General features: G+C 34.9%; 3 protein-coding genes and 2 pseudogenes across 3 annotated transcripts; 1 reads left to right on the forward strand and 4 right to left on the reverse strand.

Annotated features, from left to right (window-relative positions):
- Positions 1–1,513: 1,513 nt before the first annotated feature.
- LOC116112823 lies at positions 1,514–4,321 on the reverse strand (annotated as a pseudogene).
- Positions 4,322–7,595: 3,274 nt separating this feature from the next.
- On the reverse strand, positions 7,596–21,592 carry LOC116112824 (cation/H(+) antiporter 3-like). Its single transcript, XM_031398940.1, has 2 exons — positions 21,413–21,592; positions 7,596–9,695 (listed from the first exon to the last, which is right to left on the reverse strand). Exons 1-2 carry the CDS (start codon positions 21,590–21,592, stop codon positions 7,596–7,598), a joined length of 2,280 nt encoding a protein of 759 aa, XP_031254800.1.
- A 5,030-nt stretch (positions 21,593–26,622) lies between these two features.
- Positions 26,623–34,163, reverse strand: LOC116112825 (cation/H(+) antiporter 4-like). The gene is made up of 6 exons (XM_031398941.1): positions 34,029–34,163; positions 31,490–31,564; positions 31,166–31,324; positions 28,966–29,040; positions 27,823–28,800; positions 26,623–27,723 (listed from the first exon to the last, which is right to left on the reverse strand). Exons 1-6 carry the CDS (start codon positions 34,161–34,163, stop codon positions 26,623–26,625), a joined length of 2,523 nt encoding a protein of 840 aa, XP_031254801.1.
- A 7,708-nt stretch (positions 34,164–41,871) lies between these two features.
- Positions 41,872–44,376, reverse strand: LOC116112826 (cation/H(+) antiporter 4-like). Its single transcript, XM_031398943.1, has 3 exons — positions 44,212–44,376; positions 43,075–44,052; positions 41,872–42,975 (listed from the first exon to the last, which is right to left on the reverse strand). The coding sequence occupies exons 1-3, from the start codon at positions 44,374–44,376 to the stop codon at positions 41,872–41,874; spliced, it is 2,247 nt and encodes a 748-aa protein (XP_031254803.1).
- A 13,394-nt stretch (positions 44,377–57,770) lies between these two features.
- LOC116112896 lies at positions 57,771–58,341 on the forward strand (annotated as a pseudogene).
- The last annotated feature ends 13,748 nt before the right edge of the window (positions 58,342–72,089 follow it).

The raw sequence follows: 72,089 nt of genomic DNA on the forward strand, positions 1-72,089 counted from the left end.
AACAAAAACACCCATATCACCCATAGTACCAGATTCTGACCATCGTCGGAATCTAGCTAAAAAATGTCATTACAATGCAGACTGATCGAATCTGACGGGTAGGACATCAATATGATATTTTTCGACTAGATCTACCACAGATCTGACCGGAAAAGGCCAGATCTGGCCATAATAAAATACAAATCAGCTCTTTTACTTATTATATAATTGTTAAATACCATTATTTATTATAAGTTGTAATAAGGTATGGTCCAGGACTTAATTAGGGGTTTGGATAACTATTATCGCTTCACTGATTTTAATTCTCAAAAATATAAAGTTTTTATTTAAAGGATATATGTAATTATAAACTCATATGATTTACCATTTATACATTTAATGAAATAATAAATAATTTATTTTTTAATATATAACATTAGACTATGATTAGACCATATTAGACTGGATAGTTTAGTATTTAACAATATGATTAAAATATGTTAGAATATATTAAAATTAATAGTGTAATTTCTTCTAACTATCTTTTCCTTATTATTTTTTATTGAAGAGAATTAGAATTAGTAAGACAAGTATATATATGAGAATTACTCAAATACGTAAACCTTAAAGAGCATAAATTGTATTAACTTGAATTATCTTTTTTTTTTTTTTTTTTTTTTTTTTTTTAATGATCGGAGGTGCCTAGAGATGGTTAAGGACCGTCCATAAGCAATTTTAGGATTCGGACCTTATGAGCCTGAAAATTTTCTTTTTCCCCCCTGAACTTTTTTTATATTTTGGGGCAAAATAAAATTTTGTAGGGGGTTTTTACTATTTTTTAGGGGTAAAATTTATAAATTTTTTAGGGCCGGAATTTTTTTTTTTGGTTAAATTTTATTTTAACTCCTATAATTTATGTTTATTTCAAAATTTATAAGGGGTTTTATGTAATTATATAAGGGACTAAAAAAAAATATTTAAAAAACTTTGGGCCCAGGCCAAGGACCGGTCCCAGGCCCGGGCCTTGGAGGAGGGCCCAGTGGAGGGACCGAGCCTTCCTCCTTAAGCCTAGTCCCGTTTTGGGACTAAGCCTCCTAGGACCGATCCTCTCAAATACCTCTCAAGGACCGGTTCTAGAGGCTTCCAAGTCAACTTACATACACCTTAACTAATCCCCTAGGACTTTTAAATTATCAATTGGGTAAGAGCTTTAATAGCTACCCTTATTAGCAATCGAGAAGAGACTCAAATTCAGAACTTTTTGAATGATATACCTAAGAGTGCCTATCCAACCACTTGATTATTTTGAGGTAAGTATTTAACTTGTATTATTGACAAACCTACTCAGTAAGCAAGCCAATCTCTGACCAACTTTCATGAGTTGGTCAAGCTCGTCAAACTATACAACAATTAACTTTATTAAGTTGATTAATTAATCTCCCTTATAAATTAATCTGATCTCTACCATAATTAAAAGCTCTGCTGCACCAACAAATCAACTACCATACCATGCAACTGATCTTGGTTGGCCTCACTAGCTTGTCTGTTGTTGCTGCACAACCAACACTGAGCATCTGCCCACATCCTTTGATACAAGCAAGTCTCCAAGTTCTGGAAATTCTTTTGTCCGGATGTCTGTTTTGAATCCAAATTTTGCTCTTCTTCCAACTATCATCAGGTTAAATTCAGTAATTATGGAATGAATTATCATAGCTGTTTCAGGTCCCTCTTTTACCTCATGTTGTATGTAGTTGATGTACCCATTGGTTTTTATATCTCTAAGTGATACATTATCAATCGTTTTTTCCCATTCCTCGGGATCAGAATCATTGCTCTTTTCAGCGGTTAAATTCAGCACGGAGAGGCTGACCCTAGTGTTTGGCGAAATTTAAGGCCTCTCGGTCATCAGGACCGCCTAGGAATATCACTCCAACGTTATATTCAGGTTCGGATAATGGATCCAGCATAGGACGTTGGATGTTGCTGCGGTCTATCAGGATTCCTACTGAACAAGGAGACTTTTCTAGGACCTTGGAATTTAAGGTCCTTATAACTTCATTTTCTGATTCGATAGATCCGTCAACGTACCATCTTCGATGAAACGGGAGAATTATAAGAGATGCTAATTTGCCCAATGCGAGAGTGCATATATCATCGTGCATGAGATTCGGTGGAGAGACCGCTGTGAAAGCGTTGACGGATAAAGATCCCCAGTAGCTTCCCTCAAATTTAGTGAAGGAAATTATGACATTTTCGGAATATGAGTTGTTGGAGAAAACCTTCTTCTTCTTTTGGTGGGAAATGAAGATGGGAGATGCCTGGCCACTGAGCTTCACGACATGAAGGACATTTACAGACATTTTATTGTCCTGAGATGGAAATGCCATATCCAATAGGTTGATCTCTGCACTCACATTGTCTGGTACATGAATGCAAGCAACTATTTCTAGCTCTGTGTTGGGCTTGGCAGCCATGACGTTCCTTTTCTGGTAGCCTGCGTAATTTCTCGAAGGATCATAGAGCAATTTCACCATAACCGGCACAACGCTTGCCATATAAATGACAACATAAAACATGAAACAGGACGTTTGTTCGTCAATAATCTGTAGTTAGTTGATCAAAGAAATTATGAAGTTAGAATAATTAGAAAGATCGGATGAGAAAATGATTAAAAGAAATAACTTACCGTCGAACAGGAAGCCGAAGATCGCCATCTCGACAATGCCTTACAGCTCATAATGAGAGCGAGTGTAACCACATCATATGTAGGCATTTTGCTGTACATTAATGGTGGAAGCAAGCAGACTAAAAATTTAACCAACAAAGCTGCAGCAGCGATCAATGCATTAACACTTGTGAAATTGGTATCAAATCGGATGAACAACTTCTCAATCTTCATGCCGCATCTTGTAACAAAAACTGGCAAAAGTAAGTTCTGAACCATGGTTTCGGTCTTCTCCACCAGATCAGACCCCAATGCCGGTCCATGTGGGATTGCTAAACCAAAAACATAAACCTCCAACAATAAAAATTCACCATACCATTTGGCGAGAGATAAGAACATTAGAAACAATAATAGGAAGATCGAGATGAAAAGTTGGTTCACAGGCTGGCCTTCAGGAGTGTATGAAATCACATACTTAATTCCAGGCCGGAGCACCAGAAAAAGAAAACTAATGAAGGCAATAACATTTACGAGATCATATATAGCTGTGCGAATCTCATTTTGTAATGCTACTCTCAAAACTATGATGGAGACAGTGAGAAATATGCTCAAAAGGTCACTGACAATTGCAGAAGAGAGTGCTATTGTTGAAGATTATGATATCATGCTGGAAATGATAAAGTTGACAGAAATCAATTGGCATGTTTTGCCGCCAACGTGCTGTGCATGCAAAAGTTGTTTTTTGGTCACTGTTTTAGAAATATTTTAGTGATGTGTTTAGGTGAATTAGGTTGATAAAATGATGTATTTTGATATGTTTGTACGTGCTTTAGTTGAAGTGTTTAGTTAAATTTTAAATTTGCAACTTTAGCTGGAACAGTTGCAGGTTCTTGCATAAAAACTATCCCTGTTTTTGAATGAAAAAACAGAGCATGAATTCCAGCCTACGTTTCTCTCTCTATCATCAGTTTTTCTTCCTTGTTCTCTAGCAAAACCAACAGCTATTCTGCCGAGTTCCGAATTCAGGATCTTCAGTTCACTGAGAAGACAATATATTACTGGAAATGAAGTCATAAAATAAGGCGCTGAAAGAAGCAAAAGTTTGATCTTATCTTGTTTCTTCAAGGTGAAAATCTCCGGGATTAGAATTGCAGAAAGCATAGGTATTGTCACAGAAAGGAGGCAAAAAAGGCTCTTTTGCTCACCTTGGTCACCATGCCTGGATTCATTTTCACTCCAATCAGGAATAAAAAGAAAACATAAACAAATGACCCCAGGGTAGTAAGAACTTGTATAGTTTCTTCCGTAAACAACTTGTCGGCTGCGGTTTTTCCGATAACTGCTGGAGAAAGCAGCAGGCCAGTCTAGTTAATTTACAGAAAAAATCACAATTTGTTAGGAAATTTCATTCAAATAATTCCAGGTAGATACAATAAGAGATCGATTAAGGTGAGCGAAAAATAAATCCGAAGTACTTACAATAAGCTGAGAGGTAAACATTGGAAGGCCTTTTTCTTTGAGGATGGAATGAGATAAATGAGTGCTGACAAAGATCATGGCAATGAATAATTCAAGTCTCGGCAATCCAAAAGCGAACCAGTCCAGTTTTCCTCCCACTGCAATTCCCTTCCACAGGCCACTAGATTGAATATTAGGGGGGATTAGAAGGGAAACCATGGTTAGATTCAGGGTTCCCACGGCAGCCATAATAAATAATAATTCAGATAATCTTGCTAGCAATATTAGATGATTAATAATTTATGCAGGAGATAGACGATCGCTGTGAAAACTAGGAATTGATATATATATTATGATAATTTCTCACCAAGTTGAATACACTAACAAGTAATCACAAGTTTAGTGGTAGGAGGCTGCCATTATTTAAACTTTTCTATACTTAATTCTTCATTGAAATGCTGATTGGTGTAGTAGGAGTGTCCCGAAGTAAGAGGCTGTAAAATAACGTATTTAATTTATTACTTATTATTGTCATATGATTTTTGGTTCACCTTCATTGTAGCTATGTGAGTTTATATTTTTTAACATAATAATCACTACAATGATAATGTTATTTATAGGTAATGCTCGTTATGTCCTCTTGATTAAACGTATTTTTCGTTATACTGACAGAGATATTTTTTTTTTTTTTTTTTTTTTTTTATAAATTTAAGATAAGCTACCATTTAATTTAAGGGAAGGTTGTATTATGTATTGGAGTTATCGACCACTTCAACAATAATGGGTCACGCAGACGCATTCTGAGGTCTCGTATTGCTAATTTGTTTGGGCTTAGAAAATGTATTTTACTCTTTAAAACTAGTATATAAATTTATTTTTCTCTTGTATATGTATAATAGCAAATCATAGGGTAAATTACCTTCATTTTAACGAGAAAAATGAGACAGTATTTAAATAAGATTAACCCTGCTGGACGTAGCCAATTAATTGGGTAAACTAAAATAAATCGCATATATTATTCTTTCTCTTTAGTTGTATGTGTTTACTGTTTTTTATTTCGTATTGCTTTAGGTTGTTTCATTATATCGAACCTTAAAAGGCTCAAAAATAGTTGAAAGTCACATTCTCAGCATCAAAAGGCTAAGAGAAGCTCTTCATAGTTTGTAGCCAACCAAGACACAGGAACATTTGTGGTTAGTTTCTACTTTTGAGTAGATTTCATCTAATAAGAAAGAGTAAACCACATGTTCCCACCCAAGGATTGGTGAATCTACAAGTTCCTACCCATGGTTTCATAAATTTTAGATTCCCACCATTAAATTAATAGAAAATAATTTAATGTAACAGTCAAAGGGTAAATTAGTCATTTCAATCGCATTAAATCAGAAATAAAAATAATTTTTTTTTAAATAACCTTTCATATCTCAAAATTGTCAAAGTGCCACCATCGTTGCCGCCGTCGCCGGCCGATTGGAGTTGATCCCATGATTTTCTTATCAAAATCGATAGAAATTGTCACCTTATCATTTCCCAAGTATTTCCCAGCCTTGATAACCCTCTATTTGGCCAATTTTTGCCGATTCTTGCAACCTAGCTCCGCCACGCGCAACAGCCATTTTCTGCCTATACCCAACGTCGTTGGCTTTCCCGGCAACACCATCTTCCTCCCTTAGCCCTTAGACCAAAACCCTTATGACACCTCACTCGTTTACTTTGTAAATCGCCGACCATCGCCACTTTTTGGTCCGCAACTGCTCAAGCTTTTTCCAATCGATCATAGCATCAGAAATAACCCTTGTCACCACCCATCGCTTCTCTAGCAGCTGCTCTCCAAAATCCCCCACCAACCTAACCTCGTTAGTCCGTCAGTAGCCGTCCAACTCTCCTTAGGGTTTCCCTTTTTTTTTTTTAAATTGAAGAAGAGGGTGTTATTGAAAAATATTTGAAAGTAAGATAATTTTTCTAATTCTTTTTTTTTTTGGGGGGGGGGGGGGGGGGGATAAAAAGTAATTTATTAATTTATTTGTTAAGTGCAATATGATAATAGCACTTTATATACTGCGTTAGAACCCAAAAATTACTAACTGTGTTAATTTAAGGATGAGAATTTGGAATTTATGAAACCATGGGTGAGAACTTGAAGATTCGTCGAACCTTGGGTGGGTAGATGTTGTTTACTCTATAAAAAATAATTGCAAATTAAAAAAAAAGGCTTGTAGTTGTACACCTTAATTAAGAGCTAAAATCCTCCAAATAACATAGAAATGTATACATAGATATATTAGATTATTTTAAGTTTTGAGTTGCAAAGAGAGAACCATGTGTAAAAGCAGTTTGTTTTTGTTGTGATTGTTATTATGAGTGGTTTTATCTGCTGTTATAGAGCAAACGAATTTTTCCCACTCAAGGTTTGCCTTAATCACATTTCCCCTCTAAAAAGTTTCAAAATACACCTTTCCACCCAAAGTTTATATTATGTTAATACCCAAAATATACTTTATTTTCTCAATTGACATTTGGTGAGTTACTAGGAGCTAAGGTAAGAGGTGTTTTGTAGAGTCGAGACTGGTGGATTGAATGGTTGTGCCTATTGAATATTCGGCATCATAATCAGTTGGATATCAGTTAAGAATACGAAATCCTAGCTTTGTGGTGGTAGGCAATAGACTATAAATCAAATGTCAGAATGAGAGGAGTTTTGTACGGAGAAGACCGAAGGTTCAAATGGTGGTGACGGAAAGAATGTTCGTCCCTAAAATTAGTTTTGGATAATAATGGAATATTAACTTATAATAGGAAAGTGGTATTTTGAAACTCTTTTTTTGTGAGAAAGTATCATTAAGGCAAACCTTGGGTGGGAAAAAGTCGTTTACTCGCTATTATATCATTCCTTAATTAATAATAATAATAACCGGTTTGCATTTCTCGTTTTAAGTCCATTTAAAATAAGATACTAAAATTGTTCAAGAAACATGAACAAGGGAGCATATATGGATGACGGACAAGTATCCTCTCATATCTGAGTTCAGTTCAGGAGAAGATCCTGGTGATCTTCTCCATGGATGATGAACTAAACCCATTACAGCTGGAAAGAAAGGTGAAGAATCACTGAAATAATAGGATAATTATCATGTCAATCAACAAATGTATACATCTATCTTGATCATGAAGCAAAGATTGAAAGAATAAAGATTTCACCCTAACCTAAAGATGCCAGCAACTAATTATCAGCCATCAGATAAAAATGGATGCAAATAAACCGGTTGGCTTAATGAGATTGTCCGATGTCGTTGCACAACTAAGACTGTTTGCGTTGTAATAGCCCTCTCCAGTGAAAGTGTTTAGAAAACTATAGACCAGTGGCGCAGCTTTCGCAGGGAGATGTTCCATGGTCAGCAACGATCTACGGTGTCAGTGTATGTGGCATGTTCTGACAACATTGTGCGGCGTTGGAACAGACGCAGTCGGGAAATTCACTCTCATATGTTGTTGGTTATTGGGTTGATGACTGGGTTGTATGTTGTTGTTGCACAATCAAAACTGAGCATCTGGCGCTGTAATCTTTTGATGCAAGCAGGTCTCCAAGGGCTCCAAGTTCTGGGAATTCACTCCATTCATTGAGTCCTGATGTCTGTGGTGACTTCAAATTCGCTCTCCTCCCAACAATTATGAGGTTAAATTTATTAATCATAGAATGAAGCATAGTTGCGGTTTCAGATCCACCCACTACCTCCTTCTCAATGTAGTTTATATATCCATCAGTCTCCATATCCCTCAATATCACTGTATCAACCACTGTCCCCCAATCTTCCTTCTCTTCAATTTCCCTTGGAAGCAAATGAACTACTGTCAGGTTAACCTTGGGGTTTTGAGCCATGCGCTTTGCGAATGTTAAGGCCTCGCGATCATCGGAACCTCCGATGAATATCACAGCAACGTTGTACTGTGGCTCTGATGATTGATCATGGACTCGACCCATCTTATTGCCACGGTCAAGCAGGATTCCTACTGAACAAGGAGACTTTTCCAGGACCCTGGAATTTATGCTCCTTATGAATTTGTTTTCCTGTTCGACGCCTCCATCAAGGTACCATCTACGATGGAATGGGAGGATTATAAGAGACGCAGATTTGTCGAATGCGAGACTGCATATATCTTCCTGCATGAAATCGGGTGAGGAAACTGAAGTGAAAGTGTTGACGGATACAGCTCCCCAGTTGACTCTCTCGAATCTACCGAAAGAAAGAAGGATATTCTCAAATGAACAAGAGTACTGATCACCGAAAGTTGTTGTCCTTTCCTTGTCGTGGGAAATGAAGACTGGAGTTGATTGTCCTCTGAGCTTAATGAGATGAAGGACATTAACAACCACGTGGTTTTCTCGTGAAGGATACGCAACATCCAACAGATGGATCACCGCGCTCACATCATCCGGTACATGAATGCAAGCAACGACTGGCAGATCCGAATGAGGCTTCAAATCTATGAGGTTCCTCTTCTGGTAGCCAGCATATTTTCTTGAAGGATCATAGAGAACTTTCACAAGCATAGGCACAATGCTTGATACATTAAGGATTACATAAAACATCAACGCATACATGTCTGCATCTATAACCTTGATGTCACTCAAGAAGACGAACCCAGTGAGCTCAACAGTACCTAAAGAACACATTATGAGGGCTAGTGAAGAAGCATCCTTCAAAGGGATGTTGGTATACAGTGGTGGCAGCAAGCAAGCTGCGAACTTCACCGTCAAAGCTATGGCGGTGGTGTGTGCGTTAAGTATTAATGTATGATTGCTTAGTACCACGAACAATTTTTCGACCCTCATGCCACTTGTTGTGAATAACAAAGGTAAAAATAAATGGGTGATCATGCTTTCTAACTTCTCAACCACAAGAGATCCCATTGGCGGTCCATGTGGAATTGCTAGACCAAGAATATAAGCCCCCAAGAACCTGAACCTCATATACCAGACAGACATGCCTATAGAGGACATAAATAGCAGTACGACGATCGCCAAGTAAAGATAGTCTATAGGCTTGCCTTCTGGGGTGGATTTAACCACTGATTTCAGTGCAGGTCGGACCACCATGAAAACAAAACCGACGAAAACAAAAATAATGATAAGATCATCAAGTGCCTCTCGAGGTGCCTTTTTCATCAAATTTGCTGTCACGAAGACAAACAGACTCAAAAAGTCACTAACAATTGCAGAAGATTGTGCTATTTTGCCAAGTTCTGAATTTATGATCTTCAATTCACCAAGCAGACAATTTACGACTGGAAATGAAGACATAATATAACTGGGTGCAAGGAAGAAAGATATGGACTTCTCTTCATCGTTCTTACTGAAATTCTGCAGTATCATTACAGTGACCACTAAAGGTGGTATAATGGCGAGTAAACCAATGTATAATGCCCTTTTGCTCACTCTTGTCACCATGCTCGGATCTAATTTAACTCCACTCAGGAAGAGAAAGCCGGCATAGCCAAATGTCGAAAATGTGCCAATCCCTTGTATGGTTTCTTCAGTTACCAGCATATCGAAAGCAGTTTGTCCGATCACTGCCGGAGAAAGCATCAAACCCGCCTGCAGGTCCACACAAATCATATCATTAATATTTCCAATCACTCAAAATTATCAAGAATGGAAGAAGAGAAAATACAATTCATAAAAAGAGAACGTACAAGAAGCTGAGAGGTGTACAACGGGAGGCCAAATCGTTTGAGAGAAAAATGGAAGGCCTGAGTGCAGACGAAGAGCAAACCAATGGTGAGTTCGATTCTGGGCAGTGCATAACTCAACCAATTATGATTTTCATCTCGCGGAAACCGGGGATCTCCCCTCCACAGGCCAAATGATTGTATACGCAATGGTGATGTAATGCAGATTTTAGTTTCATTATACGATGGTAATCCTCGAGTCGTATTCATTCTTGTGGTCGCGACTGGTTAACCAACGCGTTTAACAGGATTTGAATAACCTGTGATATCAATTTGAAGAGCAAATGGTTTTGATGGTGATCAAATAGCTGACCAAAGTTATGGTTTTTGATATGCCATCAACAATCAAATTGGCTGTAGTAACAGATTAAACAAGAAGAGTTTTGGTTAATTACTGTCAAAGTTTCGTGCAATCCAGTTAATAAATCGGTTATGGGGATGTAATTTTATTGGATGTATTTACTATTCATGGATTTATAATAACAAATACATTTGACATAAGATTGTGTTTGAATTTATTTAGTTAAAACTTTGTTTTGCATATTGACTTCTACCTGTATAATATATTTTAACGATTTATTCTTTTAAATAGGACAAAAAAAAAAAAAAAATTGATTGTAACAAAAATATTAATTATATTATCTACCTGTTGCTAGTTTTATCCTAGAATTATTAGCCGGGCCATTGATCGGATAAGAGTTCCAATAGCTATCTTTATTAACAACTGAGCAACTAATCTCTCAATATCCTGGAACTATTGATCGGGTAAAGAGTTTCATTGACTATCCTTATTAATAACTGAGCAACTAATCTTTCAATATCCTGAAACTATTAGCCGGATAAAAGCTCTAGTAGCTATTCCTAATAGCAACCGAACAAATAATCTTTTAGTACCGTGGAATTATCGGCTGGGAAAAAGCTCTGGTGACTATCTTTATTAGCAACTGAGGAAAGACTTAAACTCAAAATCTCTTGAATAATACACCCAAAAGTTCCTATCGAACCACTCGATCACTCAGAGGTAGTTTAGTTTTATAAGTTATACAATTGTTTAGTCTTATTAAAAAAATTAAGGGTGAGTTTGGTTGCCGATAATTTCTCCCTTTTTTTTTTTTAATTCAAAAGGTATTTGGTAAACTAAACTGACTTTGAATTAATTTGTTTTATAAAAAAATTCCAAAAATAGGTTTGAGTGACTTTTTGAAAATCATAAGCTGCGTATGGAATATTAATTACATAAATTTCCTATCTATATTAACAAAAATTGTAGATTTATTTTTCATAAAATAATCATTCAATTAAATTCATAATTTAATAAAAACAATATAAATTTTAGAAAATTGAAAATTAGCCGGTAAGGTCATCGGTCGGCAGCCAACTCTATTGGATAGATCTCCGGCCAATTTACCCAATAGAGCCATCTAGGAGTCCGATGGCTATGATATTTCCCCTCAGCAGGCCGAGAAAGGAGGGTGGAACCTTTTTTGCCCTACTGCAGTGAAATGCCATAGCCGTCGGCGTCCTCGATGGCTCCATAATTCATTGGGTAGATTGGCTAAAAATGATCTACTTAATGCAGCTAGTAGTGTTGCCGCATGCGCTAACAACATCGTTCACCCATCTTAAGCCCAACTAGTTTTCAGTTATATTTTTTTAATTTTTAATTTTTAATTTTAGAACATTTATTTTAATAAAATAATTTATTTAAAAATATTATTTTTGTCATTTTACATATTATTTCTTAAAAATAAAAAATTGAAAAAGTAAATAAAGTAAACACCTTAATTTTTTTATCAAAAATTAATTATTTATAAAGTTGAGTCAAAATTGATTAAAACAGAAGTTACAATTATCTAGGCATGGCATTGAGCCCCAACCCGCCCCATATCGGGCGGGGATGGGAGGAGTTTTAATCCCTGTCCCCGGGGATGGGGCGGGGGTGGGGGTTGCCCTTCCCCTACCTCGACCTCGCCCCATGTATATATATATTACTTTTCGCTAATACTCCTATATATTTCACCTAATTACACAATTGACATTCGTCCTTAGCCGACTTCATATTGCCGTTCACTGACGCCGATTTGATCTCTCCAATCCAGCAAAACTTAAACTCTCTCCAAAGGTAAAATTAACGAGGTCGGGATGGGGAATTTTTGTCATCCTTGTAACGGGGATGGGGAGTAATTTTGAGGGCAAGTCTGGGGACGGTGAATGAGATCTGCATCCCGCCCAGGGGCTGATCCAGCCCTTGGGCCTACCCTGAGATTTTAAAATAAAATTACTAATATATTAGCCCACAAAAAATTGTTATTAATATATATATCCAGACTCACTCTCAAATTTTTTTAAAATGAGAATTATTATACATATATCTAGGCCCACAAAAAATTTCTTATTAATATATATATTTCAAGCTCACATCATATTAAAAGTTTAAAACTCTCTCTAACTTTTTTCTCCATGGCTCCACCTGCTTTTTATGAGTTTATTCCTAAAATTCTTTATTCTCTCATTTTTTTCTCATACTATTCATTTTAAAAATTTTTGAAAATTAAAATTGTTGAAGTTTTCACTATTCAAGGTGTTATAATTAGCTTCGTTTTCAGTTTTAGGTATGTAACTTGCTTATTTTAATTTAGTTTATTTTAAGATTGAATCATGTTTTTTTTTTTTTTTTAAAGGTTTTTTATTCTAATTTGAGAGAAAAAGACATGTATCTTATGAGTTTATTTTGTGTTTTGTATCTAAGAATGAACCTGTTTTCCCAAATTAAAACTTTAAATATATTTTAAAGGACGTTAGTCTTCACCCTTCATCCACCACTTTCCTACATTTCAAACGTCACCGTTCAGCTGCTCAAAATTATTAATGAAATTTGAGTTACTAACTATATTTATATCAAGGAAATTCTTTTTTTTTTTTTAATTAATTCATATTAAAAGTTAATACAACATTGACTTGACTTAAGTTTTGGTTGATTTTAACTTAGCCTATGTTTGATAAAAGTCATGCAAATTTATATTATAATCTTGGAAGCAAAAAAAAAAAAAAAAAAAAAAAAAAAAATTAAAAGAAGGTTTTGCTTAAGTTTTATTCAACACATTTACTTAAAATTTTTCTTCTCTAGATTTATTAAATAGAGATTATGTGTTAGTACATTCTTTTTCTCATATTCTGATATAGTATTTTTCTTTGCTTTAGTTTGATGTTTTTTTTAAGTTTTCACCGTTGTTTGGCAACAATGGTGAATCGCCGAGGCCCTCCCTCGACAGAACTCTTGGATCTGCCATTGGCCCTGCCCCATTGCCATGCCTACAATTATCTCAATCTAAGTCTAATTTTAAAAGAATAAAGAATAATTTAACCTATTTTCATTTGATATTTTTATTAATTCAAAGTAAATATGGTTTTATTTTTTTATTTTATCTTCTCTAATTCAAGATTTAGAAAATTCATTTATATATATATTTCTGTAAGTCAATTTCATTATTGATCATATAAGTAGAAACACAACTGATAAACCTATCAAATAAGGTAAAAATTAATTCAAATTTTCTATTCAAACGTCAAATTTGGAAAAAAAAGAAGAAGAAAAAACCAGTTTTAAAAACTATCCCTATGATTTTAGCTTTAAATTAATATGGATATAAAACCACATCTCGTAACTTTAATATAAAATAAGTACTTCGTCCAAGTTCCAACTGACAAAATCATGATTCTTTCTTAGTATAATCTTTTACGAATAAAATATAAGCTTGTTAATAAAAAGATAAATTTATGAAACCAAATCACACCCTCACATATTCCAAAAACCTCAATTAATTATTTCTAAAGATTGAGTATTCGATAGAGATTTTAGGTTATTATTCAAGGGTCTTGATTCGAATCATTTTCAATGCTAATAGGGATAGCCACTAGAACTCTTACCAGACTAGTAATTCAGGCCTTAGGAAATTAGTTGCGGTACACGTAAACTAATCAAACACTCTCGATCATTTAAAAAAAAAGAAAAAAAAAACCCTCTTATCAATTGGTCAGCTACTCAGCTACTTTAACCCATGACATATGATGAGGAAAGAAGCTAGACCAAGATTATGTTTTTTAAATAATATATTTTGTTATATCATGAAGGACAAAAGTAATTAGATGGATATTTTATTAATCTAATACAATCATCGGTAACATTGCTAATTTTACAGAGTTTCTTAATACTTCTTGAAAAATAGCGATGTATTATAAGTTGAACACAATTAATGTCAAAACTAAACTAAAAAAATATCTACACCTGAAAAGGTTCCCTAAATAACTAAAGAATAAATAATTTCACTACCCACTTAAAGACCCTACCAACTAAAGATAAAGAATCAATCTATATGTAATGGTTTGAAGATGAATTAAGTTGTCTGCTGTTGTTGGACATCAAGATTGAACATCTGCTACTGTACTGCAGATGCAAGGAGGTCTCCCAGGGCTCCAAGCCCGGGAATTCACTCCATTCTTTGAGCCCTGACGTCTGTTGTGACTCCAAATCCACTCTCCTCCCAACAATCATCAGGTTGAATTCATGCACAAGAGCGTGAAGCATCGTTGCGGATTCAGGCCACCGCTTACCACCTTCTCTTTGTAATGTATATTCCATTGTTCTTGACATCCCTCAATATAACAGTATCCACATTTTCCCCCATTGTCCCCATCCTCGTTTCCGGCCGCAACCAAATGAATCACCGTGAGGCTGACCCTGGTGTTTAACGCCATCCGTTTTGCGAAAGTTAGGGCCTCACGGTCATCGGGGCCACCAATAAATATGGCAGCTACCTTGTTCTAGTTCTGATAATGGATCATCGTGAAGCGGCTTGTTTATGTTGCTGCCGCGGTCAATCATGATTCTACCGAACAGGAGACATTTCCAGCCCCTGGAATTTAAGGTTCTTATGTATTTATCATCTGATTCTACAGATCCATCAATGTACCATCTTCGTGGAATGGGAGTATTAGAGATGCAGTTTTGTCCAATGCGAGAGTGCATACATCTTCCTGCATGAAATCAGGTGAAGAACTGCTGTGAAGGCGTTAACAGATGCAGCTCCCCATTTGTTTCCTTCAAATTTATCAAAATAAGCAATGATATTCTCGTAATGGGAAGGGCCACGAAGAGATTTTGTCTTATCATGGGAAATATATTGGAGTGTATTGTCCTCTACTTCATGAGATGAAGAACATTAACACTCATTGGGTTATCTTTAGAAGGCCATGCCACATCCAACAAGTTGATTACCGCGCACACATCATCGGGTACATGAATGCAAGTAACGATGGACAGCGGTGAATGGAGCTTTAAAGCCATGAGGTTTCTTTTGTTGTAGCCTGCTATTTTTTGAAGGATCATAGGATTTTCACAAGCATAGGCACAATGCTTGACATAAACAAGACGAAATAAACAGCATTGCGTAGAATTCTGCATCTATAACCTGCATTTAACAATTCTGGGATTAGTTTCAGGAAAAAAATTAACAATGAACAGAAAATAATAGTAGTACATTAATGTTGATTATAAGATATATCCCTTTTATCATTCGCGTAGATGAACCCGGCAGCTCAACAGCACCTTTAGAACACATTATAATGGCGATTGTGAAAGCATCCTTTAGAGGCATGTTGAAGTACAGGTGGCAGCAAGCAAGCCCCCAATTTCACAATTATAGCAATGGCGCGTTTGATAGAGTAATTATTGATATGATTTCGAATAATGAAGAACAATTTTTCGACCCTCATACCTGCTTTTGCAAATAACATTGGTAAAAAAAAATGATTATCATAGTTTCTAACTTCTCAACCAAAGTAGATCCCACTGGTGGTCCATCCGGAATTGCCAGACCAAGAACATAAGCCCCAAGTACCTAAACCTTGGAGCCCACCTAGCCATAACTATAGATGCCAAAACATAAATATAAAGTCCCAGTAAAATTGTCTAGAGGTTTGCCTTTAGGGATACGTTTAATCAGGTGTTTGATTGCAGGCCGAATCACCAAAAAGACAAATGAAGTGTAGATGATAATAATGGCAAGCTGCTTAAGAGCATTGTCAACATTTTCTCTGAACAAGCTAATAATCATGAAGAGAGAACGCACAAAACGTCAGAAACATTGCAGAATCTGTGCGATCTGCCTAGTTCTGAATTTATGATCTTCAATTCACTGAGCATACAAGTTATGACTGGATACGTGAGCAACATAACCAATGAAATCCCCAAAGCTTTAACCCTTTCTTCTTCACTAAGACAGAAAACCTGTAGGATTGTTACTGAAAATACTGCCGCGGTACAATGGCCAGTATCCGATAATACGGCCCTTCTACTCACCGTATCACATGCTGGATCCATTTAACTCCACTAAAGAAGAGAAGGCCAGCATAGCCAACGCCCAAATACTCCGATCCCGTTTATGGCTTCACTTGTTATCAATTTCCCGGAAGCAGTTTCTCCAATTACTGCTGGAGAGAGTATCAGGCCAGCCTGGTAATTCATAAAATCATCACAATTTGTTATTAACATTAATGAACAATTACAAGATATTATTTAGCTAAAATTAAAGAGAACTTACGATAAGTTAGGGTGAACAAGGGGAATCCCAAGGGTTTGAAAGTGTAATGGCAGGCTTGAGAGATAATGAATACCAGAGCATGACAAATTCAACTCTTGGGAAAGCGAAATCTAACCAATCTTCATTCCTGATCCTCCTGCAAGTCCCTTCCACAATCCAGGTGATTGAATCTTAGATGGAATTGCTATGCAGTTTTTCTTTGTTCATAGAAGAAGCCTGTTGGGTTGGAGAACTCATTACTAATTTAATGAATGTGGCTTAATTGTTGATAAACTTTGCTAATTATTTCTTCTGCCAGCTAGAAGCCTCCTTCGTGGGTCACAGGAAATCAAAAAACTTTTTTTTGTGTTTGTGTTTGAAAAAGCTGGAGAGGGGTGGATGGATTATGAAGACTAAAAGGGATCAAACAGCTTGCTAAATCTTTGATTTGTTACAGAAACTAAAAGCTGTTTGTGTAATATGGTTTTTCATTGACCTTGTAACAAGAAAATCAATCTTCAATTCTATCTAATTGATTATTTCATAACTTATTCATTTAATAAAACTAAAACAATCATAAATATAATTGGTCAAAGGATCAAATGAATGATAGTCTAAGTTCTTATATATGAACCATTATGGTAATGAGTCAAATTATTTACGAGAAAAAACTTGATATAATATCAAACAGATTTAAACTGTCTGTATTAGGTCAACTTTGAGGCTAATTGTTGTTAAATAGTTAATCTTTAATAAGATGATTGGTTATTGATAAGTTAATTTGTTACCTATGGTTTAGACGGGCGGAATTCACAATATGTGAAACGTTGTTCATTGATGAAGTTAATTAATATCTGGTTTTAAACTTTAAGGGGCTAGCTTTGTGGTCAAAGAAGTTGTTTTTTTTTTTTTTTTGAGTTCTTGGGTTCAAACCTTGGGTCCCTATCAATCACAATGGCTCCGTTTGGTTTACAATTTTGTATTTTTGGAAAGTTTTTTGAAAAAAGTTAAAGAAAAGTTAAATTGGACGGGTATTATGATGTAGGATTACAAATTAAAATAACTCCCTGTGTTGTTTATTTACAAAACACCCCCTAAATAAAACATAAAGTAACAAAAAACCCCCAACCTCACCCTCAAATACGGACGGCCGGCCACCACCACCGGAAGGTGGTTGGATTCATCGTATCGGCGCATGATCAGCTGGATCTGTGCGTCATGGTCTATGACCTTTTCCGGCAAAGGCCGATCTACGGCTAGATTTGGCCATTGATGACCAGATCTGCCGTATTTTCTCGTCAACGATGGCCAACAAACGGTCGTCGTTGACCATCAACACGACCATTTGTTGGCGTCGTTACTGACTGGTTACGGCCAAGATCTGGCCGTCAACGGCCAGATCTTGGCCTTAGATCTGGCCTTTTTTGACCAGATCCACCATGGATCTGGCCGGAAAAGGCTAGATCGGCTACTATCGCCAGATTCAGCTGGTATGTGCCATCCACCAGATTTCGGCTATTTTTCGGTGGTGGTGCCAAATCTGGTAAATGTGGATTGCTGGGGTGTTTTTACAATTTTTAAAAAAATATTTAGGGTATTTAATTAAATTAACAAATTTAGAGGGTTTAAAAAGTTGAATAATATGAGAGTAGTATTCCCAAAAATAAGAGTTTTTTGTTATTTTATTGTTTAACTTTTTTGGAATACTAAAAGTAGTATTCCCAAAATGCAACCAACCAAAGCTAATACATTGTGGTTTATCTGATTATTTGGACTGTACATGTTTTCATGGACCATAACAATTAGTTGAGATACGCATAAACTGGTTCGAATACCCCGATTACAAAAAAAATAAATAATAATAATAATACTAAAGATAATGCATGAGAATCAAGCATATCATATTATACCAAGTATAGTCATAGTTTAAAAAATAATTTCAATCAATTGAAATAAGTAAGGTAGAACATGTTACCTTAAGCCCTTAGCAACCTTGGAGTCTCTTAATTTCAAGAGAAATAAGCAAAAGAGTATCCACACCAGAAGAAGAATTTGACCAAGAGGGAGATTTAGGGTTTCTAAGATTTTTTCTCTTCTCTAAAATTGATATATCATTTTCTTATATAGGATCCTAACAATTCAATAATTGTTTTGGACTTCCTTAACTCCATAATTGTTATGAAGTTGTTAAACTTCTTTAAATGAAACATTGGATTAGCATTTAATCACAATAACTTTAACTCTTAAATTGTTTACATAACAATTTAACCCTTAAATTGTTACAATTACAACCCCTTGTAAACTCAATTTAATATAAGAAAATGTTTCATTAAATAACTTTATACCCTTGGTAGGTGCAGCCACCTTGGATAATCAACTCTCTTTGGCTATTTCTCAATTCTCTTAGTTTTATGTGTGACCTCTTAGGTTCACTGTGGCCTAGCCGTGGGCCCAATATCATAACTATTTCGATATGTTTTGTCATACTCTTTATAACAAACTCCCACTGATTATGGTAGGCATCTAGCAATGCTCCATAACCCTAAATCACAATGGATATACTACCAACGAACCTTTTACAATCATACATATTTTATAATCAAATCCTTCCGTTATCTAATCCCAATTAAGAATGGATTCATGGTATGTCAAAATCCTTATCTAATTTTAATTTATACTATGGACCGTGTCACTATGAAGCAACCTTTCATGTAACATTTTGTATACCCCGGCCGGAGATTTCCCTTTTCCAATGTATCTTGACATTTGTCTAGGAACTTGATATCAATCTATACCAACCAATTCGGTTATTACACATGACATGATTAGCCTCATGTTTATACACCATATGAACCATATGCGTTTATGCAGAATCCAACCGTGATATCTCAAGTCTAAGATTAATAATACCCTAGTACGATCTTATGATAAATCATTGACTACATTTTAAATGTCCATGTGATTCATTATAAATGGCCATATTCGATAAACATTCACTAACCGCGTATCCATGCAATGCCCTAGTGATATAACTTTTATAATCACCCACACCAATACCATCACATGATATCTACGGAGGCATTCGCATGCCTACTATGTAATATATGCCAATTAATATTACCTATGTAGGAATACTTTGATGATTTTGATCTTCTAAGATTTGTATCATCCGACATTTCACATGTAATACATATATATAAATGAAGCAATAAACCACATATGAATAAGAACACTTTTTTTTATTGATAATATATACAATTATCTACAAACTATATACATTCACATATATATACAAAACATAATGCCTCGGAACCGATGACACGATTGGTTCCTAGGGCATACACTAACAAATACTTGGTTTTTAAAAACCAGAAAAAAAATCATGTTGACTTTAGAACAATTCTCGTCAACCACTTTAATTAACAACTCTTTGAGCTAATTAATAACTTACTTCTTTAAATAATAGAAAAAATATTCTTTTAACTTTAATTTCTTTAATTAACCATTTATAACACACTTATAAAATCCAATAATGCTAAAGCTACCGATTAAACTACCGATTTGACATACTGACTCTTGGTGAATTGAGTTAAATTTTGAGATTTGGATAATTGGGCAGTGGGTCGGTTTGTCAAAATCGGTAATTTAATCAGTAAGTGTAGCAAGGTCCTATAAAATCTCTTAAAACTCTATACAAAGTTATGTGTAGTCATGATGGAATTGCCATGTCATCTGATTGAAATTAATTAAAATTTTTTAAATTAATTATTCTATTAACTAGACTCTAGCTATCGCAAAGTTGAGGGTTTTATTTCTATCGTTTTTATGTTTCCAGTCCTTTTAAAATCAATTTTCATTTACATATTGGTTTCGCTAATTTATATTATATTATTGGAGATGCCAAGAAGTATTGTACCCCCACCATATTCTATTCTATTATCTTATCCTAAAAAATGAAAAATGTGTTTGTTTTAATATTGTTCAAAATCCAATTATATTCTATTTGATTCAAAATATTTGACAATTACCTTTCTCAGTAAAAGTTTATAGATTAACAAAAACACCCTTTCCCACCCAAGCAACAGTTGCCTGCCAGCTGTCGCTGTTGCCACCGCCAGAACGATGCATGATTGGTCAAATCTAACCGATCGTGTGTTGATCTACGGCCAAAGATCTGGTCGTTGACGAGGGCCAAACGACGACTAGATTTCTAGCCATCGTTTGACCATAGATCTAGTTGTTTCTAGTTAGATCTATGGTGGATTTGGTCGAAAACGACCAAATCGGCCAAATCTAGACGATCACGCGTCATTCCAATGACTTTTGACCATCGTTCGACGGTGGTGGCAAGCTACTAGCAATCAGGTGGGTGGGTGGGGGTGTTTTTTTTAATTTATAAACTTTTGTTGAGGAGTGTTTAGCTAAATTAATAAATGTAGGGGGTTAAAAAATAATTTAAATATTTTCATAAAATGTTTTCCAAAAATGTACCAAACACATTTTCAAAATCCTATCATATTCTGAATAAAATACTATTCAAAAAAGTGTATCAAACGGAGCCGTAGTGTCGCTTGTCAATCGTGTGCAGTCACCATTACCCCCACCAGTAATGGTGACTGCACACGATATATATATATTTTAGTAAAGAAATTATTTTAAAAAAATCAATATTAGTCATTTTACAATTTCTTAAGGGAATATTTGGTTCAAGGAATATTGTATTTCTGAGACTGTTATATTAATGAGAAGATAGATTACTTTGAAGATTACTGAGAATGTTATATTAAATATGTTTGATTAGATTGTAATAAAATAAATAATTAATATATTTGGTTGGGAGGAACAAAAGAATTATGGGAGAAACCTTTTACTGAATTGCCCTTCTTTTTTTAATACTATTATTATTATTATTAGGATTATTTTTTAACATCCTACATTTGAGAATTTAGCTAAAACACCCAAACCATAACAAAAGTTTAAAATTTAAAAAAATACTCCAAGCTACCCAAGACCGCAACTGCATGCCGACCCTCATGACACCAACCCTCACCTCCTTTGGCCATCGATCGGTGACCCTTTGCCTTCCCCCATTGTCGACTGTCCTTGCCATCTCCTCCATGTCATCATGACACTTCGTCTCCCTCACTGTCGGAAACGATTTGGCTTCCAATGATGTTTCCTCCATTTTTTGATGACATTTACCCTTCCCCTATGTAGATCGGCCACCATAGCTTCATCTCCACCTTCACCCGAGCTCTCCCACGTTGATTCCATCGAAGATTGGCTATGATTGATCGTATTCCGTCGGTGACCGTTCATCTTCTTTACCGGATTTCGCTCACTTTTCAATGATGTTTGGGCTCCCCAACACCTGATCTACCTCTCCTTATGTTTGATCATCATTTCACCATTGGTGATGGTGGTCGATTATGGTTAGGGCTGTTAGCCAAGTAGAGCTGCTCGCAGAAAATTTCTAGAGGTTTGCCTTTAGGGATACGTTTAATCAGGTGTTTGATTGCAGGCCGAATCACCAAAAGACAAATGAAGTGTAGATGATAATAATGGCAAGCTGCTTAAGAGCATTGTCAACATTTTCTCTGAACAAGCTAATAATCATGAAGAGAGAACGCACAAAACGTCAGAAACATTGCAGAATCTGTGCGATTCGCCTAGTTCTGAATTTATGATCTTCAATTCACTGAGCATACAAGTTATGACTGGATACGTGAGCAACATAACCAATGAAATCCCCAAAGCTTTAACCCTTTCTTCTTCACTAAGACAGAAAACCTGTAGGATTGTTACTGAAAATACTGCCGCGGTACAATGGCCAGTATCCGATAATACGGCCCTTCTACTCACCGTATCACATGCTGGATCCATTTTAACTCCACTAAAGAAGAGAAGGCCAGCATAGCCAACGCCCAAATACTCCGATCCCGTTTATGGCTTCACTTGTTATCAATTTCCCGGAAGCAGTTTCTCCAATTACTGCTGGAGAGAGTATCAGGCCAGCCTGGTAATTCATAAAATCATCACAATTTGTTATTAACATTAATGAACAATTACAAGATATTATTTAGCTAAAATTAAAGAGAACTTACGATAAGTTGAGGGTGAACAAGGGGAATCCCAAGGGTTTGAAAGTGTAATGGCAGGCTTGAGAGATAATGAATACCAGAGCATGACAAATTCAACTCTTGGGAAAGCGAAATCTAACCAATCTTCATTCCTGATCCTCCTGCAAGTCCCTTCCACAATCCAGGTGATTGAATCTTAGATGGAATTGCTATGCAGGTTTTTCTTTGTTCATAGAAGAAGCCTGTTGGGTTGGAGAACTCATTACTAATTTAATGAATGTGGCTTAATTGTTGATAAACTTTGCTAATTATTTCTTCTGCCAGCTAGAAGCCTCCTTCGTGGGTCACAGGAAATCAAAAAACTTTTTTTTGTGTTTGTGTTTGAAAAAGCTGGAGAGGGGTGGATGGATTATGAAGACTAAAAGGGATCAAACAGCTTGCTAAATCTTTGATTTGTTACAGAAACTAAAAGCTGTTTGTGTAATATGTGTTTTTCATTGACCTTGTAACAAGAAAATCAATCTTCAATTCTATCTAATTGATTATTTCATAACTTATTCATTTAATAAAACTAAAACAATCATAAATATAATTGGTCAAAGGATCAAATGAATGATAGTCTAAGTTCTTATATATGAACCATTATGGTAATGAGTCAAATTATTTACGAGAAAAAACTTGATATAATATCAAACAGATTTAAACTGTCTGTATTAGGGTCAACTTTGAGGCTAATTGTTGTTAAATAGTTAATCTTTAATAAGATGATTGGTTATTGATAAGTTAATTTGTTACCTATGGTTTAGACGGGCGGAATTCACAATATGTGAAACGTTGTTCATTGATGAAGTTAATTAATATCTGGTTTTAAACTTTAAGGGGCTAGCTTTGTGGTCAAAGAAGTTGTTTTTTTTTTTTTTTTGAGTTCTTGGGTTCAAACCTTGGGTCCCTATCAATCACAATGGCTCCGTTTGGTTTACAATTTTGTATTTTTGGAAAGTTTTTTGAAAAAAGTTAAAGAAAAGTTAAATTGGACGGGTATATGATGTAGGATTACAAATTAAAATACTCCCTGTGTTTGTTTATTTACAAAACACCCCCTAAATAAAACATAAAGTAACAAAAAACCCCCAACTCACCCTCAAATACGGACGGCCGGCCACCACCACCGGAAGGTGGTTGGATTCATCGTATCGGCGCATGATCAGCTGGATCTGTGCGTCATGTGTCTATGTGACCTTTTCCGGCAAAGGCCGAATCTACGGCTAGATTTGGCCATTGATGACCAGATCTGCCGTATTTTCTCGTCAACGTGGCCAACAAACGGTCGTCGTTGACCACAACACGACCATTTGTTGGCGTCGTTACTGATGGTTACGGCCAAGATCTGGCCGTCAACGGCCAGATCTTGGGCCTTAGATCTGGCCTTTTTTGACCAGATCCACCATGGATCTGGCCGGAAAAGGCTAGATCGGCTACTATCGCCAGATTCAGCTGGTATGTGCCATCCACCAGATTTCGGCTATTTTTCGGTGGTGGTGCCAAATCTGGTAAATGTGGATTGCTGGGGTGTTTTTACAATTTTTAAAAAAATATTTAGGGTATTTAATTAAATTAACAAATTTAGAGGGTTTAAAAAGTTGAATAATATGAGAGTAGTATTCCCAAAAATAAGAGTTTTTTGTTATTTATTGTTTAACTTTTTTGGAATACTAAAAGTAGTATTCCCAAAATGCCAACCAACCAAAGCTAATACATTGTGGTTTATCTGATTATTTGGACTGTACAGTGTTTTCATGGACCATAACAATTAGTTGAGATACGCATAAACTGGTTCGAATACCCCGATTACAAAAAAAATAAATAATATAATAATACTAAAGATAATGCATGAAATCAAGCATATCATATTATACCAAGTATAGTCATAGTTTAAAAAATAAATTTCAATCAATTGAAAAAGTAAGGTAGAACATGTTACCTTAAGCCCTTAGCAACCTTGGAGTCTCTTAATTTCAAGAGAAATAAGCAAAAGAGTATCCACACCAGAAGAAGAATTTGACCAAGAGGGAGATTTAGGTTTCTATAGATTTTTTCTCTTCTCTAAAATTGATATATCATTTTCTTATATAGGATCCTAACAATTCAATAATTGTTTTGGACTTCCTTAAACTCCATAATTGTTATGAAGTTGTTAAACTTCTTTAAATGAAACATTGGATTAGCATTTAATCACAATAACTTTAACTCTTAAATTGTTTACATAACAATTTAACCCTTAAATTGTTATCAATTACAACCCCTTGTAAACTCAATTTAATATAAGAAAATGTTTCATTAAATAACTTTATACCCTTGGTAGGTGCAGCCACCTTGGATAATCAACTCTCTTTGGCTATTTCTCAATTCTCTTAGTTTTATGTGTGACCTCTTAGGTTCACTGTGGCCTAGCCGTGGGCCCAATATCATAACTATTTCGATATGTTTTGTCATACTCTTTATAACAAAACTCCCACTGATTATGGTAGGCATCTAGCAATGCTCCATAACCCTAAATCACAATGGATATACTACCAACGAACCTTTTACAATCATACATATTTTATAATCAAATCCTTCCGTTATCTAATCCCATTAAGAATGGATTCATGGTATGTCAAAATCCTTATCTAATTTTAATTTATACTATGGACGTGTCACTATGAAGCAACCTTTCATGTAACATTTTGTATACCCCGGCCGGAGATTTCCCTTTTCCAATGTATCTTGACATTTGTCTAGGAACTTGATATCAATCTATACCAACCAATTCGGTTATTACACATGACTGATTAGCCTCATGTTTATACACCATATGAACCATATGCGTTTATGCAGAATCCAACCGTGATATCTCAAGTCTAAGATTAATAATACCCTAGTACGATCTTATGATAAATCATTGACTACATTTTAAATGTCCATGTGATTCATTATAAATGGCCATATTCGATAAACATTTCACTAACCGCGTATCCATGCAATGCCCTAGTGATATAACTTTTATAATCACCCACACCAATACCATCACATGATATCTACGGAGGCATTCGCATGCCTACTATGTAATATATGCCAATTAATATTACCTATGTAGGAATACTTTGATGATTTTGATCTTCTAAGATTTGTATCATCCGACATTTCACATGTAATACATATATTAAATGAAGCAATAAACCACATATGAATAAGAACACTTTTTTTTATTGATAATATATATACAATTATCGTCAAATTTGGAAAAAAAAAAGAAGAAAAAACAAGTTTTAAAAACTATTCCTATGATTTTAAGCTTTAAGATTAATAGTGGATATAAAACCAATCAATCTCGTAACTTTATAATATAAATAAGTACTTCGTCCAAGTTCCAACTGACAAAATCATGATTCTTTCTTAGTATAATCTTTTACTGAATAAAATATAAGCTTGTTAATAAAAAAGATAAATTTATGAAACCAAATCACCACCTCACATATTCTCAAAAACCTCAATTAATTATTTCTAAATGATTGAGTAATTCGATAGAGATGTTTAGGTTATTATTCAAGAGGTCTTGAATTCGAATCATTTTTCAATTGCTAATAGGGATAGCCACTAGAACTCTTACCAGACTAGTAATTTCAGGGCCTTAGGAAATTAGTTGCGGTACACGTAAACTAATCCAAACACTCTCGATCATTTAAAAAAAAAGAAAAAAAAACCCTCTTATCAATATGGTCAGCTACTCAGCTACTTTAACCCATGACATATGATGAAGGGAAAGAAGCTAGACCAAGAATGATTTGTTTTTAAATAATATATTTTGTTATATCATGAAGGGACAAATAGTAATTAAGATGGATATTTTATTAATCTAATACAATCAATCGGTAACATTTGCTAATTTTACAGAGTTTCTTAAAACTTCTTGAAAAATAGCGAGTATTGATAAAGTTAGAACACAATTAATGTCAAAACTAAACTAAAAAAATATCTACACCTGAAAAGGGATTCCCTAAAATAACTAAAGAATAAATAATTTCACTACCCACTTAAAGACCCTACCAACTAAAGATAAAAGAATCAATCTATATGTAATGGTTTGAAGATTGAATTAAGTTGTCTGCTGTTGTTGAACAATCAAGATTGAACATCTGCTACTGTAATCTGCAGATGCAAGGAGGTCTCCCAGGGCTCCAAGCTCCGGGAATTCACTCCATTCTTTGAGCCCTGACGTCTGTTGTGACTCCAAATCCACTCTCCTCCCAACAATCATCAGGTTGAATTCATGCACAAGAGCGTGAAGCATCGTTGCGGATTCAGGCCCACCGCTTACCACCTTCTCTTTGTAATGTATATATCCATTGTTCTTGACATCCCTCAATATAACAGTATCCAACATTTTCCCCCAGTTGTCCCCATCCTCGTTTCCGGCCGCAACCAAATGAATCACCGTGAGGCTGACCCTGGTGTTTAACGCCATCCGTTTTGCGAAAGTTAAGGCCTCACGGTCATCGGGGCCACCAATAAATATGGCAGCTACCTTGTATTCTAGTTCTGATAATGGATCATCGTGAAGCGGCATGTTTATGTTGCTGCCGCGGTCAATCATGATTCCTACCGAACAAGGAGACATTTCCAGGACCCTGGAATTTAAGGTTCTTATGTATTTATCATCTGATTCTACAGATCCATCAATGTACCATCTTCGATGGAATGGGAGGATTATCAGAGATGCAGTTTTGTCCAATGCGAGAGTGCATACATCTTCCTGCATGAAATCAGGTGAAGAAACTGCTGTGAAGGCGTTAACAGATGCAGCTCCCCAGTTGTTTCCTTCAAATTTATCAAAATAAGCAATGATATTCTCGTAATGGGAAGGGCCACGAAGAGATTTTGTCTTATCATGGGAAATAAATATTGGAGTTGATTGTCCTCTAAGCTTCATGAGATGAAGAACATTAACACTCATTGGGTTATCTTTAGAAGGCCATGCCACATCCAACAAGTTGATTACCGCGCACACATCATCGGGTACATGAATGCAAGTAACTATGGACAGCGGTGAATGGAGCTTTAAAGCCATGAGGTTTCTTTTATTGTAGCCTGCATATTTTTTTGAAGGATCATAGAGGATTTTCACAAGCATAGGCACAATGCTTGACATAAACAAGACGAAATAAAACAGCATTGCGTAGAATTCTGCATTTATAACCTGCATTTAAACAAGTCTGGGATTAGTTTCAGGAAAAAAATTAACAATGAACAGAAAATCAATAGTAGTACATTAATGTTGATTATAAAGAATATATACCCTTTTATCATTCGCGTAGATGAACCCGGCGAGCTCAACAGCACCTTTAGAACACATTATAATGGCGATTGTGAAAGCATCCTTTAAAGGCATGTTGAAGTACAGGGGTGGCAGCAAGCAAGCCCCCAATTTCACAATTATAGCAATGGCGGCGTTTGATAGAGTAATTATTGATATATGATTTCGAATAATGAAGAACAATTTTTCGACCCTCATACCTGCTGTTGCAAATAACATTGGTAAAAAAAAATGATTTATCATAGTTTCTAACTTCTCAACCAAAGTAGATCCCACTGGTGGTCCATCCGGAATTGCCAGACCAAGAACATAAGGCCCCAAGTACCTAAACCTTGGAGCCCACCTAGCCATAACTATAGATGCCAGAAACATAAATATGAAGAGTCCCAAGTAAAAATTGTCTAGAGGTTTGCCTTTAGGGATACGTTTAATCAGGTGTTTGATTGCAGGCCGAATCACCAAAAAGACAAATGAAGTGTAGATGATAATAATGGCAAGCTGCTTAAGAGCATTGTCAACATTTTCTCTGAACAAGCTAATAATCATGAAGAGAAGAACGCACAAAACGTCAGAAACAATTGCAGAAGTCTGTGCGATTCTGCCTAGTTCTGAATTTATGATCTTCAATTCACTGAGCATACAAGTTATGACTGGATACGTAGAAGCAACATAACCAATTGAAATCCCCAAAGCTTTAACCCTTTCTTCTTCACTAAGACAGAAAACCTGTAGGATTGTTACTGAAAATACTGCCGGCGGTACAATGGCCAGTAATCCGATATATACGGCCCTTCTACTCACCGTTATCACCATGGCTGGATCCATTTTAACTCCACTAAAGAAGAGAAGGCCAGCATAGCCAAAAGCCCCAAATACTCCAATCCCGTTTATGGCTTCACTTGTTATCAATTTCCCGGAAGCAGTTTCTCCAATTACTGCTGGAGAGAGTATCAGGCCAGCCTGGTAATTCATAAAATCATCACAATTTGTTATTAACGTTAATGAACAATTACAAGAATATTATTTAAGCTAAAATTAAAGAGAACTTACGATAAGTTGAGAGGTGAACAAGGGGAATCCCAAGTGTTTGAAAGTGTAATGGCAGGCTTGAGAGATAATGAATACCAGAGCAATGACAAATTCAACTCTTGGGAAAGCGAAATCTAACCAATCTTCAATTCCTGATCCTCCTGCAAGTCCCTTCCACAATCCAGGTGATTGAATCTTAGATGGAATTACTATGCAGGTTTTTCTTTGTTCATAGAAGAAGCCTGGTTGGGTTGGAGAACTCATTACTAATTTAATGAATGTGGCTTAATTTGCTGATCAACTTTGCTAATTATTTCTTCTGCCAGCTAGAAGCCTCCTTCGTGGGTTCACAGGAAATCAAAGAAACTTTTTTTTTGTGTTTGTGTTTGAAAAAGCTGGAGAGGGGTGGATGGATTATGAAGACTAAAAGGGATCAAACAGCTTGCTAAATCTTTGATTTGTTATCAGAAACTAAAAGCTGTTTGTGTAATTAGTGGTTTTTCATTGACCTTGTGAACAAGAAAATCAATCTTCAATTCTATCTAATTGATTATTTCATAACTTATTCATTTAATAAAACTAAAACAAATCATAAATATAATTGGTCAAAAGGATCAAATGAATGATAGTCTAAGTTCTTATATATGAACCATTATGGTAATGAGTCAAATTATTTACGAGAAAAACTTGATATAATATCAAACAGATTTAAACTGTCTGTATTATGGTCAACTTTGAGGCTAATTGTTGTTAAATAGTTAAATCTTTTAATAAGATGATATGGTTATTGATAAGTTAATTTGTTACCTATGGTTTAGACGGGCGGAATTCACAATATGTGAAACAGTTGTTCATTGATGAAGTTAATTAATATCTGGTTTTAAACTTTAAGGGGCTAGCTTTGTGGTCAAAGAAGTTTGTTTTTTTTTTTTTTTTTGAGTTCTTGGGTTCAAACCTTGGGGTCACCTATCAATCACAATGGCTCCGTTTGGTTTACAATTTTGTATTTTTGGGAAAAGTTTTTTGAAAAAAGTTAAAGAAAAGTTAAATTGGACGGGTATTATGATGTAGGATTTACAAATTAATAAAATACTCCCTGTGTTTGTTTATTTACAAAACACCCCCTAAATAAAACATTAAAAGTTAACAAAAAAACCCCCAACTCACCCTCAAATACGGACGGCCGGCCACCACCACCGGAAGGTGGTTGGATTCATCGTATCGGCGCATGATCAGCTGGATCTTGCCGGTCATGTGTCGATATGACCTTTTCCGGCAAAGGCCAGATCTACGGCTAGATTTGGCCATTGATGACCAGATCTGGCCGTATTTTCTCGTCAACGATGGCCAACAAACGGTCGTCGTTGACCATCAACAACGACCATTTGTTGGCCGTCGTTACTGACTGGTTACGGCCAAAGATCTGGCCGTCAACGGCCAGATCTTTGGCCTTAGATCTGGCCTTTTTTGACCAGATCCACCATGGATCTGGCCGGAAAAGGCTAGATCGGCATACTATCGGCCAGATTCAGCTGGTAGTGTGCCATCCTACCAGATTTCGGCTATTTTTCGGTGGTGGTGGCCAAAATCTGGTAAATGTGGATTGCTGGGGTGTTTTTACAATTTTTAAAAAAATATTTAGGGGTATTTAATTAAATTAACAAATTTAGAGGGTTTAAAAAAAGTTGAATAATATTGAGAGTAGTATTCCCAAAAATAAGAGTTTTTTGTTATTTTATTGTTTAACTTTTTTGGGAATACTAAAAGTAGTATTCCCAAAATGCAACCAAACAAAGCTAATAACATTGTGGTTTATCTGATTATTTGGACTTGTACAGTGTTTCATGGACCATAACAATTAGTTGAGATACGCATAAACTGGTTCGAATACCCCGATTACAAAAAAATAAATAATAATAATAATACTAAAAGATAGATGCATGGAGAATCAAGCATATCATATTATAACAAGTATAGTCATAGTTTAAAAAATAAATTTCAATCAAATTGAAATAAGTAAGGTAGAACATGTTACCTTAAGCCCTTAGCAACCTTGGAGACTCTTAATTTCAAGAGAAATTAAGCAAAAGAGTATCCACACCAAGGGAAGAAGAAATTTGACCAAGAGGGAGATTTAGGGTTCTTAGAGATTTTTTCTCTTCTCTAAANCAATTGAAATCCCCAAAGCTTTAACCCTTTCTTCTTCACTAAGACAGAAAACCTGTAGGATTGTTACTGAAAATACTGCCGGCGGTACAATGGCCAGTAATCCGATATATACGGCCCTTCTACTCACCGTTATCACCATGGCTGGATCCATTTTAACTCCACTAAAGAAGAGAAGGCCAGCATAGCCAAAAGCCCCAAATACTCCAATCCCGTTTATGGCTTCACTTGTTATCAATTTCCCGGAAGCAGTTTCTCCAATTACTGCTGGAGAGAGTATCAGGCCAGCCTGGTAATTCATAAAATCATCACAATTTGTTATTAACGTTAATGAACAATTACAAGAATATTATTTAAGCTAAAATTAAAGAGAACTTACGATAAGTTGAGAGGTGAACAAGGGGAATCCCAAGTGTTTGAAAGTGTAATGGCAGGCTTGAGAGATAATGAATACCAGAGCAATGACAAATTCAACTCTTGGGAAAGCGAAATCTAACCAATCTTCAATTCCTGATCCTCCTGCAAGTCCCTTCCACAATCCAGGTGATTGAATCTTAGATGGAATTACTATGCAGGTTTTTCTTTGTTCATAGAAGAAGCCTGGTTGGGTTGGAGAACTCATTACTAATTTAATGAATGTGGCTTAATTTGCTGATCAACTTTGCTAATTATTTCTTCTGCCAGCTAGAAGCCTCCTTCGTGGGTTCACAGGAAATCAAAGAAACTTTTTTTTTGTGTTTGTGTTTGAAAAAGCTGGAGAGGGGTGGATGGATTATGAAGACTAAAAGGGATCAAACAGCTTGCTAAATCTTTGATTTGTTATCAGAAACTAAAAGCTGTTTGTGTAATTAGTGGTTTTTCATTGACCTTGTGAACAAGAAAATCAATCTTCAATTCTATCTAATTGATTATTTCATAACTTATTCATTTAATAAAACTAAAACAAATCATAAATATAATTGGTCAAAGGGATCAAATGAATGATAGTCTAAGTTCTTATATATGAACCATTATGGTAATGAGTCAAATTATTTACGAGAAAAACTTGATATAATATAAAACAGATTTAAACTGTCTCTATTATAGTCAACTTTAAGGCTAATTGTTGTTAAATAGTTAAATCTTTTAATAAGATGATATGGTTATTGATAAGTTAATTTGTTACTTATGGTTTATACGCGCAGAATTCACAATCTGTGAAACGGTTGTTTATTGATGAAATTAATTAATATCTGGTTTTAAACTTTAAGGGGTTAACTTGGTGGTAAAAGAAGTTTGCTCTTTTTTTTTTTTAGTTTTTGGGTTTAAACCTTGAAATCACTTATCAATCACAATAACATTGTGGTTTATTTGATTATTTGGACTTGTAAAGTGTTTAATGGACCATAATGATTAGTTAAGATACGCATAAACTGGTTCGAACATCCTAATTACAAAATAATAACAATAATAATAATAATAATACTTGGTTTTAAAAAACCAGAAAAAAAAAATCATGTTGACTTTAGAACAATTCTCGTCAACCACTTTAATTAACAACTCTTTGAGCTAATTAATAACCTACTTCTTTAAATAATAGAAAAAATATTCTTTTAACTTTAATTTCTTTAATTAACCATTTATAACACACACTTATAAAATCTCTTAAAACTCTATACAAAGTTATGTGTAGTCAAGATGGAATTGCCATTTCATCTGATTGAAATTAATTAAATTTTTTTAATTAATTATTCTATTAACTAGACTCTAGTTATCGCAAAATTGAGGGTTTTATTTCTATCGTTTTTATGTTTCCAGTCCTTTTAAAATCAATTTTCATTTACATATTGGTTTCGCTAATTTATATTATATTATTGGAGATACCAAGAACTATTGTACCCCCCTTTGTTTAACTTTTTAATCAGATTCTATTCTACTATGTTATCCTAAAAAAAGAAAAATATGTTTATTTTAATATTGTTCAAAATCCAATTATATTCTATTTGACTCAAAATATTTGACAATTAAATTTCTCAGTAAAAGTTTATAGATTAACAAAAACACCCTTACCCACTTAAGCAACAGTTGCCCGCCTACTGCCGTTGCTGCCATCGTCGGAACGATGTACAATTGGTCAGATCTGGTCGATCGTGTGTCGATTTACGGCCAAAGATCTGGTCATTGACGACAGCCAAATGACTACCAGATTTCTAGCCATCGTTTGGCCATAGATCTAGTTGTTTCTAGCTAGATCCATGGTGGATTTGATTAGAAATGACCAGATCGGCCAAATCCAGCCGATCATGCATCATTTCAGTGAATTTCGACCATCGTTCGACAGTGGTGGCGAGCTACTAGCAATCAGGTGGGTGGGTGGGGGTGTTTAGCTAAATTAATAAATGTAGGGGGTTAAAAAATAATCTAAATATTTTCATAAAATGTTTTCCAAAAATATAATAAACACATTTTCAAAATCCTATCATATTTTGAATAGAATACTATTCAGAAAAGTGTACCAAACAGAGCCGTAGTGTCTCTTGTCAATCATGTGCAGTCACCTTTACCCCCACCAGTTATATATATATATATATACATCTATTTTTAATATATTTTAGTAAAGAAATTATTTTAAAAAATCAATATTAGTCATTTTACAATTTCTTAAGGGGACATTTGGTTCAAGGAATGTTATATTATTGAGAATGTTATATTAATGGGAAGATACATTACTGAGAATGTTATATTAAATATGTTTGATTAGATTGAAATAAAATAAATCATTAATATATTTGGATGGGAGGAACAAAAGAATTATGGGAGAAAACTTTTACTGAATTGCCCTTCTTTTTTTAATACTATTATTATTATTATTATTAAGATTATTTTTTTAACCTCCTACATTTGAGAATTTAGCTAAAACACCCCAATCATAGTAAAATTTTAAAATTTAACAAAATACCCCAAGCTACCTAAGACCGTAGCTGCCCGCCGACCCTCATGACACCAACCCTCACCTTCTTTGGCCATCGGCCAGTGACCCTTTGCCTTCCCCCATTGTCAACTGTCCTTGCCATCTCCTCCACGTCATCATGACACTTCGTCTCCCCCACTGTCGGCAACGATTTGGCTTCCAATGATGTTTCCTCCATTTTTTGATGACATTTACCCTTCCCCTATGTAGATCGGCCACCATAGCTTCATCTCCACCTTCACCCGAGCTCTCCCACGTTGATTCCATCGAAGATTGGCTATGATTGATCGTATTCCGTCGGTGACCGTTCATCTTCTTTACCGGATTTCGCTCACTTTTCAATGATGTTTGGGCTCCCCAACACCTGATCTACCTCTCCTTATGTTTGATCATCATTTCACCATTGGTGATGGTGGTCGATTATGGTTAGGGCTGTTAGCCAAGTAGAGCTGCTCGGCTTGGCTTGACTAGGACTAAAAAAAAACTCAGCTCACCACTAGCCGAGTCAACTCGTGAACGACTCGTTATAGTAATCGAGCCGAGTTCGACTAGCATGTGGCTCGACTCGATAGGCTCGTGAGCCTAAACTGGCTCGCATACGCAGGCTTATTTTAGTTACTATTAGAAACTATGAGGGACTAAAATGTCATTTTAATTACTAAACCTTTGTAATTATGGCAAATCACCCCTAATGTAACAATTAGTAAAACACGAAAAACAACCCCTGAAACCAAAATCCCTAAATCAGAGCTAAACGAGAGGAAGACTTCAATCCCTAAAACTTGAAATCTTCCATCAATCAACATTCTTGTCCACGTTTGTTGTTCTTCTTGTTGTCAGATTAGCCGCAGAGCCCCGGAGAATTCGCATACCTTTGGATCTGAATGGCTTTCATATCACCAAAGAAAGAGAAGAACTCGTGAATCTCTCTTTCAGCTAGATCTAAAACTCTTTACTTGAACTGTTCTGTCTGTCAACAACAACAAAAGAAAGGAGAAAGAAAAAAAAAGTTGTGTGAAACAATTGGTTATGAAATTTTTCTACGATGATTGAGAAGAAACCTACCAAAAAAAAAAAAAAAAAACTAACTGCTTGTTAATGTGTAAGCCAATTGAAAAATAGAGTGGCACTGGTTTAGATTAGTTGTTTGTAGAAGGGAAAATAGAGAGAAAAATTAAGACTAAGTAATAGACAGTAGGAGCTAGAGAAAAGAAAGAATGTGATAGGAGAAATGAATGTATGTACTTTTAAAGCCCTTAGCATTTTTGTTTTCCCATTTTACCCTTTCAGGTGCTCATAATTTTTTTTTATACTTCCCGAGTCGCTCAAATTTGAGCTCGTTTAAAGAGCTCGACTTTAAGCTCGTTTGCACCCCCCATAAATTGAGTTCGAGCCGAGCTGTAAAATCCCCTCTTTTTTCGCGGAAAACTCGCCTCGGCTCAGCTCGATTATAGCCCTAATTAGTGGTGGTGGTGGTGGTGGTGGTGGTGTGGCTGGGGTATTAATTTGGGAATGTAATTTGGTGGAAATACAAGGATAGTAGTGTCTTAAAAAATCTTGTGTATAAGATTAAAATAGTCCATGAATATTCTTGTAAATTGTTTTCAGAATAAGGGCATTACTGTCTAAAAGTTTTATTAATTAGGGGTAAAATTGTAACAAAATTAAGATTACTAAGTAATCTTAGAATACCTAAGAAAATGGTTGTATTCAGATCACCACTTATATAACTTATGCGTTTGGATTATATAATGTTTTATTATAGGGGGATATTATATTAATTGAAAGATAAATTCCCTTGAAGATTATTGGGAATGTTTAGGGAAATGTGTTTGGTTGATTTGAATAAATTGGCGAGTAATATGTTTGGTTGGGAGGATAAATGAGTGGGTATGTTATGTGAATTACTAAATTGCCCTCCTTTTTGAATATTACTATAATATTATTCTTTATTATTATTTTTTGAACTATTTTTTTAACCCCCTACATTTGAAATTTTGCTAAAACACCCCAGCCATATAAAACTTTAATTTGTAGCAAAATCACCCTCACCCACCCCAAGCCACTGTCGACAACTAGCCACCACCGTTGGCAGTCGACAAAATGGCTCACGATTGGCCGTATATGGCCGGCCGTGTGCCAGCGAAGCCATTTGTGATCCATGGCCATTTCATGACCAAAGATGTGGCCATGAAACAGCCTTATCGGCACACGATCGGCTAGATCCCATAGGTCATGTGCCATTACGGTGATTGATAAAAGCGGCCTGCGGTGGTCTTGGGTGGTTGGAGGTATTTTGTTAACTTTTAAACTTTTTTATGTTTTTGGTGCTTTAACTAAATTCTCAAATGTAGAGGGGATGGGTAATGGTTATTTGGTAGACATTTAAGGGCAATTGTATCTGAAATAGTATTTAATTAAGGGCAAAATCAATATAAAAATTAGATTACCTGGTAATCTTTTAATAACAGCTTAGAGAGAGGGTATCAGATTATCCCTTACATTACCAACAGTAAACACTGTTTGCAATAAAAGATACTCATAATATTTTATTACTTGCAAATCAACCAACGGAATCTTGCAAAATAAACAAAGATTACCCTCATTATCTTATATGACCCTGATCCAAATGCACCCATAGTAATTATTATTGGTATTGGAGGATTACCATAATATTTTATTACTTGACAACCAAACAAGTAATATAAAAAGACATTATTGGAGTAATAGGAGATTACCTCCAACCAAATGCACCCTAAAAGTAAAACAATTTAAAAGTTAAATAAACCAAACACTTTAAATTTGTTTTATCAAAAGTTAATTATTTAAAAAGTTGAGTAAAAATGATTAAGAGAGAAGTTATAACTATCTCAAACTAAAACTAATAAATAAAAGATTAAAAAGAAATACTTTCACTAATTTTCATTTGATATTGTGATTAATATAAAGTAATATGGTTTTTTTTTTCTTTTTTTTTATCTTTCTCTATGTATTTATTCAAAGATTTAGATTGGTTCTAAAATTCATTTATATATGTTTATGCGTAAGACATATTTCATTGTTAAATCGTAAAACTAGCAATAGAACTAGTCAAACCTATCAAATCTAGGTGAAAAAAAATAATTCCCAATACGTTGTTAATTTGTCATCCCATCGAAAATTTTAAGCTAATAGGTGATGACTCAACATTGTATTAGTTTAATAGTCTCCTTAAGTTAGTAGGTAAGACCTCAATATTATATTAGTCAAATAGGCCCTTTAAGCTAACAAGCGAGGACTAGTAACTTTACTTTAGACCAGATTTTTTTTCATTTTCTTTTTATCTAGTTGAATGTGGGGTTTCAAATTTAAAATTTTTTTATCCAGTTATATGTAGGCATTCATGTATCCAATTGAATGTGGGGATTCAAACTTTACTTTAGACTAGATTTTCATTTTCTTTTATCCAATAACAAGGGAATTTGAACTTTAGACATTTCTGATACCATGTTAAATTACCACAGCTAAAAGGTTAACCTAGCAAATGATGACTCAATATTATATTAGACCATCAACTTGGATTTTTTTTTCTTTTTCTTTTATCCAATTTGAAGGGATTCAAACTTTAGTTTTTTTTTTTTTTAAATACCATGTTAAGTTGTCATCTTATCTAAAAGGTTAAGTTAGTAGTTGATGACTCAACATTATATTATATCAATAGGCCCCTCACATTCAACTTGAATCTTTTTCTTTTTCTTTTATCCAATTTGAAGGTATTCAAATAACTTTAGATTTTTTTTATCTAACACCATATTAAGTTCTCATCCCACCTAAAAGCTTAAGCTAATAGGTGAGGACTCAACATTATATTAGTCCAATATTAATGAGTCATATTTAGAAAAACATATAGATTTAAAACTACCGGCCTTATTATATAAAGCTTTAACATTACTAGTTGTATTAAAAAATCAAATAATTTCAAAACATTATAATATAAATAAGTATTTTGTACAAGTTCTAACTAATAAAATCATGATTCTCTTTTTATATAATTTTATACTGAATAAAATACAAACTTATTGTAACCCCCCTAACTTAGTGTACTCATATTGGGTTGGTTGTAGCATAAAGGAGTAATGAGAATGTGGTATATTCTTTACCTTCGATTGTTTTCTTGTGGTGAATGAGGAATCTTTGAATGCGGTATGTATATATATGTTTATAATTGTTTGTGTTTTGTGTGACTTCCGTGTGTTGGATGAATTGAGGTTTGAAGAGGTTGGTTGTAGTGAATGCACTATGGTGGTATTGTATGTCTTGTGTTCTTGGAAGAGTGTGGAGTTATGAATTAGGAATTGACGTCTGTGGAGAAGAAACTTTCGGGTGTAATATATGTATATAATCTTTGAATTGAAATGTATATATGTATGGGTATATATATGTTTATGATTGTTTGTGTTTTGTGTGACTTCCGTGTGTTGGATGAATTGAGGTTTGAAGAGGTTGGTTGTGGTGAATGCACTATGGTGGTATTGTATGTCTTGCTTTTGGAAGAGTGTGGAGTAATTGATGTCTATGGAGAAGACACTTTGGGGTGTATGTATATATTCGCAAGATTATCGATGTACGTGGATGCATTCGAGGGTCTTGCTCAATCCCGCTCAGGTTGAAGGAACGAGCATTCTTGCAAACCCAGAAATGTTAGATGTGGATTGTGGAATATGCATGAGGAACAACATGCCTTGGAATATGTGATTTTGGACATTCTTGCAAACCTAGAAATGTTAGATGTGGATTGTGGAACATGCACGAGGAACATGTCTGGGAATATGTGATTTTGGACAAAGAGGTGAACGACCAATAGAACAGTGCCATTCATCCTTGGAACAAGTTGCACAAAAGGAGGAACAGGCGTTCCATGGTGGGATGAAGGATTTTCCCATTTTTGGGCAGAGTCATGAACGACCTATGGAACAATGTTGTTCATGAATGGAACGGACATTACTCACCTTGGAATAGTCATTGCAAGATGTAACATGCAAGGGTGTAATTGCCAGTTTTTGAGGTATAAAATGGGGTCCTAAGTGTAAGAATGTAAAGTCTATGGATTGTTTTGAAAAGGAAGACAAATTTAGGGGTCTTTTTGTAGTCAAAATACTGACATGTTAGGGACTCTCTAGAAATAGCACAAAAACTCAAGGGACAAAATTATATTTGCCAGGTGTTCACTAAATATCTGGTGGGAGTCGACCGGGAGAAGAAAAAGGGAAGAGAAAAGGAAAAAAAAAGAGAGAAGAAAAGAGAAAAGAAAGAAGGAAGTGCAAAAGAAGAAAGGAAAGGAAGGAAAAAGTGTAGATCGGCCGGAAAATTGTTAGGAAAGTGAATATGGGCGTCTATTCTTCGTGGGTAAAGTATTAATTTGGGTGGTTTCTCATCTTTTCCCCTTATTTCTTCTATTTTGTGGGTTTTTAGTTAATTTTTTCAAAATTGGCTCAATTAGGAGAAGGAGAAGATGATTTATAGAGGAGTTTTTCTATTGGAGTCGAGCTTCACGAGTTTTGAGTGGAAAAATCTAAAACCCTAACTTTTATTTTTAATAAAAGTATTTCAAATGTTTATTAAATATGATTATTGTGTTATTTTTCCCTAATCCTTTGATTTCTTAATGGAAATGAGTTTTAATACATATTATTTGTTAAGATTTGTTAATTGACATGAGAAAGATCGGATTTGACGCGTTTTGGGCAAGATTTGATGAAAATGCGAAAATTGGGTTAAATTGTCATTTTGAAATCATGTTTAAAAACCTATATTTTAGCTCTATGTTGCATGTGATGTTTTATTGTTATGGTAAATGTTTCCATTATGAATGAAGGCATGAGATTTATCGAAAATGGTGGCTTGAAAGTATTGAGTATGATGACAGTGGATTTCAAACCACCTTACGTAGTACGCATCATGTGCCCCCTAATATTATGTTATGATGTTGTGTATGCGTCTGATTGATTGTGATTCCTCCCAAGCGATGTAGGATGTTGCCAGGTTGAACGGTTTTACCCATAGGTACTAGTTGTGGTGAGAGTTTTCACATAGGATTAAGAGATAGTTTATGCTTATATGATATGTTCATGGAAATGAGACTTTATAACATGAATGTTTCATTGCATATTAAAATGTTTTATTCATTCTCGTACTCACTGAGTATGAGTGATATCCACTCGAGGTTGGGCCACATGACTTCATTTTGCCCAGTGTGTAATTGTTAGGTTTCATTTTCCCATTACAAAGGTTATATTTCTCCATCATGTATCATTTCCTGTTTTATTTGGATTATAAAAGCAATGTTCAGAAAACTGGACTAGTCCTACTGTGACCCATGCCCTTTCCGGTTTGAGTTACCATTTTTAACTATTTACTGAATCCCTAACCTGACCATCAGCGAATGAGTAGCTATCAAGTGTCAGGGTTAGAGGGCCTTTGTAGAGTGGAGGTCGTTGGTTTAAGGGGTGGTGTCGGAATCAGCCGAAATTTTGCCAGAAAAATCAACCCAATACGCAAGCTAGGCCTGCAAACGGAGGGCTACAAAGTGCCAAGGTTAGATGGTTTTGTAAAGTGGACACCGATGGTTCAGGTGGGGGTGTCGATTGAATTTTGGACGCCAGAATCAACCAGAATTTGGTAAGAAAAATCAACCCAATTGCGACAGTGTTCACGAGTCATGACCGACGAATGAGGGGCTACCAAATGCTGGGGTTAGAGGGCTTTTGTAGAGTGGAGGTCGCTGGTTCAAGGGGTGGTGTCGGATTGAATTTTAAACGTCGGAATCAGCCAGAATTTGGCCTAAAAAATCAACACAATATGCAAGTCACGAACGACAAACTGGGGGCTACAAAGTGCCGGAGTTATAGGGATTTTGTAAAGTGGAGGACGGTGGTTCAAGTGGTGGTGTCAGATTGAATTTTGGCTACCAAAATTAGTTGGAATCTAGATAGGAAAATCAATTTAGGGTTAGGTTATAGGGGTGTATTTGCTAGATTTCAAACTTGTTGGACTGTGATATATTTTTTAGGGGTGTGTTTGCAAGATCTCAAACTTGCTGGATCATCGGAAACCAAAGGTTCTGAAACCTTGGCCGGGTGACACCTCGGGGTAGGTTTCAGAACCTTGTGTAAAAGAATATAAAACTTGATACCATATGTTTTACTTTATTTGTAGAAGACCCATTCATGTGTTGCTTTATGATTATAGGATGAGAAAATGTTTTATGATGTTTTCTTCAAAAATACAGTTTATTGGTTTTACAAATTTTAACATGATACGTCTCAATCACTCGAGTATCATGGATACATCCACAGTCTATCAGATAAGGAGGGTTGAGACGGGTTGTGTCACTTATCATTAGTGATTTAAAAAAAAAGAAAAAAAAAAAAAGGATAGAATACATATTCAGAAAAAACTCAAATGATCAACAAGCACTATTTAAGTCTATTGTTGTTGTTGGCTACGTCAAACCATGACAGATGATGAAGGGCAAGAAGTTAGATCAAGAAGAAAGAGTAAATGGAAATGATTGCGCTTTTAAATAATACATTTTGTTATATACGAAGTGATAAAAGGTAATTAAAGTGGATATTATTATTTAATAGAATCAATCAGTAACAAATGCTAATTAAGTAATTATACAGAGTAACAATTAATGTCAAACTGCACAAAAATAAATAAATAAATTTACTACACATAAAAAGAGATTGCCTAAACTTTCTAACTAATTAAATTAAGTTTGACTACCCACCTAACTTAATTAAAGAATAAAATAATTTCACTACCCACCTAAAGATCCTAGCAACTAATAAATCGATCTTAATTATAAAAGAATCAATCTTAAAATGAAATGGTAGGAAAATTGACTAAGTAATTGTCTGCTGTTGTTGCACAATCAAGACTGAACATCTGCTATAGTAATCAGCAGATGCAAGCAGGTCTCCCAGGGCTCCAAGCTCTGGAAATTCACTCCATTCCCTGAGTCCTGACGTCTGTGGTGACTCCAAATCCGCTCTTCTCCCAAAAATCATTAGGTCGAATTCATGTACAAGAGCATGAAGCATCGTTGCAGTTTCGGGTCCATCAGTTACTTTCTTCTCTTTGTAATGTATATATCCAATGTTCATGACATCCCTTAACATAACAGCATCTAGCATTTTCCCCCAGTCGTCCCCCTCTTCGTTTTCTGCCGCAACCAAATGAATCACCGAGAGGCTGACCCCGGTGTTTAAGGCCATCCGTTTTGCGAAAGTTAAGGCCTCACGGTCATCGGGGCCACCTATAAATATGACTGCAATGTTATATTCATGTTTTGATAATGGATCATTATAGGCCGAATGGTTTATGTTGCTGCTGCGGTCCATCAGGATACCTACTGAACAAGGAGACATTTCCAGGACCCTGGAATTTAAGGTTCTGATGTATTTATCATCTGATTCTACAGATCCATCAATGTACCATCTACGATGGAATGGGAGGATAATAAGAGATGCAGTTTTGTCCAATGCGAGAGTGCATACGTCTTCGTGCATGAAATCAGGTGAAGAAATTGCTGTGAAGGCGTTAACAGATGCAGCACCCCAGTTGTTTCCCTCAAATTTATCGAAAGAAGCAATGATATTCTCGTAATGGGAAGAGTCATGGAGATTTTTTGTCTTATCGTGGGAAATAAAGATCGGAGTTGATTGTCCTCTAAGCTTCATGAGATGAAGAACATTAACAATCATGGGACTGTCCCTAGAAGACCATGCGACATCCAACAGGTTGATTGTTGAGCCCACATCATCGGGTACATGAATGCAAGTAACTATTGGCAGCGGTGAATGGAGCTTCAAAGCCATGAGGTTCCTTTTGTTGTAGCCTGCATATTTTTTTGAAGGATCATAGAGATTTTTCACAAGCATAGGGACAATGCTTGACATAAACAGGACGAAATAAAACAGCACTGCATACAATTCTGCATCTATAATCTGCATTCAAACAAGTTTAGGATTGCTTTCAGGAATGAAATTAACAATGAACAGAAAATCAAAAGTAGTACATTAATGTTGATTGTAAAGGATATATACCCTTTTATCATTCGAGTAGATGAAACCGGCGAGCTCAACAACACCTTTAGAGCACATTATAATGGCAATTGTGAAAGCATCCTTTAAAGGCATGTTGTAGTACAAGGGTGGCAGCAAGCAAGCCCCCAATTTCACAGTTATAGCCATGGCGGCGTTTGATAGAGTAATTATTGATATATGATTACGAATAATGAAGAACAATTTTTCGACCCTCATACCTGCTGTTGCAAATAACATTGGTAAAAAAATATGATTTATCATAGTTTCTAACCTCTCAACCAAAGTAGATCCCACTGGTGGTCCATCCGGAATTGCCAGACCAAGAACATAAGGCCCCAAGAACCTAAACCTTGGAGCCCATTTAGCCATCACTATAGATGCCAGAAACATAAATATGAGAAGTCCCAAGTAAAAATTGTCTAGAGGTTTGCCTTTAGGGATGCGTTTAATCAGGAGTTTGATTGCAGGCCGAATCACCAAAAAGACAAATGCAATGTAGATGATAATAATGGCAAGCTGCTTAAGAGCATTGTCAACATTTTCTCTGAACAAACTAATAATCATGAAGAGAATCACGCAAAAAAGGTCAGAAACAATTGCAGAAGTCTGTGCGATTCTGCCTAGTTCTGAATTTATGATCTTCAATTCAGTGAGCATACAAGTTATGACTGGATACGTAGAAGAAAAATAACCAATTGAAATCCCCAAAGCTTTAGCCTTTTCTTCTTTATTATAACAGAAAACCTGTAGGCTTGTTATAGATAACACTGCCGCCGGTATAACGGCCAGTAATCCAATATCTATGGCCCTTCTACTCACCGTTATCACCATGGTTGGATCCATTTTAACTCCACTAAAGAAGAGAAGGCCAGCATAGCCCAATGCCCCAAATACTCCAACCCCGTTTACGGCATGAGTTGTTATCAATTTCGCGGAAGCAGTTTCTCCAATTACTGCTGGAGAGAGTATCAGGCCAGCCTGGTTATTCATAGAAATCATCACAATCAACGTTAATGAACAATTACAAGAGTATTAATTAAGGTAAAATTAAAGAGAACTTACAATAAGTTGAGAGGTGAACAAGGGGAATCCCAAGTGTTTGAAAGTGTTATGGCAGGCTTGAGAGATGATGAATACCAGAGCAATGACGAGTTCAACTCTTGGAAAAGCGAAATCTAACCAACCATCAATTCCTGATCCTCCTGCAAGTCCCTTCCACAATCCAGACGATTGAACCTTTTGTGGAATTATTTCGCAGACTAATTCTTCATAATAGGACTCTGGTTTGGTTAGAAAACTCATTATGAATTTAAGTAATCTTCCTTAATTTGTTAATCAGCTTTGCTGATTAATTCTTCTGCTAGCTGAAGCCTCCCTGTTGGATTCACAGTTTGCGTTTGTGTTTGAAAATGCTGGAGATGGGGGATGGATTATTAAGACGAAGAAGGGATCAAAACAGTTGGCGTAAGTCTTTGATTTGTTATCAACTATTTTGTTTGTTTTTTTGTTATGCTGGTTTTTCTGTGTGGACCGTTACGTCAATGAGTCAAATTATTGATGAGAAAAACTGGATATGACATAAAACCGAATTAAATTGTCTGTATTATGACAAACTTTGAGGTCAATGGTTGTTAAATACTAAACTAATATCTCTGTTATTGCAATAAACTTTGAGGTCAATGGTTGTTAAATACGAGGATAACGAAGAAATTAATCAGATGAAAAGGTTATAGATAAGTTAATTTGTTACTTGTGATTTATATGCATGGAATGAGTAAACGACTTTTTCCAACCCAATGTATTCCTTAATAACTTTTCCACCCAAAATGTTTCAAAATGCCACTTTTTCACCCAAATTTTATATTCCGTTAATACTCAAGGCTAATTTTCGCAAAAATTTTCTCCGTTACCATCACTTGAACATGTGGTCTCTTCTCTACAAAACATCTTTTACTCTAATATTTAATTTCTTGCCGACTATTGGCCATCACAAAGCTAGGGTTTTTAGTTCTTAGCTAATTTCCAGCTGATTTCGACGGCGAATAATCAATCAGTTACTATCATTTGATCCAACAGCCCCCACTCTACAAAACCATTCTTATCTTGGCTCCTAGTAATTCTTCAATCGTCCATTGAGAAAGTAAAGTATATTTTAGGTATTAACAGAGTATAAACTTTGGGTCGAAAAGTGACATTTTGAAACTTTTTGGGTGGGAAGGGTTATTAAGGAAAACCTTGGGTGGGAAAATGTCGTTTACTCGCATGGAATTCACAATCTTTGAAAACTGAAACACATACCAATTGAGGAAGTTAATTAATTACCTAATTAAGTTTTAATACCTGTTTTTCGAAAACAAAAAAAAAAAAATCATGATGACTTTAACTAATACTCATTGACCACTTTAATTAATAAAAGAAATCCCTTGATTATAATTTCTTCATTATAACAATAATACACTTACAAAATTTCATACAAAAATCTGTATATAAAATGATGTGATAAGGTAATACCATGTTATACGCCATATTATCTGACTAAAATTAATTTTTATTAATTTATTTCATTTCCACACTTGAGTTACTACCTAGTGTTCCTTGCAAATCTGTTGTACTTGCTCTGCCCGAAAAGAAAGAAAAAAAAAAAAAAAAGTTATGAGGTTAAAGGAATAATGGATTATGCAAAATTATATTTTCCAAAGTTTTTTTTTTTGGTGACCTAGATGTCCGAGCCAGTTTACATACATCTTGACTAATCTCTAGATTCATTGAACACCTTACAAGCCCAATAAGCCTCAATTAATCATTGGGGTTCATTGAACACCCTATAAATCTAATGGATCAAGTAAGTCACAAATGTGGTAGATGGCCACAAAACACAAAACTTCTAGATAACTTAAGGTCTTGCCAACAGGCCAAAGCCAAGTGGTTCATATTTTCCAAACTTTCTTATGAGATATTGCCATAGAAGAGGTAGTGTTGGTATTTATTCCAAGCCTTATCGAAACTATGGTGATGTGGCTTATATTTGCCATGGTGGAGTCAGCATTTCATAAAGAAGTCAGCTTTTTTATAAAGAAATCAAAGATGTCGTTTGCGATGTCGTTTTTCTCCTTGGATCAGTTTTCAATTCGTGTCATTTGATCTGTTTCTCTTGCAACAACTTTATTCTCATTCTCACCTCATTGGAAGCATGAATATGAAGAAGATTTTAGCCCTTTGCTCATCTCATGGTTGTGGAGAAATTCAAGACAGATGGAGGTCGATCTTGAGAGGAGTGTTTGTATTTATAATGGGGTGGGCTAGTGAAGGAAAGGAGCAGCTTTCATAGAGAAATCTAGGGTCTAATTTTCGGGTGTGTTCTTTTCTTGTATTCTCTGTTTCAATTCTTCTTTGTACTACTTGAAATCATGATAAATAACATCCTATTGTGAGCCTTGAAGAGTGGGTGTAGGCTACTTAGCCGAACCACTATAAATCTATTGTGTCTTGCTCTTTTTTGTTTTTTTTCTTTCTTTTTTATTTTCATGCCTTGATTGAATGATTCAGCATTTTCAGATTATTAAAAGTTGTTTGATTATCCAATTAATCTCTTGTTAAATCAACTGAGACAACTCAGTAGACCCTAGTATTCTAACAGAAGCATTCTTTCTCTAGCCTTTTTTTGTGAAATCAGGTCTCCTTTCACCAAAAGCATAAACAGATGGAAAGCAAGTTGGTTGGGTGAAGGTGTGGCATTCCACAAGGTGGAGAAGTAGTTGGGCTGGGTTGTGTGTGCAATGGGGTGGGGATTAAGGCTATGCACAGCAGGATTTGGGTTGGACTAAGGTGCACAATTTCTGAATATCTCGTCCTGCGGGAAAAGTTTGCTCGATTTCTACTAATTTGATGGGTGAAACAGGAAAGAGATTCCAAGAAAGTAAACGAGATTTTATGTATAAAACATAAGTGATTTTGAGAGGAATGGAAACATAGAAACGATGGAATTAAAACCTCCAATATCGCGATAATTAAAGTTGAACTACGAAAATTAATAAAAAAAATTTAATTAATTTCAATAAAATGATGTGGTATTTGACATGACAATGTCAATTGAGTTGTTACGTTACTTTGTATAGAGATTTTTGAATGACCCTTCTTAAGTACAAAAGAAAAAATTGTTCAATGCACGAACAAAATTAGAAGCACCCTTTTTCTAAAGGGTAAACAATTTTTCCCAGCCAAGGTTTGTCTTGATGACATTTTCCACCCAAATAGTTTCAAATTACCACTTTTTCACCCAAAGTTAATATNTAGAGAAGAAAAATTGGAAAAAGGGAGGACACAATAGGAATAGGTCTAAATCAAAAACAGGGAAATGGAAATGTTTCGTTAGTCACAAAGAGGGTCACCTTAGGAGAGATTGTCCTGAGAGAAAGAACCAAAATAAATATGAAAAAGAAGATGAGGGAGGTAGTGCTGAGGTTGTAGCCGAAGGATATGAGAGTTCAGAGGTCCTAGTTATCTCTAAGGGCAAAATTAGTGAAGAATGGATATTAGACACTGGCTGTACCTATCACATGACACCAAACAGGGAGTGGTTCAACTCTTTTCAACCTTTAGATGATGGGAAAGTAATGATGGAAAACAATGTATGTCATATCAAAGGTATATGCACTGTTAGGTTGAGTCTTCACAATGGATTAACAAAAACCCTTACTGATGTAAGGTTTATTCCTGACCTTCAAAGAAATCTAATCTCGTTTGGTACTTTAGACTCAATAGACCTAAGTAATAAGGTTGCTAATAAGAGTCTTAGTGTAATGAAAGAATCCTTGGTGGTTATGAGAGCTAAAAAGAAAAATAGGTTATATGTGTTAAAGGCTATGACTGATTGTGGAATTGCTGCTATTGGGTCTTTAGAAGGTCAAGATAAAACTTCATTGTGACATCAAAGACTTATTCATGTTAGTGAAAAGGGCTTAGTAGAGTTGAGTAAACAAAACTTGTTGTATGGGGATAAAACCGGGAGTCTAATTTTTTGTTAACACTGTGTATTTGGAAAAATGAGTAGAGTCAAGTTTGGATTTAGTCAACATTACTCAAGTTCACCACTTGAGTATGTTCACTCAAATGTTTGGGGGCCATCTAAACACTATTCTCTTGGGGGATGTAGATAGTTCATCAGTTTTGTAGATGATTTTTCCAGGCATGTGTGGATTTATTTTCTCAAAACAAAGGATGAGACATTCTCTAGGTTTAACAAGTGGAAAATCATGGTAGAAACACAAACTGGAAAGAAATTAAAGAAACTTAAGACTGATAACGGTCAGGAGTTTGTAAATCAGGAATTCAACAATTTCTGTAAAACTCATGGGATTGTGAGACACAAAACAATTAGGAAAACCCCATAGCAAAATGGCCTTTGTGAGAGAATGAACCGAATTATTTCGGAGAAGGTTAGGAGTATCCTGTCTTGTCCTAAGTTGCTAATCAAATTTTGGGTAGAAGCAGCACACACAATGGTCTACCTGATAAGTAAAACATCATCCTTAGTGTTATGCTTGGAAAAGTAGGGTTGACGTAGAGCCCTGTCAGCGTAAGTGGTCAGACTTAGGTAAGTCCAGCAGTCGTTCAAATGCAGCCACGTCACAGCTTGACGCAAGCAGCATGTTCTTGCCAGTGCAGTAGGTGTGCGCCAGGCTGGTAAAAGGCTGAGTGCGATCTACATGTCCAATCCCTGCAAGGGTCGAGTAAATAACTCGAGCAGGTAAGTAACGAGACGCAAGGAAGGATTTGCATAGCAATCTGACCCACTCCCTAATTTAGTAATCATTACCTCAATTCATTCCATTATAAATAAAGGGATTCTCTCCCATTTGTGGGATTAGCTAAATTCTCTCTAGAATAGCATACATATTTTCTCTTTGTAATCACTTGTAAATCAGCTTGCTGAATGCGACCTGACCTCAGTACATTAATATAATATCAGTGGACGTAGAAGTTGCTTGTTTAAGCATCTAAACCACTTTAAACACCGTTCTCCATCTCTTATCCAGTCTCATACATCCATTCACGTGTGTCATCTGACTCAGCTCAGCATTTCACACGTGCGTTTAGTTGGTGTCAAAATCACGCATCAACACTCAGCAATAAGTTTTAAAGTTCCTCTGGAGAAGTGGACTGGTCATCTTGTGAATCTCATAAATCTTAGAGTTTTTGGATGTTTAGCTTATGTCCATGTTAGAGAAGATAAGTTAAAACCTAGAGCTATCAAATGCATATTTTTAAGATACCCAGATAGGGTAAAGGGTTATAAATTCTGGAATTTAGAATCTAAGAAATGCATTGTAAGCAGTGATGTTGTTTTTAGAGAAGACATTCTACCTAGTCTAGAGAAGGAGTCTGAAAATTAGAGGAGAGTTCTTTGGGGTTAGATCATCTAGAATTGGAGGTTCAAAATTCAAAAACTGACCATACTCTAAATCAAGGTAGAGCTAATGAGATGCAAGGTGAGGAAAATCTTGAAAATCTTGAGGGTGATCAAACTAGTGAGCATGAGGTGGAACAGGGAAATCATGATGATGATGAGTTAGACTTTACAGATTACCAATTGTTAAGGGATAGGGTCAGGAGAGTAATTAGACAAGGTTAGGATATGCTGATCTGGTTGCCTATACTTTACAAGTTGAAGAAGAAATGAGTGATGAACCCAAGACCTTTCAAGAAGCTATTTCAGGGGTTGAAAAATTACAATGAGAGAAAGCAATTGAAGAAGAATTTAGTTCTCCTTCGAAGAATGAAACCCGGACATTAGTTGATAAACCTGCAAGCTATAGAGTTGTCAAAAGCAAGTGGATTTTTAAGAGGAAACCTGGCTTAACTGTTAAGGAATCACCTAGATACAAGGCTAGACTAGTTGCAAAGGGATTTACACAAGTAGAGGGCATAGATTACAATGAAATATTCTCTTCAGTGGTTAAACATGCATCCATTAGGGTGTTGTTATCCCTTGTTGTTCAATTCAGCCTTGAATTAGAGCAACTGAACGTAAAGACAACCTTCTTGCATGGTGATTTGGAAGAGAACATACTGATGGAACAACCTGAAGGGTATTATGGTTCACTAGGTAAAGTTTGCCTTTTGAAAAAATATTTATATGGCCTAAAACAATCACCACGACAGTGGTATAAAAAGTTTGATTCTTTCATGATTAAAATTGGCTTTAATAGATGCAATTTTGATAGTTGTTTCTATTTTTAAAAGAATTTTCGATTTGACACACATTTTCTTATTGTTGTATGTGGACGATATGCTGAAGGCTTGTCATGACAAATCTGAGTTATCTCGGCTGAAGAAAACATTGAATACCAAGTTTAAAATGAAAGAGTTGGGTCAGGCTAGAAAGATACTTGGTATTTCAATCATCAGAGATAGAGTTCATGGAAGTTTAAAGTTGGTTTAGCAAGATTATGCTGAAAAGATTCTGCAAAAGTTTAACATGAAGGAAGCAAAAGTTGTTCAAACACCTCTTGGCCAACACCTTAAACTTTCTCATGATCAAAGTCCTCAAACTGAAAAGGAGAAGCTAAAAATGGCATCTATCCCGTATGCAAGTGCACTAGGCAGTCTGATGTATTTGATGGTATTCTCAAGACTAGATCTTGCATACTCAGTGAGTCTTGTGAGTAGGTTCATGAGTAACCCAGGAAAGGTTCCTTGGTCTGCACTAAATTGGATCTTGAGGTATCTACAAGGGACTAAATCAATTGGCATTGTGTTCAGAAAGAATCAAAGAGAAGATTGTTGTGTTGAAGGTTTGTAAATGCAGACTACGCAAGTGATATTGACAGGACGAAGTCCACTTCAGGTTTTGTGTTTGCATTATGGGGAAATGTTGTTAGTTGGAAGTCCAAACTCCAACATATGGTCACGTTATCATGAACAGAATCTGATATGTGGCATTGACAGAGGCAGCAAAAGAAGCCAAGTGGTTGAAGGGTTTTATAAACGAGCTGGGACTAGAACAAAGAGTAGTAGTGATTAACAGTGACGGTCAGAATGCCATATCTGTTGATTTTTCACGAAAGAACCAAGCACATCAATGTTCGACTTCATTTCATTAGGGAAATGATTGAGAAGGGTAAAATCAAGATTGAAAAGGTGAAGGGTTCTCACAATCCATCAGATATGTTCACTAAACCAATTATTGCTGACAAACATAGGCTCTACATGAGCCTCCTCCAGGTCCAGGAATAATCAATTAACTTCCAAGGCCACATATGGTGTCAAATCAAAAGCCAAAGTAGAGAATTGTGGTGATGTGACTTATATTTGCCATGGTGGAGTCAGCCTTTTTTATAAAGAAATCAAAGATGGCCTGTGTGACATCGTTTTTCTCCTTGGATCAGTTTTCAATGTGTGTCATTTGATCCGATTCTCTTGCAATAACTTTATTCTCATTCCCACCTCATTGGAAGCATGAATATGAAGAAGATTCTAGCCCTTTGTACATCTCATGGCAGTGGAGAAATTCAAGACATGTGGAGGTCGATCTTGAGAGGAGTGTTTGTATTTATAATGAGGTGAGCTGGTGAAGGAAAGGAGCAGCTCTCATAGAGAAATCTAGGGTCTGATTTTTGGGTGTGTTCTTTCCTTGTACTCTCTGTTTCAATTCTTCTTTGTGCTGCTTGAAATCATGATTAATAACATCCTATTGTGAGCCTTGAAGAGTGGATGTAGGCTACTTAGCCGAACCATTACAAATCTATTGTGTGTTGCTCTTTTTTGCTTTCTTTCTTTCTTTTTGATTTTCATGCCTTGATTGAATGATTCAGGATGTTCAGATTATTCAGAGTTGTTTGATTATCCAATTAATCTCTTGTTAATTCAATTCAGACAACTCAGTAGACCCTAGTATTCTAACACTAATATCTTGCATAGTTTTGGTAAGAATGAAATCATATTGTTCGTCCACCCTGCATAATCGCCAACGGAGAAAAGAATATAAAAGAAAAAATGCTGCATTGAATTGACCCTTTAATTCAACATTATAAAACTGTGAAGGAGACAAGATAGTTCCAGTCTTCCAGATGGTGCTGAACAGAAACAATGATAAATCAATACAATTTAATACTTCCATTTCACCAAACAAGAAAGTTGGTGGGCAGCTGATCGCACGCACATGACCAAGTTACTGTATTTTAGATTTGATTAAGTCTAATTCATTTCTTAACTATAGGAAATACTTGGAGAAAATATCTATAGGGATCCATGTAGGGTTCAGTACACCAAGAAGCAGATATCATATTATAATACCATGTACAGCGATACACAATTTCAATAAGGTCCAAACCTTTATAACTTCATTATAAATTTTGGAAAAGAAGATTGTGCTGATACCCAGCTTCCAAAAATTAATAAACATATTCTATACTTATCGAGCAATGCTAGTTTTATAAAGACACATACAAAGATAATCTTCACCCTTGATTTTCATGATTTCTTTCTCTCTCTCTTTTTCCGTTTTTTCTTTATTTTTTTTTTCTGGATGATGTCACTTTATAATTCTCTTTGTATGGGTGTTTATAAGGATAACATTTTTCATACTTATTCTCAGGATGTTGCCTTTGATTCCGTAAAAAACTGTGTTATTCATCAAAAACATCTGGAAAGATTTTGTAAGTGTACGAACAAAAAAAAAAAAAAAAAGAATAATAATGATTAAATAAATGAAAATGATCTGACTGATTCTCTAAGAAATGTACTCCTTTCAGTTCTGGAAAATTTGAGTATAGTATTTCAAAGGTTCCCCATGCATGTGACTGATAAATACAGTATTATATGTACCTAAAAAGCAATCTTCTAGGAGAAATTAATGACTGTGGTACATTATCAACGGCAGAAGTGGTAAATAACTAATTACAAGCAGACCACTGCATCATCGTGTCATATTAAAATTAACTTTACTGCACTCTTTATTGAGTGTCAGAAAACCCCATGTAAATACCCAGAACCAGAATTCACCATGATTATATTTCCACCTCAAGTAAGTAACCAGCCTAGACGTACGCCCCAGGTTGAGGATTATAGTAAATTTTGGTCACTTAAGCCTCCGTACATATACCCAATTTATTACAAGCTATAAAAATAAACGATCTCTGGAAGTGGAATTAATTAGAATTTGTCGCTTTTAGGTGTATTACTTTGCAGATTAAATGCAGGTGACATTTAGGTCCACAACACCCAGCAGTCCCATTACTCTCCAGCTGATATATATATATATATATATCCCAGAATTCTCTTGTTAATTATTAGTCAAGAGTGTCTTAATATAATTATATAATTAAAACCGTGCTTAAATACTGTTTAGATTCACTCATTTGACTGAAATGATATTTTATATATAAAGATCCAACGATAAATATGCATATATATTATAGGAACATTTTAAATTTGGTGCTCATTTTTCTGCATTTGTTTTTCATGTCTTTAATACTGAATACATTTCTCTTTCACTCTAAGGTTGTCCTACAATGTAGAAGGGAGTGGTTTTTACCTACAAAAAATTTTGTTTAATTATTTTGCAATTAGTGTGTAGTTAGTTAACTAAATTAAATAAAATACTTTTTTTTTTCATAGAATTTCAAGAAGAATCAAATATTTTATGAATAAGTACTACTTTTCGACAATAGACTATTAATCAAATATTGATTTAAAAATATTTGACAAACGCCTTTTCAATAATAATAAAAAAAAAAAAAAAGTATGAATGAGAACTTTGAACCTCAGACAAATGTTTATTCTATGATTTTGCCATTTTGGTGAGACCAATAATGAGATTAAATTAAGGAAAAATAATCACGATTGCTTCATTAAATCAAGATAAAAACTGAACCTTAATTATCAATTTTCTCAATTCTGATCTATTAGATAAAAAATAACAATATAACTCTTGACCCTAAAACCTAGAATCCACAAAAATATTTATATACATCTTAATATCCCAACTTGGGTAAAGTTACACAATAATCATCTATCCGTGTAAAAATACAAAATTGCGATAGATGATTAATAAAAAATAAAAAATAAATATATCTAACCACATATATAATTAGAATTTGGTTGTTAAATAAAAACATTATACCCACCCATGGGTGCCCAACGGTAAGGGCTAACCAAGGACTACAATGGGTAGAACCTACAATCCCAGGTTCTGATTTCCGTTGGACGTAAAAACAGTATTTTGTTCCATAATTTACCTGAGAGGTCATGACAATATATTGCATAAATAGCTCTACTGAGGATTGTTATTGTATAAATTATTTTGAATACCTCCATTATTAAAAAAAAAAAAAAACTGTATAAGTAATTGTGATTGGGGGTCTTGATGATCTTTAATTGACTAACACAGATAGTGAATGTTGATTTGGATTGATACTGGGCACCAAAGTAGAGTCTAGAGAGATGGTGGGCGATAGCTTGGTGGCATGCAATAACGTTTCCCTCAAATAAAACGAGTTATCAATTCAAATTCCAAATCATCGAATGCAAATAAATGCATACCAATAATAATTACTCTTGCACAACAGTAGTATTCATAATGTGTCCACACTTCATGCCCTGAAACAGCTCATTTCTATAGGTCACATTTTTATCTTCTTCTGCTTACCTCACCATGTCGAATAATTAATCATGTGTTATGTGAGATATCTCAACTTATAATATTACTTCATTAATCTGAATTGACACACCAGTCTGGAAGCCGACTTGTTTATATGTACGTAGAATTCAAGAATTAATACTTGTCACCTGTACAGTGATTCCTGTAATAACTAATAATTTCTTCAATCTTTTCAAATGAAGTTTAAATTCAAGGCCGTAACATTAGAATCTAATTACGTACGGTCATAGTGAAACTATGTTGATCAAAATTTATACATGTACAATCGTACGCATTAAATTAAGGTGTTCTCAGCTTAAAAATAGAGTGAATGAATGAAGTACGTACATTTTGTTCATTCCAATAAACGCTTTGCAGGGCCACCATTGTCAACAGAAAGTTCTAATAGTACGTAGCTGTTCAAACAAGAGAACGAGATTCAACTAGGATAAATTTCAGTCATACAAATCTTCATGTAAAATTAATGTAGGTAGGACGTTGCTTGTAATTAAGTTTTGGCCGTAATGAAACTGTACTACGAGCGAGAGCTTTGGAAAAGGGCCCCTTGAGGTTGAGGACTAGTCATTTTTTAACATGTGGGTTTGTCAAGTACGTGCTGGTCAAACAAGAGAAATGAGGATTCAACTAGGATAAATTTCAGTCATACAAAATCTGCATGTAATTAATGTAGGTAGACGTTGCATTGTTAATTAATTTTTGGCCGTATGAAACTGATACTACGACGAGAGCTTTGGTTTAGGGCCCCTTGAGGTTGAGGACTAGTCATTTTTTAACATGTGGGGTTAGTCAATTAATTGAAAATAAAATCTGCACATACATTTCGAGCCAATATTGTTCCATGAGGTGCGACACGTTTGTAATTGGATTGGGACCCCAAATGAATGAGGCGTGGCTCTTCTTTGGCGGTTTATGAGAGTCGAAGATCAATGCCACAGCAACTGCTACCAAACCATCCATGAATTGGACAATCACTCTTCCAGACCCCAGCAATCAAGAAACATCTCTTGTTTTATTTTTTTCTGCAATATTTTTTTATTTGCGGTATTTAATTTTAAATAATTACCATGGATTAAGGCTTCATTTGATTGAAAATGTGTCTCATCAGGTTGTCACTTATCTGGTTAACAACGCTAAACTCAGTAAAGCCGAAACCACCGTCCTCTTATTTTTGGTTTTGGCGGTAATTACCAATGCTTTCTTTCTGTTCTAAGCTCTAACCTTTTTCTGATCAATACTGACCATGGATAAATTATCATGTATAGAGCCATAGTTTTACAAATACATCAACCTTTTTTTTCCCGATAACTTCACCGAAACTTCGTTTTCTTTTTCTTCATGTTACGTACGTACCTTAAATTACATCTTTAAACTGATTACCATTTTCTGCTCCTGAAAAAGACCTCCTTCAGTCTTAAGATTTCTTAAATATATTTAAACCATCGTTACCAGTTAAGTAACAATATTTACATGCTTTTAAACGAAAATTCAGATCACCTTTTGTTTGCAAATCCAACTTGTTTCGATGCTTCTCACTCCTAATGATTTTAATAACAAAGAAAGTCTGTGTCTGTCTGTCAATCTTGACTTGAACTTCTCTTCAACCACCTTCTCACGTATAAATTCAGCATTTCAAATCGACCATGGTGAACCACACAAAGAGCATTAGAAAAGGGGAAAAGAATACACATCTAATATTAATTTATTTAAAAGCTGTGAGGTGACTCAAACAAAAAGACAAAGAAAAAAAAATTATTAGAAGATAATTATGTGTGAATAAAGATTAAAATAATTCATAAATCTCACTATACATGGTGATAGATGGATTGGACCCATTGATGAATATTCTTTTGCGTGGTTCAGCTAGCTCCAAGTTGGGACCAAATTATACTGGCCCCAAGTTTAATCATCAACAAGGTCACATTGGACACTTATAGCTTTGTACCTCAAAAGTATCCAGCAAAACAATAAGAACCCTATGCAGGATCCATATTTCAGTCGGAAGGCTCTATAAACCCAATCTATAGCTAAATTTCTACCCCATATTATGTTAATAATGCAACATATTTCATGAAAGTGATTTATTAATGAATATTGGGGCTACATATGGAGTTGTTTGAGAGTAATCTTATAAGCATAAGAGAATATCTAATATTAAATTAATATTGCCCCTACTCCTACCAATGGCTTTTGGAAAAATTGGAGGGGGGGGGGGGGGGGGGTCGGTCGGGTGTGGTTATTTTGGGTTGTAGATAAATGAACAGTAAAAAAAGGTGAAAGAGATGCGGAGGAAAGTTGGGATATTAATGGGAGTTGCGTGGTGCTAAGAAGGGGACCCCTTTGAACCAGAGGGTAAATAAAGCAGTGTGACCCATTTCCGTTGTGTTCCTATCCTTCTATCTTTTATAATTTTATCTCTTACCTTATATGCTTTATAGTGTTTTATGATTCATTGGAAATGATGGGGAAAATAACTATTTTTACGTCTCTTTTCTTCATTCTTCTAATTATATATCTATCTTTCAAAGCATCTGCTGCATGCCCCTCCAATCTTCATCTTCCCTTTCCTTCCTCTGCTAACTCTCATTCTCCATTTTGATTCCAAACAACTACCCCTCTAACCTCCCAATTAACTCCTTCTTGCTATTTCTCTCTTCAAACTAATTACTTACTTCGCCTATATTTATACTTTCTCTATTTGCTTTCGGAACAATTTCCAATTTCCAGCTTTCCTTTTTTTCTCCTCTAAAACAAAACCAAATGACAACCCTCTTATAACCTCATCACTATTCCTGCTACTTCTAGCCAATACTACCTCTATTATTATTCTAAATTAGTACCAAAGTTTTATCATCAGAATCATAAAAAGGAAGAAAATGATTGAACCACAACACTTATCGGAAACCGAGAGAGCAGCTCGAACTCATCGCCCCATCATCTACTTCACAAGGCTCACTCAAAACCCCAAACCTAACACCCAAAACAACACTACCACCACACCAAGACTCCAAAAGATGAAAAGAATCAGAGACTCAGCAAGCACCCCGTATTCGTGGCGTTCGCATGAGAAACTGGGGACAGTGGGTCTCCGAAATCCGAGAGCCACGCAAAAAGTCTCGTATTTGGCTCGGTACTTTCCCTACCCCTGAAATGGCCGCACGAGCTCAGGACGTGGCTGCCTTAAGCATCAAAGGTAACTCAGCAATTCTCAACTTCCCCGAACTTGTTGACTCACTGCCTCGACCTGTCTCACTCGCCCCACGTGACGTACAAGCCGCAGCGGCTAAAGCGCTCAAATGACAAATTGACTCAGCATCAGTATCATCATCATCATCTTCATTGTCTTCTTTGGTTTCAGCTAGGATTTGTCAACTGGGTCAGATGATTGAGTGAGATAGTCGAATTGCCGAGTTTAGGAACGAGTATAATTATGATTCGGCCGAGTTTGAGGAATGATTTTGTGTATGTTGACCCGGTAATGGTTGGATGTACGCACCGCCTTGGTTACAAAGTGTGGAGGATTCGGTGGGTATTTGTGTGATCAGTTTGAACTGCCAGATAGTAGTGTTTTTTCAAACAGCTTTGGAGAAGGTTTGTTGTGGAGTTCTTAAACGTTGTGTTTTGTAAAATGTGAATGTGGGCTTCTTTGACTGTGATTGTAATAATTTTTGTTTTTAATTTATGTTTCCAAAAAGTTTTAAGCCCTTTTGGTTTTTCTTGAAGGGCTGTAGAACTCATGTCTCTCTGTTCATCTTTTGTTTCTGGAGTTTATGCAACTGGCCTGTTCAAAGAATGTAACTATACAGTGTTAGGATGGAAAAGGAAATGTCATAAATTCCTTTCCCCTTGTTTGGTGTAAGCTCATTAAGACTTAGATCTCTCTCTCTCTCTCTCTCTCTCTCAACCTTCAAACTCCCAATTTCAAAAATTGAAAACTCTTATCTTTTGAGGATTAAAAAAGACCTGATAATATTCTACATTGTTGTTTTTTACTTTTCGGAATTACAAAAGGAATCCCAAAGAAAGAAAACAGATTTGTGCATAAAGTCTCGAATTGATCAACTCAACAAGGGTCCTCCAGTTAAAGAATCTTGTAATTCCTTGTTTTGAATACTGAGATAGCTTTTCGCAGACGAAATAATGAGGGCTAGCTGTGACAATGACAAATTTCCCTCCATCTGGGCACAGTCACTATCGCCCTCTACTTTCCTCCCATTTCGATTGTGGTCTTTGTTCAGTAAATCTCATATGTATATAGATTGCCATAGATGATGACATTGATGAATTAACATTTGGGTTCAGTCAGTTGAGTTTGGAGTTTTTTTCTTCTTTTTCAGTAATCTTTCTAATTTATTCATCAAAAACGTAGCTCATATCTTCAGCCTTGGCCAAAAGTGTTGGGCACATTTGTAGAACCAATATATGTATAGGGAAAAACTCTCTTCTCTCTCTCTCTCTCGCCATCAAAATAATTATGTCGTTGAAACTTGAAAGCTCTGCAAATTCCTGATAATGATAAGGCCAATTGTCAATAAATTACACATAGGGACATGTCAGGAATTTTCTTGTGTTGTGTACGGCCTTATTGTTAGATGTGTGGATGTAGAAACTGTCTTCTTGGTTTTTCTGAAATTTAAGAAAACATAAAAAAGTAAGCTCTGGTTGTTTGTTTACGATGATCATGAATGAAATTGAAGCAAAGTGTGTGTGAGTGTTATATATTTATATATATTAAAACATCTGTCCGGTAAAATTTTATATAGAAATAAATTCTACCTCGTCATATAAATTTTAATCTCAATTTAGGATAATTATAAACAAAAATAAACTCTAAATTATAATAAATTATAATTTTTTTAATTTGTACCTTAAAGAAAGTCGCCTCCACATAATAATAATTATATGTATATTACAAAAATATATATTTTATGTTACCTTAAAGGTTTAAGATGAAATAAAATATTTATCTAAAGTTATTTGAGATAATAATTTATGCTTTAGAGTTGTTATCACATCTTTAATGGTGAGTATGTAATAACTCGCTAGTATGGACACTTTATTGTTGAAACCAAAATATTTTTAGCTTTTCAAGCATGTTTAGAGTTTTATAGCACGAAACTTTTTATATTTCCATACTATCTTCCTCAAGATTATTTCATTTTCCTTCTTATTAAATTGCAGCAATAATTTCTTCTTTAGTTAAAACATATATGATTTGTTACTCATTTAGATGATCGAGAAATACATTAATATCCATTTGATTAGTGCAATGAAGTTGTCGAATCTGATTACTCAATTCTGCAATGACTCTTTTATTCTCCTTATCCACTTCATTTGTAACTTGCAATTCATCGACATCAAAGGTCCTAATTTTGCAGTGTTTAAAACTATTGACAATTGTCTGTGACTTTACATCAATAGACCATACATCAACTACATTTACAGTTTCATCAATGATACTTATTTTTGCTAGTTCCAAGACACGATTTTCTATCTGTTTCAAAAGTAAATAATTGAAGCGCTGAATTAAAATCCTAATACTACTAAAACATGAATTGAAATCCTAATATTGTAATATTAAAACGTGAATTTTAAAATAAGAAATCAAAACCATAATTTTTGTAACTACACTTCCATTAAGTTATAACCTCCTTATAGTAATAAAATTAGTTAATCCCACCTAGGCATGTCAATGTTCCTTGGGATTTCGGGGACCCATCCCGCCCCGCCCCATATAGGGCGGGGAAGCCCCGGTTTTTTCAGGGATAGGGGCGGGGGTGGGGAGTGTTTTAATCCCCGTCCTTGGGGATGGGGCGGGGGTGGGTGATGCCTTTCCCCCGGCCCGCCCCGTATATAATATATAAAATTAAAAAAATGTATATATATATATATATTTACTTTTCACTAATATCCCTATATTTCACCTAATTACACAATTATCCTACCTATATAAACCCATATTTTCCTAATTTCTCCACCCTAAACAATTGAACAAGAACAAACTCTGACGCATATTTATGTATAATTAATTATGTTTAAACGATTAATTTAAGTGTTTGTCATGTGGACGAGAATTAACTATTGTGTTTGGTAATGTTCAAATTAATTTATGTTTATATAAAATTAACGGGGCGGGGACGGGCCTCCAACATTCCCCTTTGGGACGGGGAAGGGGAATTCTTGTCATCCCCGTAACGGGGATGAGGAATGATTTTGACGGTGGGGATGGGTACGGTGAATGAGATCCCCGCCCCGCCCCGCCCCATTGCCATGCCTAATCCCACCATTATGACTGTAAAGAGGTTTTACTATATATATATGAGACTTTTTATATGATTCAAACTCTTTATTATAAAGAGTTTGTCCAATTGACTCTTTATTCTTTAAATATAAATTAAAGAGTGAGTTTGACTCTCTACATCTAAAAAATCAAATTTCACTCTCTATCCCTATTTTATTTAATAAATTACAAGTTTATATGCATTTTATTATTAATTCTATTTTCTATTAAGTCTTTCTCTTATTTAATAAGTCTAATTTAAAGAGTCTAGCGGATTTGAATACAAATTTTATTCTTTATATTTAGAAATTAATGAAGATGTGCTTTATTTATGTGAAATATGCTCTATAAAATAAAAAGTATCATTAAAGATATTCTAAGATATTGTGTTTTAGAAAGTAAAAACTCTAAGATATTGTGTTTTAGAAAGTAGAAAACTCTAATGGATGGGTCTATAATCTATATATGAACTTTATCCTTTTGAGTTTGTATGGTTGGTTGACTTTCAAATCCCTTTCTTATTCATTCTATGGTTGGATGGCATTATCTCCACTAGAATAAAAGTGCATTTGCATAAGTGATTTCATGGGTTAATCAAAATGGTATCAAGACTTTCGAAGTAAAGGAAGAATCCATGTATTTCAGCAACAGTAACTTCCAATAATTACAAAACCCTGTCTCTTTTCACGTTCTTTTTATACCACATTTTGATGCTTCATTATTGTCTTTCATGCAAAAACTTTAATTTGGTCACAATCTCCGATCATTTTATTACACAACAATCTTTGAAGCTTTTTCATGTTTAATCGCAAAAACTTTTAATTATGACGCATTGTATTTTGTCGCTAGTGAAAAACAAATTCCATTAACTTCACATTTTAGTAAGAACTTTCTTTTCTAACCCATCATCATCATTTAAAGAGAAGATAATTTGTTCACCCATTTCAAACATTATTGATTCCAGTGATATATGTGGACGTGGATGAGACTTAAAAATAAGGTGAGCAAATGTGAAAGCTTTACACGCTTCAAATACCTTTTTCAATCTGATTAATCATATGGATTTGATTTTAAATATATTTTTCTTCTTGTATTCTATATTTCGAAAGAAAGAGTTTTAATTGAGGTATGTGCACTCCAAATCATCCACACGTGTTTATACAGTAGACCACATTATAATATTAATTTTAAAAACCATCAATCGTGGTATTGATACAAAAATATATGTATATACAGTAGTACATCTCTATAGTCATAATATTGAGACCAATTAAATTTATTACTATAAGTAGGTTATAATTTAATAGAGGTTTAGTTGTAAGGATTATTATTTTGATTTCTTATTTTATAATTCATATTTTAGTAATATTATGATTTCAATTTATTGTTTTAATAGCATTAGAATAGCACGGAAATAGATATCAAGGAGTCACTGTAAAATTGAGTGATCAGATTCGACAACTTCACTACACTAATCAAATGGATATTAATATCTTCCTCAATAATCCAAATGAGTAACTAGTCTTATATGTTTTAACTGAAAAAGAAATCATTATTAGAATTAGGCAAGAAGAAGAATGAGATAATCTTAAGGACGATAGTACGGAAATACCAAAAAATTCATGCCAAAAAGCTCTAAACATGCTTGAGTTAGAAATATTTTGGCTTCAATAAGAAGGTGTTCATGCTGATGGCTTATTATGTACCCGCAAAATAAAATATGTGGTAACAACTCTAAAGCATAAATCATTGTCACAAAAAACTTTAGATAAATATTTTATTTCATCTTAAACCTTTAATGTAATACAGTATATATTTTTTATAATATATATATAATTATTACTATGTAGAGGCAAGTTCTTTAAGACGGGACTTAGAAAAATTATAACTTATTATATTGTGAAATTTATTCTTATTTATAACTGGCCTAAGTTGGGACCGAAAGTTTTTATGACTACATAGAGATTATTCCTATATAGAGTATCACTATAGAGAGGTTTTACTGTATAATTAGATAAATGTGTGACTTTATATTTGTTTGTCAATTGTCCTACCAAGACTCTTCCTATTTAGAGTGGTCAAAGATAAAAACGAGTCAACAAGTTATGTATTTTAGAATAAGATGAAGAGAAAAGAGTAGTGTAAGATAAAAGGTTATTTGAAAAAAAAAAGTATTATATACCTTGTATCAGAAAAGATTTTTGATACATTTATAATAGAGTTAATGGCTTTTTTCCACCCAAATAATAGCTTAATGACACTTTTCCACCTACAAATTTTTAAAATATCACTTTATTACTCAAATTTATATTTCGGCGGCAAACAGAGAGCAAACGTGGTCCAAGCTGTTGGAGTTTTTGAAGAGGGGAGGCTGATAAACCTTTTGGTGGTGGAAGGCTGGATTTTAGTGATTGAGATTGATTAGAATTTGACTTGAGAGAAACAGCTATGCAAACCCTAATCAGTCGATTACCTGCGATTGACAAGGTCGACGAGAATAGGGTTTGAAGGGTTTTTATGAGTGATTGTTGGAGAAGACAATGGTGGTGATGTGAGGTCGCAAAGATGTCAGAATCGGAAACGAAATATAAATTTAGGAAATAAAGTAATATTTCCAAAGTTTGTGGGTGGAAAAGTGATTAAGCTATTAGAAAAAAGTCGTTTACTCTTTATAATACGTATTTAACAATTACGAAAGAGGTTTATAATATTTTGTAAAAATATAAGGACACAAATTAATTAAATAATTCTATACAAGTTTATTATAATAAGTGGTAAGATGAATTAGATTAAGATTTAATTAAGGTCCTAAATAACCTAGTAAGGTAAGGAATAAGTTTTGAGGATTAGTATTGATCATTTTTATACCACTCCAATTGAAGCAGGACAAGAATTTTCAAAAAAATATGCAAGTCTTTGTTTGCAAAGAAAGAAAGAAATTTAGGAACTTGGTCTTTTTTACTGAGGTAAAAATTTAGGATTAGAATTAAGAGTCTTAAAAAAATTCGGGCAGCTGGATACCGTCACCAAAGCTGGCGTATATGGCTGTGAAACTTGAATAAATGGATGGTTAAAAAAGAGTAAATGGGATATTCTCAGAAGAGGTTTGACGAAATCCTAAGTTAGTACCCCTAGTCTTGGTTGTATTTATTTTAGAGTCCTACCTTTAAAGTAACACGGGTAGCAATTTTTAGATTACAAAAGTGTAATTATCATAATACCCTTAACAAATAAATTAATAAATTATATTTTAACCCCTAAATTAGTATAATTATAAATTTATCATTTTATTTTTAAATTACTTCAATAACACCCTTAGTGACTGTGCACCCTCTTGATTTTTGCCTGATCTGAGCTGATTCCGACAGTGTTGAACCCCCTGGTCACCTCCATCACCTTCCCCATAGTCTGTCGTCCAAAACCCCTCTGGTTCCTAACTCATTGGCCCCTTTGATTGCTGATGCCGTTAGGTTTAGGGTTTTGCTGTTCTCCGCTGAATTCCAATTGATTTCGGCAGTAAAAATCCAATTGGACACCATCACTGCAACCATCTTCTCCAACTCTACAAAACCCTTATGTCCCCACCAACCATTTAGTCACCGTCCGTCGGCCGAGAGGTTCGTGTTCATCACGTTTTTGGTGAAGTGGTAAATGGAGAATGGTGAGCTATCGTGGCTGGGAAAGTTAGGGTTTTGTAGGGGGATGCAAGGAGTCAAACGATGGTGGTGATTAGGGTTGTCGCCGCTCAAAATGATCGAAAACTAACAAAAAAACAATCGCATGTCGCGGCTACTATGGTCGGCAATGGTGAGTGATGAGGGATTGTGACGGGTAAGGTTTTGTAAAGGGGAGGGTGGGGGTTCGAATGGTGGTGACAAGGGTGATTTTGGGTGGAAGAATCGTTGGAAAAGGGTGAAAAACGTTTGGGGCAACGTCTGCTAACGTGCAATGTCTCCTGCAAAATGACTAATTTACCCCTTTATCGTTACATCAAATACTTTTATATCATTTTAAGGGTGAGAATCTAGAATAAATGCAACGAGGGGTATCAACTTAGGATTTCGCCAAACCTCGAGTGGAAATATGCCGCCAACTCTTAAAAAAAATAAAGAGCTCTTGGACCATAAAGAAAAAATGAGTAGAATACACACTCATTTTTTCTAAATATTTTTTTAACCATCCATTTATTTAAGTTTACAATTTCCTATTTTCTATTTTAATTTTTGGGTTTTTTATATAAATTTTATAGTTAGAAAACCATATACATATACATATAATTAAAACAGTGCATCGAGTTTGTCAACCCATTTGTGGATTGTTTCCTAAAGATAATATAATATAATATATAACAGGAATCAAACGCCAAACAGCAAGGAATATGCCCCAGTAACAAAGTAGATTTTATTTAGTAATTACTGAAGAATAAAGAAAAGTAAAACCAACCAAATTGAGGTAGAGACAAATTTTGCATTTAACGGATGAAATATTGTAAATAAATATACATTACAAAATGAAAACACAAATAGTGACGTTATATCTGTCATATGCAGAGGTTAAAAAATATATATCTTTTTACTTAAAAAACGAAAGAACAATATATATATATAATATATATATATAACAACAATGTATTGAAGTTGAGGGAGATGGCCCAGATGGGTTACGAGCATTAATTGTGGGATTTGAATTGGAAATACTCAAAAGGATTAATTATACCTATTTATTAACAATTTGCACCTCAGACAAGACAAGGATCGATGTTGCTAGTTAACCCAGTTTTCATTTTTGAACGGGTCAGTAAGATCATATCTTTTTTTGAGTAAACGACATTGTCCCACCCAAGGTTTGGCAAATCTAAGGTCCCAACCCTAGTTTCATAAATTGCAATTCTCACCCTTAAATTAACATCGTTATTTTTCTCTCAAAATAACACCTACATCTCAAATTTATCTCAAATAACCCTCCAAAAGATCCCAGTCAAGCCAAAATCTGGCCTAATTCCAGCACCATTGGACCTCCCCGCCACCACCATCAACATCCTCTTATCCTCCTCACCCAAACCCCTAACTTTTCCACCCAATTGCACCTTGGCGAGGTGTCAGAATTTGGCTGCAAAGGCACGACAAAACGCAAAACCCTAAGAGAGAGGCGGCGACGATTGGCGATGTTAGGGGTTTTGGTGGGGGGAAGCCAATGATGCTATTGGTGGTGTTGGGGGTGGTTTTCGGTGTCGAGACCTGCCTAAATTTGGATGAAACACCGATTGAAACTAAGATCGGTGGCCAGAGATTGCGGGGTTCAATCAGACAGTGAGGTTAGGGGTTTTGATGTGGAGGTTAAAGGGATTGTAATGGTGGTGTCAGGAGAGGTCGACTGTGTCAGAAACATGTCGGAATGGCCTGAAAACGTCGATGGGGTGAATTTGAGAAGTGAAGGGTTATTTTAAAATTTTTATCTTTAAAATGACAATTTTACCTCTTTAACTGTTATATTAAACATATTTCTCTTAATTTAAGGGTGGGAATTTGCAATTTATTAAACTAGGGGTGGGACTTGTAGATTTGCCAAACCATGGGTGGGAATATGTCGTTTACTCTATCTTATCTACCCAAAATGAAAGAAGAAAATTATTGCGTTAACTTCTGTTGAAAATGTGCTGAAATAGCACCATTAATTATTCAAGTACTGATCTAGAAAATACTTAGCTGCATTTGGTTTATTATTTTGGATAGGATTTTGAGAATAATATTAGGTAGTTGGATAGGGGAGTATTACGAGGTAAAATTTAAAAATTTATAAAAAAAACCCCTAGGTTTGCTAATTTAATTAAACACCCCAACATATAAAATGACAAAAACATCCCCACTACCCACAGTGCCAAATTCTGGCCACCACCGCCATAATCTGACTGAAAATATGGTCTTTTCCGGCTAGATCCACCACGGATCTGACCGAAAAAGGTCAGATCTATGGCCAGATGTGGTCGTCGACGACCGAAAAATGCCAAAGATATGGCCGTCGTTTTCGGTCAACGACGTGGATCTGGCCGAAAAAGGCTAGATTGGTGAACTACTGGCCAGTTCTGGTCATGGTGTAGGCCGTTGTATAGATTCTGGCTACCACCGACAGTGGTTTCCGGAATCTGGCAAGTATGGGTTGATAGGGGTGTTTTTGCTCATTTTTAAACTTTTTTCTGGGGGTATTTATGAAATTAATAAACTTAAGGGGTCTAAAATAATTAAAAAAATATGTAATATTTCTGAAATAATGTGTCAAACAATATTTGGAGAATAGGATTGGGAATATGGGTAGAAATAGGGATCCAAACGATTTTCATTTAAAATATAAGTTTTTATAAATCTAACATGCATATGTTTGTGTTGTTTATATGCGGGTAAATAATAAATAAACATGAAACTATGAATAGTGAGGTGGAATCCATGGAGGTTCTCTTTTTACCCATTATATAATACAAAATAAATCACTTTATTCATCAAGTTGATTATTTTTGTGTTACAAAAGGCGCAAGAATGCCCCATTTCCATATGGGGTATCTCTAGCAATGATCACAACTGCTGCATCTGGATATTTGTTTTTTTTTTTTTTTTTTTGTTCATCTCTATAAAGTTTTAGCAACTTAGTTTAATATGAAAGTCCACCACTGGTTTATAACTAGGGTTTTTGTTCATTTCGCCACAGACAATAACCTAACTTTATAGATCCCCAAAATAATTGATAAAGCTCAACAAAGACTTTACCGGAATCCATACAAAATATCAGAAATGCTATATGATATGCCACTACTCTTTCGCCCATATAATATCGGACCACCAAAAGCTTGAAGCCCACTTCCCATCGCCCTTTAATGAACGCGTTTTCCACACCCTGTGGCTATGGCGGTAGAGATTTATTTGTACGAGAAATCATGTCCATCCACTTTACCCTATCTCATAGCTAAGCTGGGAATCTTTCTTAGGCCTCTTTCAAACCAAATGAAACGACCCTTCACATTTTTTGTCTTCTTATATGCGTATTGATTTTCTTTTCTCTTCATTTCATTTCATGTTTATACTTTTCATGTCTTTCTCTTTCATTATATGTCCTTTGTTTTCACTGTTTTTGATAATTTAAGCCTAGCTGTGTTCCTTTGTTATTTACCATTCTCTTTCTTTCATATATATCTATACAGAAAATTAGTACAACTCATTAATTTAGTCATCGTCAATTGAATAATTGAATTCATGAACAAACTTCAACTTTATATATGTATATATATATTCATGGTTGGAACTTGTAGACTTTCGACCAACATCAACAAAGCTGTTATGAAGGTTTTATACTTTTATTTCCAAGTTCAATAATTTGTGGTTTATTTATATGGGCTCTTTTGTATAAGAAATTTTTAGAATAAATCTTCTTTCTGTTAAGGGTAATACTACGCTGACAAACGAATTTCATAAATTTTCTCTCATAAACCGATGTGACACCTAGTTGACATTAACACGTCAACTGATGACTCTGATTAAATATCAACGGTTTGTTCCTTAAGGATGAATGGTCGTTCCTTGTAAAGGAATGGTCGTTCCTTCGTAAAGAACAGATAAAGAAATTCTTTCATACGGAATGGTCATTCTATAGTCATTCTTCCTTTATACATACTGTATCTTCAAGGAACGACCCATTTCATAAGGAATGAAGAAGGAATGGTCATTCCATAAGGAAGGAACAATTGTTCCTTAAAAAGGAATGGTCATTCCTTCTTTGAGGAATGACCATTTCTTTCGTGAACGGTCGTTTCCTAGGTATTGTCAAAATCATTTTATGCTTTGGGTGTGGTGGGAGCTGCCAACTCAGTCGCCATGTCTTGTTTATAAGAGAAGTTTGTGATATTCGTTTGTCACCCTATCTTTATTCTTCTAGTAATTATCTTAGTTTTAGTTCTTATTCGGAGTCTTTATATCCTTTTCCTCTTAATTTATTCATGTCCAGGCCTACCCAACCATTTCAAAATTAATCACTAAATCAAAATAATTTATCGACCATATAAAACATCCAACACTCAAAAAGAAAATAAAAAAATTGTAGAGGTACTTCACGTGGTCATTATCATTGATTAAAAGTGGAGCGATTAGCTTATTGGAGAGGGTATTGGAGTTTAATAAATTAGGTCAAAATCAAACAACTAATCATTCTCTTAAACATTTAATTTTGTGATCGAAAAGGATTTGATACATCACCGACTATGCTAAATTGCTCTACTCTACTAACCAACAAACATGATTCCTTTTTCTTTTAATTGCTATTTGCTTGTCTCAATTAACCACCTCCTACAATATTTCCTAATCTAGTAGCGACCAAGATTCCTTTTGTCCACCATATCACTCTTTTCTCTCTTATTGTTATTACTATTATTTTGTGATTAATAGAATAAACCAATTTTCTTAAGCCTTAATCTTAATTAAGAAAACTAACCAAACTTTAATATGGCTCTTCGATTGTGTACTCAATTGGGCATCACTGGAATCTTGATACTCTCATGGCCACTTGGCAATAATATAATTACTTATAGTTCAATTATTTAGTAATAATTGATAAACATGATTAATATTTTTATTTATATGAAATTCATGCTTTTAATTAGTTTTTATATATGTTCTATTTTATTCTCAATTATAATTACGAAAAAGTGTTCAATCTAACCACCGTAAGGCAATACCAATAGTATTATACTTGGATGAATCTCCATCCAAATAAATATTGTTTATGAAATCATTGGGAGAACAGTTTCTAAAATTAGAATAATCATTACTAAAAATAAAAAATAATAACATATACAATATTATTATAAATCAATGAATAAAAATGTGGCAATAATGTATATTTAACTTTAGACTAAAAAATGAATCGCGTGACAGAGCGTTATACCTAAAATGAGTGTGGATTGTGGAAGGACATGTCTTTCAATGCCTACCTGTATTAAAAAAACAATGGACCCAAATTGTGGTGACCAGACAACAGCGTGAGAATGGCCATTAATTGTTACGTAGGTTGCACAGCCAACTCACACCGAGGCCCCAAAACATTTCAATTGATCATACAGCGATGTTTCTCCCATTTTCTTTTAGTTAATTTCCCCAAGTAATTAGAAAAATACATTGGATTTGGCGTTACATATAAGCAGTTGTCGCGACATGCATAATCAACGTTTATATCCATCTAAAATGGGGTCATCAAATATATATATATATATACCTTAAATTTTCATTGATTCAGTGAGTCCATTTCCTGAACCATCCATGCATTAACCCAGAGTCCCCACAACTCCTTATCAATCTAAACATCTAATTAATTTTACAAGCTCTTCCATGGTCCCTGTGCATTTAACATTATATCAGTTTTGGGTTTACTTTCTTTTCTCTGGATTCTAAATCCAGATATTCATCTTCATCAAATAAATTGTAACATCATTCGTTCTTCATCAGAAAAATGAAATATTGGTCTACTTGTGAAAAATACTTGGGCCGATCGATTCTATTTTCTATGCCACCTATCATCAGAATTTATCACTCCAGTTTATATATACAGCAAAAAAAGAACAAAAAAAAAAAAAAAGTTGTCGTGAAGATATGGTCTAATGTTCCGGAGGGCATTGATTGAATTTAGAATTAATGCTATATATATTTCAATCGCTTTCTTCAAGTTACCTCTAGAAAGATTAATTAAAGCTTATACAATCTTGCTTGAACTCCTCCTGCTCCTGATTGCCACCACTTGCCCTATTTACTTTGTATATCTCTTAGCTGGAGAAATGCTAACTGATCAAAACTCATTGGTGTCTGCACCAAAATAGGGTATTGAGTTCACTGGTTTCTCCAATCACACTCAAGACCCCTCTGATGTAGTGATATTTATGTTTTTAAAATCTGTTCTTTGAAAATAAATCAGATTTTTGAAAACTGAAGGTCCCGCTCCTGCTCGAGCTTCGAAGCAGGTTTTCCTGGAATAAACAAGTGGCGTTTCATTACAGGAAGTGGTTGTAATACTGAAGATAGATCATATAAATCAAGATTCAAGAGCACTGGGACATGGAATTTTACCCTAGAGCTTGAGACTCAGACACGATACCATCGTGTCCATATTAATTCATAGACCTTAAAAATATTTACTAGAATACATACAAGGAAAAAAAAAACTTAATAATATATCCTACAGTATTGTTCTTAAGTTCTACTATTTTCATATCATTTTATCAAATTCTAATTTAATTTATGTTAATCCAACATAACATTAAAGTGCTTTAATTAACAATTGTTACTTCAAATTATTTAAGTTTTAGTTAATTTTCTTTTTGTTTTCTAAAAGTAAAAACTCCTAACTTAAAATTGATATCAATTATCAAAATCTTTTTTAAGAGTAACAAAAAATGTGTTTTTTTTTTCTTTCTAATTTTCAATTTTTAAAAGAGAGAGTTGGGCATGATGGGTGTATCACTTCATGAATTTATAATTATTTGGCAAAAAAATCAATTGAACTTTTTTTCTAACCATCACTTTTATCCGTTGAGAGACATGAATTTGAATTAACTTGACATGAATTAATTTTCTATGCCACACGGCCACAGAAATCACCATTGGCGACTGCTAAGGAGACAGGAGGAAACTGCATGCAGGTAGGCTTAATTGGTTGCAGGTAATTCTAAATTTTGAGTGGGCACATGTGAGTTTACCTCAGTATACAATTATTTGAGATGAAGGCTCCACTGAATTATTACTTGAGATGTCGATGGAGTGTTGGATTATTTGACCGTGCCCTTAAATTCTAATTTGAGACGCTTTATATCTAGAAGACTTTTTATGGGATGGATTGAGCAAAGAGATAGATATACAGCACTCTATAATCATTGAAGAAATTTTCAATATCCCTCGTCGCCCTTTTCAACGGGATGCTTCAGTTTTTCCATACACGATCAATTTCTTACATAATTGCTCAATCTCTTTCTGGATTTTAGATCAATTGTTTATGGAAAGGCTACATTGACCTTCATATCATTAGGTGTGCCATCCCTATACATGCTTTTGG

Source organism: Pistacia vera, unplaced genomic scaffold, assembly GCF_008641045.1.
Source record: "Pistacia vera cultivar Batoury unplaced genomic scaffold, PisVer_v2 Contig67, whole genome shotgun sequence".
NCBI classification, from domain to species: Eukaryota; Viridiplantae; Streptophyta; class Magnoliopsida; order Sapindales; family Anacardiaceae; genus Pistacia; species Pistacia vera.

Bases quoted from the DNA above. Each gene is read 5' to 3' on its own strand.
- LOC116112824 (XM_031398940.1), bottom strand. From the start codon at position 21,592: ATGGAGGAAACATCATTGGAAGCCAAATCGTTTCCGACAGTGAGGGAG. The intron at 9,696-21,412 runs GTAGCTTGGAGT...GTGGACCTGCAG, and splicing joins GCATGCAGTTGCGGTCTTGG to GCGGGTTTGATGCTTTCTCC.
- LOC116112825 (XM_031398941.1), bottom strand. From the start codon at position 34,163: ATGGAGGAAACATCATTGGAAGCCAAATCGTTGCCGACAGTGGGGGAG. The intron at 29,041-31,165 runs GTGAGTAGAAGG...GGATTGTGGAAG, and splicing joins ATCCAGCCATGGTGATAACG to GGACTTGCAGGAGGATCAGG. The intron at 28,801-28,965 runs GTATTCATTATC...ATGAATTACCAG, and splicing joins TTGAATTTGTCATTGCTCTG to GCTGGCCTGATACTCTCTCC.
- LOC116112826 (XM_031398943.1), bottom strand. From the start codon at position 44,376: ATGAGTTTTCTAACCAAACCAGAGTCCTATTATGAAGAATTAGTCTGC. The intron at 44,053-44,211 runs GTATTCATCATC...ATGAATAACCAG, and splicing joins TTGAACTCGTCATTGCTCTG to GCTGGCCTGATACTCTCTCC. The intron at 42,976-43,074 runs GTATATATCCTT...GTTTGAATGCAG, and splicing joins TCTACTCGAATGATAAAAGG to ATTATAGATGCAGAATTGTA.